The 70324-nt window shown below is 40.2% G+C and overlaps 3 protein-coding genes across 8 annotated transcripts in view; 1 reads left to right on the top strand and 2 right to left on the bottom strand.

Moving 5' to 3' along the window:
• Positions 1–6016, top strand: part of Atg5 (autophagy protein 5) — a 19934-nt gene extending 13918 nt beyond the window's left edge. For 5 of the 6 annotated variants that reach the window (XM_076199915.1, XM_076199916.1, XM_076199914.1 and 2 more), the window contains exons 6-7: positions 1663–1863; positions 3517–6016. In XM_076199915.1, coding sequence (XP_076056030.1) covers positions 1663–1863; positions 3517–3641 — 326 coding nt within the window. In that variant the 3' untranslated portion in view covers positions 3642–6016. The remainder of the gene's footprint in view (positions 1–1662; positions 1864–3516) is intronic. The other variant, XM_076199912.1, reaches the window with a different exon arrangement.
• A 3698-nt stretch (positions 6017–9714) lies between these two features.
• LOC143034042 (uncharacterized) lies at positions 9715–46041 on the bottom strand. The gene is made up of 9 exons (XM_076199910.1): positions 44981–46041; positions 31132–31257; positions 26020–26163; positions 24883–25077; positions 23282–24506; positions 22038–22527; positions 16314–16524; positions 12490–12662; positions 9715–11627 (listed from the first exon to the last, which is right to left on the bottom strand). The coding sequence occupies exons 1-9, from the start codon at positions 45416–45418 to the stop codon at positions 11432–11434; spliced, it is 3198 nt and encodes a 1065-aa protein (XP_076056025.1). The 5' UTR covers positions 45419–46041; the 3' UTR covers positions 9715–11431.
• Positions 46042–56510: 10469 nt separating this feature from the next.
• LOC143034041 (tubulin alpha-1 chain-like) overlaps positions 56511–70324 on the bottom strand; it is a 23040-nt gene continuing 9226 nt past the window's right edge. The window contains exons 2-4 of the mRNA XM_076199909.1: positions 61700–61931; positions 58310–58482; positions 56511–57525 (exon numbers count right to left, since the gene is read on the bottom strand). Coding sequence (XP_076056024.1) covers positions 56572–57525; positions 58310–58482; positions 61700–61931 — 1359 coding nt within the window. The 3' untranslated portion in view covers positions 56511–56571. The remainder of the gene's footprint in view (positions 57526–58309; positions 58483–61699; positions 61932–70324) is intronic.

Below are 70324 nucleotides of genomic sequence, written 5' to 3'. Positions count from 1 at the left end.
TTACCTCTTCATGGATGACGGGTCATCGCTGCACCCTGCCCACCGCCCTGGGTCCGAAGCAGTGTAGCAAGACACAGTACATCCACAGCAAGGCAGCTTCACTGAATCGGCAGCCCCTTCTCCATCCCCTCTTCTGAATTTATGTATTTCCATTTTTGCCTACCCATTTGGAAGGAGAGGAAAGAATACCATCATCAAGTTTCCCCACTTAGGTTGTAAAGGGTGATTTAAACAGGACAGAGGATGGGACTAAGCATCCTGGTCTCTGTAGCCCTAAAAGGTAATTTCCTACAAGAAATCAAGACAACAACACATTATCGTACTCCCCAAGGCAGATGTAGCTCCTCATGGGGATCGGTGCCACCTGCGTAGAGCCGGTGGCCAGGGCAGGTTGCCGCTGTTTGGCCCCCAACCATACAACACATAATGGAAGACTGCATTGTACACAGTCATGCATGCAAACAACACAACATACACTCTATAAAGGATTTGTGGGAAAACCCAGTTTCGGCTGTGGCATTCCTTGGAGAGACGGGACTGCTCGGACAGACAGTCTAGGGAACGACAACAACAACAACAACACATTATAATTATAATCCCTAAGTGACTTCAGGACCCATCCGGAGGTTGTTGCCACTTACTTGAAGGCCTGGGTGGGTTTAGGGTTTAAGGTTTAATTCTGAGCTTTTGATTATTTTTACTGTTTTCCACAACTTGTTGTTATGTCTCCCCCCACCTCACACACATTCTACCAAGGGTATCTACCCTGTAATAAAGGAGTTAGCCAGCCAAAACACCTTTTTTCCTGCCCATTGTTTATTACTTCAGCAAAGTTTTTATTCAACTGCTGTAGTTGTTCTTTTTCTTGTTCTCCTAGGTGTATTTCTTTCTTCTTTTTTTAGGGTGGCTCTCTCCCAGTGCACCTGGGGTTGTATTTTTTTCTGTAGTCTATAGGAGATGCCAAGATGAGAAGGAGGGTGGAGGGGAGTGGAATATGTAGGGGATGGAATGGGTGGGAGTGGTTTCTATGCCTTTTTCTTTTTGGCTACCCCCTGTGTAAGGGGGAAAAAGCCTTTGGTATATATCTAATATTTCACCCAGGTCGGTGGACAGGATGCAGGGATGACCCGTCATCCAGGAGGTGCCAAGATGAGAGGGAGGGAGGAGGGTGGAGGGGAGTGGAATATATAGGAAATGGAATGAGTGGGAGTGGTTTCTATGCCTTTTTCTTTTTGGCTACCCCCCATGTAAGGGGGAAAAAGCCTTTAGTATATGTATGTATAGGAATGTCTTTTGTTTGCCTTTTATATGGTCAATGCAATTTCAGTCATTGCTCTATCTAAGGATGGGAACTGGTCTGTTACAAAGGTCTCTAAATTATTTGTTATATCCTATGTGTAATATTTTTAAATTTATGGATGAAGGTACTTCACATGGGAACAGTAAAGTCTGTAAAAATCCTTGACATGTATTAGCTGTAGTAGGGCAAGGGTGGTTATGAACACAGATTGTTCCTTGCCATCATATTGAATGTGTAAGCTCAAATTATCAGGCATTACCCAACAAAAGTAGGTTACACTGGAAAAGGATGATATAAATTATTATTTTCATCATGTTATCATCTTCACCGTAATTATTGAAATAGGGTCATTATATCTGCAGATAAGTTTGACCAGTTTTGGACCATCAACCGCAAATTGATGGAGTGTGGTGCTGATGAAAGCTTCAAGAACATTCCGTTTCGACTTCATATCCCTGACAGTCCTCCTATACAGAAACTGATTAAACCAGTTGCAGATGATGGCAGAAGATTGACCCTGGGAGATTTATTATCAGAAGTGATTCCAGACAAATTAAATGAAGGTAAAAACAATTTATATATTTACTAAGTAAATGTTGATATTTTGACAATATTGTACATGTTTCCTTGATTTCTTTACAGTGAACTCTTTTTTTACTTTATTCATACACCTTAACTGTGCATGGTAAGTAGGCTGAATGAGGAGGAGAAGAAAGAATAATAATGGGGAATACCAGGTGAAACTGAGAGAGGTATGGGATGTTTTGAGGGATAAAGAAGGTTCATGAACAGAGGAACAATGGGTATGCTTCTAGAAGGGTGTGCTAAAACTTGCAAAGACAGCATGTGGGATGATGATTGTTGTCTTGAGTTTCACCAGGTGGAAAACCACATTTTTCATTAGTTGTTCTGTATTCATTCTTTCCATATACTTGAACCACTGCAACAAACAAAAGTCCTCAAAGTCAAGGACCACCTCGACATGAGAGGCACACAAACACTTGCTGCAGCCACCACAAACACATCACACCCGCTACACTACATAGCAGAACACCCACACACACCAAGAAACATTAAAACTACACCCAAAGACCTTTATTACGCACAGATACTCTCTTCTCTTCCTCCACAACCACCAAATACCAGCCTCCGGAAACATATTCATAATCATATCACTCACCGCTCCATTAACACACTGAAAGACAACACACTGCTGCATGCCAGACCCCCTGATATGCACCCTTCTGAATCCTCTCTCCCACGAAAGGACAGAGTCCACTTGGCCAGACTGCGATGCGGTCACCACCCAGCACTTCTAAGCTACCAGAAGAGGCTGGACGACCGTGTTGTGAACAGCTGCCCAGGATGTAACACTTCACCCCATACCATACAACACATAATGGAAGACTGCATTATACACAATCATGCACGCAAACAACACAACATACACTCTATAAAGGATTTGTGGGAAAACCCAGTTTCGGCTGTGGCCTTCCTTGGGGAGACGGGACTGCTCGGACAGACAGTCTAGGGAATGACAACAACAACAACAACTGCAACAGCTTCCTTGTAACACATATTTTCTTCTTCACCTCCACATTTCTCACTATCCATTCTTGAAACACCAGCCACACTTCTCAGATACATATATTCTGTTCTTTTCAAACTATGTTAATTCTACAATAATTTTTATTCAAAGAATAGGGCTGCTTGCATTATGTATTAATTAATGGAAGCAGTCCCATTCGTTGAACAAATTATTGTGATGTTATCCCACAGTGGACTGGAATTGTTTGTTCAGTTGCTTTGTAGCTTTGCAGGTTATCCCTTAGTGGGCTGGAACTTATAACGTAACATTTCACATATACAAGGCCTAGTCACATGCCCATAGATGCAGGGCCCAATGCATTTACTTCACTTGTTTAGGCTAGTCATGCAGGGATGACCCGTCATCCAGGAGGTGCCAAGATAAGAGGGAGGGTGGAGGGGAGTGGAATATATAGGAAATGGAATGGGTGGGAGTGGTTTCTATGCCTTTTTCTTTTTGGCTACCCCCTGTGTAGGGGGAAAAAGTCTTTGGTATATGTATGTATGTATGTATGTTTAGGCTAGATGTAGGACTGTATGTATCTCATTAGATTTATTGTAATGTTATAGTAAATGCACATTATAGGTGGTGTCTTTGTAGCATCTGGCATTTTTCTTTCTCTTCTCAGGTAACAAAGTTGTGATTCAGGGTATTGAGCCACCACCTGAGACACCCATCCAGTGGCTTAGTGAACATTTGAGCCACCCCGACAACTTTCTGCACATCTGTTGTTTACCACCTCAGCAGGCTTGAAGTAATTTTACTGAATAACCTGTAAGAGGACACGAGGTCTCCCTAAGCTGAATAAAATGGTATGGTATTCACTGGAATCTATATTTCAAGGGCCAAAGTCCAAAGGCATATATCCACCCACATACCACTCCCATCAACCACCCTTTCCACCCATTCATCTTAATTCCTTATGGATGATAGGTTATCCCTGTATCCTGCTCACTGTCCTGGGTCAGAAGCATTGCAGGAAGATACAACACACCCACAGCAAGGCTGCTTCACTTAATTGGTGACTTCCCCCTCTCCACCTCCATATGCAGAAATATAGAAGATGGGGAGAAATCCCTTCAGGCTACGTCAAATTTTCATTCACACACAACCACTCCTTAACCCCCTCCCCATCCCTCATCCACTCCCTTCCTTGCATCATAGTACCAGCTATACAAAGCCATTCTCTGCTCACCCTTATCTCCCACCTTCTCTCTTCCCTGTTCAACAGGGAATAGAATCATTTAAAGTGGATATTGTACTGAACTGATTGGTTAAGAATTGAGCTGCATCCAATTTTCATTAAGGGGGAAAAAGCCTTTGTATATATATATGTATGTATGTATGTAATATTATCAGTATACTTCATAATTTGTATGAAAGCACATTGTGTATATTTTATAATATATTAAACTTACAGAATCAGCCTTTGCACATGTTGCATTATATCATAAGAAAAGTTTAAGTTTCAGTCTGAGTGTGGTAGCTAAGTGGACTAGAGTACCATTATCTACAGGCGAGAAGCTACCCCCCCCCCCCCCCCGTGTAGGGGAAAAAGCCTTTCCTATATGTATCTATGAGAAGCTAGATGAACGGCAGTTGAGATTTGGCAAGAGAAACAGTACATGACAGCAATTTTGGTTGTAGTTTAATGTCATGAACTACCCTTATCAGAGGGTATTAGAGTACTTATTGAAGCAGGGAATTTAATGTAGGATGCTCTTACTACAAACTTGCTTGCTAAGCAGAATTCAAACTGCCTCCACTCCCAACCTCCATCACAAGTAGTGATGCTCTAATCCACTTGGCCAGTGAACAAAGGCACACAATGTTAAATAACCAAATTGTAATAAATGCATCAATGCCCAGCCACCTCACAGAGACTTATGTCTGAAAAGTTGAAAAAGGGGAATTTTACGTACATTTGTACAACACTGAATGGGTCCCAGTAATTAGAGATACATTTTAACAACCAAAATGCACATTAATTCTAAGCCATCAAAGGCTGACATGCAGAAACTGAAATGTGGTACTGCCTAGGACTCAAACCCGGCATCCTCATGATAGCCTAGTTGGTAAGTCACTTCTGCACTTGTCATGAGGATGCTGGGTTCGTGTCCTAGGCAGTACCACATTTCAATTTCTGCATGTCGGCCTTTGATGGCTTAGAATTAAAGTGCATTGCATATATATATATATATATATATATATATATATATATATATATATATATATATATATATATATATATATATATGTATGTATGTATATACATATATATACACACCAAGGGCCTTTTTTTTCCCAAAGAGGAATTTTACTTTAAAATAATTGTTGCCTCATGTTTCACTGATTGGAAATCAGTAGCACGACAACAGTTGGCAATGGTCCAGGGGCTCTACAATAGATCTCTTTGGGAAGAAATAGTGGCATGTTGTGTATTGTACAAGTGTGGGGTTGTTTCTATGTAACTAGCTTAAAATAACTGTCAGGTCTCCATGTAAAAAAAGTGGAGGACAGTTGAAGTTGACAAACTCCCTGCTCAGAAACGGAGTGTGATCCACCTCCGGATAGAGGTGAGGGTGATGATGGCCTTTAAAATTAGACAGGCAAGGAGTGAATCTCCATAATATACATTTTTGTAGGACCACCATTAGCAGGTAACTGTTATGTCCCAAAATTATATATAAATTAGTTTAAACAATGCACATTTCAGAAAGATAGAAGTCCTGACTGTCTTGTATCCAGAATGGCAATTAAACACATTTGAAAAAAGGACAGCAACTGATTTGTTTGAATTTCGGATTTTACAGGCCATGTCCCCATTTTCTTTTTTGAAAGTGAATAGGTTATCTCTAGTTACCAAAGACAAAGAGCAATGATGGTGAGATTACATTGTAATTTAATTGTGATGATAAATATAAAGGATTGCTCTTTTTAGTGAGTCATATGCATGTGCTCATATTTAATTGATTTTATGTCGTAATACTTTACATCAAGTTGTGTATGTTGTAATCATTGTGGTTTGTAAGTTTTGTAAAGAATTAAGGTATTTTTGTTTCATATTAAAAGATATATATATGAAGTGCAACAATTTTTATTAAATATATCATTTACATGCTGCCTTTTTTATTTTCCTCCTGGGCCTTGCTGGGAATGTGCTATGTCTTGATGCATTGCTTCTAACCCAGGGAGTTAATTGGGGGTGGGGGTGGGATTGCCCTTCATCCATATGGAGCTATGATAAAAAGGAAGATAAATGGTTAATGGTTATTAATGTATGGGGGATGAGTAGGTGCATGCCTTGGCTGGCTTCTTCTCTTATAAAGGTGGAAGAATCCTTTATGTATATGTATGTATATCTATGAGCATTAATAATTAAGAAAACTATGAGGGTAATTCCAAAAATAAGGTCTCCATGTATAACTACATACATATACCAAAGGCTTCTTTCCCCCTTATAAGGGAGGTAGCCAAAAAAACAGGCATAAAAACCACTCCCAACTATTCCATCCCCATCACACTCCACTCCCCTCCACCCTCTTATCAAAATATTTGTCAATAATGCTTACATCATTTTAAAGCTTGAACATTTATCTATTTTTCTACACAATCACCATTTTGGTCTGTGCACTTTAGTAGGAGCAGTGGCAGTCTCCTCCCTCCCTCTTATAAAAAATTTTTTGTCGATAATGCTTACATCATTTTAAAGCTTGAACATTTATCTATTTTTCTACATAATTACCATTTTGGTCTATGCACTTTTGTAGATGCTGTGGCAGTTTTTGTATGCCCATGTCATACCAGCTGACCACCATGTTGTTGAGGAAGTGTTGAACCTCATCTTTCACCTCATCGTTGTTGCTGAAACATGTTCCATCCAAATGTTCTTTCAACTTAAGGAACAGGTGGTAGTCACTAGGTGCCAAGTCTGGACTGTAAGGTGGGTGGGTGATGATGTCCCATCCAAACTGTTGCAGGAGAGCAGCAGTTTGACAGACAACATGGGGACGAGTATTGCCATGGAGAATGCTTACGCCTTTGCTCAACATTCCTCTTCTCTGGTTCTAAATCGCCTGTCTGAGCATATTCAGTGTCTCACAGCACCTGTCCGCACTTATCGTGGTCCTTAAAACCATGAAGTCAACCATCAATATCCCCTTTTGATCCCAAAATAGAGTTGACCTGACTTTATAGGCAGATTGCATATGTTTGGGTCTTTTAAAAAAGATAAATAAACATAGATTTTATTGTTCATAAAAATATGTATATGTATATACACATGTTCAAGTCACATACTTATTTACATTTATATGTATATTCACCCATTCACAAATATATACCTGTATGCATACATCTATATATATACATATATATAAATCCAGGTGAAAGTGAAAATAATGGCATTTAAAAGTGAATAAGAGAAAGAAGGAAAAGTTGACAGTAGTAAAGGAACTGTGGAATATTCACATTACTGATGATAAAAGGAAAGTGGAATAAAAATGGCAATGTTACAAAGTACAGTAATACTTTACATATGTAAGTACCCAGCACCCTGTATGGCAGGGGTCACCAAACTACAGCCTGCAGACTTGATCTGTCCCATGAGGTCAGTTCCTCCAGCTTGCTGTTGCATGGTGTTGGGAAAAAAAAGAATATATATATATATATATTATTTTTCTAAAACTTTTTTTTGGTAGAATACTCAATGTAAATAAATGACTGTTATGCACTCTCAGCTTACCATTCTCTCAATTATCCGACACATTGTGAAAAATTTGGTGACCCCAGCTGTATTGGATTATTGTATGAATAAGGTTTATGCAGTCCTTACTTCAGGGACCTTAGTGACCCTTATAGATCAAAGTCACAGCATTTTTTATGACTGTAGACTCCTCTCCACTCAAAAGAGGAATGCTGATAATTTTTTATTTCTACCATCTCTCCTTTGTGCTACTCTCCTTAAATCTCCCTTTTATGCTCCCTTCCTTAAATCTCTTGTTTACCATCCCTATGACTATCTCTTAATTTTCCAAATCAACCTATGATGGGAGACAAGAATACTGCTACCATGTTCCAATGTATGTCATAACAAGCAACTAAATGGGACTAGGGACTCCCTCATTTACCTTTCTCCAACATACAGCTGTCAGAGCAAATACATTGTTTTGCCTAAATTACTTCCTTCATAGGGTAGACTAAGGCCCTTGTATATGTATGTATTTCCTTGTACTTACTAGTATACAGGAGGCTAAGTTGAGAGGGAAACAGGGGTGGTGGATGAGAGTGAAATGCAAGGGAGTGGGTGCATGCCTTGATTGGCTATCTCGATTATAATAGGGAGGAAGCCCTTGGTATATAGATAGTATATAGGAAAGGAACTATGCTCTCAGGGTTCTGTCTCTTTCTTTCTATTTATCATACATAGTTTTAAATTTGATTAAGGCTCCACCATGGGCTATACAATTTTCTAGGTTACACTCAGGAATGAATGTAATTAATTTGATAATTTGAATTGTATATAAAAGTGAGCTTTTCTGTTAAATTGGCTTTGTGAAGGCACATGACACAAATTCCAATAAATAATTTTGTAAAACTAACCCTGTTGGGGTGCAAACTGTTGACTGTGTTTACAAGCCCACAATGATGTGCATTTGGCCACTAAAGGACCTTACAAGGCAAGAAGTTCATCACTGGGTCAACTTCCTGAATAAGATCTCAGAACTTATATATGGCCTAATCCATGGGTTATGCTGTGTGTATATATGTATGTTGAAAACCCCAAGTGAAATGATGAATTATTAAAGACCAAACACTATCATCTTATTGAGACATCATCAGGGTACATAGGCATGAGAAAAAAAGTGGTACATATACATATGTATATATACATATGTATAAAGTGTGTATACATATATATATATATATATATATATATATATATATATATATATATACACACACACTGTATACTACAATTATAAGTAAATACAACAATAGCATTGTTAAGGATGGTATCACAAAATAGTATGAAATTCAATTGAGATGCTTTCTCAGGGTTTAATCAATGATATCATGACAAACTTTTAGAAAAGAACTACCTAGATTAATCTCTGCAGGTATTCCTAAATGGGAAAATACATACATATACCAAGGCTTTTTCCCCCTTCCAAGGGAGGTAGCCAAAAAGGGAAAGGCATAAAAACACTCCCACCCATTTCATCCCTAAATACACTCCACACACCTCCCACCCTCCCTCTCATCTGAGCACCTCCTGGATGACGGGTCATCCCTGCACCCTGCCCACCGCCCTGGGTCAGAAGCAGTGTCGCAAGACACAGCACATCCACAGCAAGGCCGCTTCATTTAATCGGCGACCCCCCCTCTCCGTCCCCCCTTGCATATAAGGAGAGGACGGGGAGAAATCCCTTCGGGCTGCGTCAAAATTTACTCACACATACTACCCCACCCCCCAACCCCCCGCCCATTCCTCCTCATACAATCACAACATCATCCATATACAACCATTCTCCACTCACCTCTGTCTTCCGTCCTCTCCCTTCCTTCCTCAACAGACATTCCCCTCTTCCCCAAAGCCCCCTTCACCCCATCCATCCACCTCATCCTAGGACGTCCCCTCATGTTCACTCCCTCCACATCTGCCTTCCATACCTCTTTTACTAGTCTTTCTTCACTCATTCTTTCCATGTGTCCAAACCATCCTAATATTCTTTCATCAACCCTATCTCCCAAATCCTTTTTCACCCCTGTTCTCCTTCTCACCTCCTCATTTCTCACTCTATCTGGCCTAGTAACCCCCACCATACTTCTCAGATACCTCATCTCAAACACATTCAAACTCCTTCTCTCTTCTTCTCTTATGTTCCACGTTTCTGCCCCATACAGTGCTGTTGGCACAATCACTCCTTCATACAGTCTCCTCTTCGCATCCATTCCCAAATGTCTATTCCTCATTACACTCTTTAATCCACCAAGGCCTTTACTCGCTTCTCTCAATCTACATTCTACCTCCACCTTCACTCCACCTTTTCCTGCTACACTTGCACCCAAGTATCTAAAACTATCCACTTCCTCCAGTCGCTCTCCCTTAATGTTCACTTCCAGTCTACTGCCACTTTCACCCCTTGTACATCTCATCACCTTACTTTTACCCACATTTATCTTTAGCTTTCTTCTATCACATACTCTCCCAAACTCTGCCACCAGCTTCCTCAATCCCTCCTCTGACCCTGCCACAAGCGCAGTGTCGTCCGCAAACAACAGCTGGCTCACCTCCCACTTTTCTCCATTTTCTTTAACCATCTCCAATCCCTGACCCACTACCCTAGCATTCACCTCTCGCACCACCCCATCCATGTATAAGTTGAACAGCCAGGGCGACATAATGCATCCTTGACGAAGTCCCACCTTTACTTCAAACCACTCACTCTCTCCATTTCTAATCCTGACACAAGCTCTACTACTCTCATAAAAACTCTTGACAGCTTCCAAAAGCTTTCCTCCTATCCCATAAATCTGCATAACCTCCCACAGTGCCTTTCTGTCTACCCTATCATAAGCCTTTTCCAGATCCATAAAAGCCCAAAAAACATCCTTCCCCTTTCCTATAGCTTTCTCACATATCTGTCTTACCACAAAGATCTGATCTACACAACCTCTACCTGTCCTAAATCCAAACCATTCCTCACCAATTACTCCTTCTGTTCCTCTCCTAATCCTCTCAATTAAGATCCTCCCATAAGCCTTCCCTACTACACTTAACAGGCTAATCCCTCTGAAACTACTACATTCACACTTGTCCCCTTTTCCCTTGTAAAGAGGAACTATACATGCACTTCTCCAGTCCTCCGGTACTCTACCCTCTCTCCAGCAAACATTAAATAACCTCACCAACCAGTCCACCATCACTGAACCTCCCTTTTTCAGACATTCTGCATGGCATCCATCCAGACCAGGTGCCTTACCTGCTTTCATCATCTTTACAACTGCCTTCACCTCATCCTTCCTTATTTCTCCTCCATTCTCCTCACTCATCACTCTCATTTTCTTCGCATTTCCCACTGCAGCTATCTTTCCTTCCCTATCCTCCTTCACATTTAGCAACTCCCTAAAATATTCTGCCCATCTTCCCCTTACTGCCATCTCTTCCATTATCATCTCTCCATCTGTACCTTTTACCTTTTCTTCCCTACTTGATTCGCCTCCTCTTCCTCTCTTAATTTCTTTCCAAAACATCTTTTTATTACTTTCAAAATTTTCTGTCATACTCCTACCCCATTTCACATCTGCGAAAATAGTATCATTTAAGTAACGAGTGCTTGTCTGTTTTAAAATATGAATATTATCATTAGTTATAAATTTACAAATGTCTTGAAAGCACATGGTATCACCTCCAGATTCCAATAAACATGAAGTTCATGAGGACTTAATGCTGTGAAATGTGGTAACTATATGTTTAGAACAACAAAAAGACTAGCCTTTTGATTAGTATGAGATATCCACTAAGAGAAAACTGTCTCTTCTCATCTAAATATACAGAGAAATAGGGCAAGGATGCCATATAAACTTAGGAGTAAGGTTGATGATGGCTTCATGATAGACCATGCAGAGCTAACAAAGACCCTTCGACATTGTGAACTCTGCATAGGTCGAGGCTTCTTCTCAGAGTCAAGGGCTGTGACACAAACTGTATACATCCCTCGCTTTATTTCTGGAAATCTGAAAAAAGGTGATTTGCCTAAATAGTATCAAATTTTGGATAATCATCTATGGTATAGATAAATATTCATATTATGATCAAACTAATCTATTAAGTCACACAACTTAATAATCTAAAGAACTGAAGATAAATATAAAGTATTATTATTATTATTATTTTATAAAATGTAGCTGGTATATGTTAATATACCTAACATTTGCTTAAAAGGATTCTGAAATTAACAAGGTTGAACAAATACAAAGAGCAACAACCAAATTGATCCCCAACCAAGCAAATAAATCATATGAGAATAGATTAAGGACAAAACTCAAACTAAAGGATCTTTCCAAATAGCCTAGTGCTGATGTTTATATGAGAAATGAAAGGATAGATGTTTGGTGTTGGATGTTGGTGCAAATAGTTCTAGATAATCTATGTAGAAACAGGAATTCATGCTTTTTAACCTTTTTAGTGAAGGGAGTTTACTTTATTTAAATGAAAGGGCCTAACAACAACCAGAATAAAGTAGACAAGTCCACTAGTGCAAAGTAAATGTCAGAATTGTAATTAACCCTTTTAGAGTGAAATATCTTGATGGAATATTTAAAGATTTTGTTATAATTAAACCAAGTGTTTTGCTGAATAAACCGTGATGAGTTGGCAAGTGGGCTTATAAACATGGTATCAAAAAGAGAACAGTGGAAAGAGTGGCATTATCAAAAGTGGAATCCAATTTGGTGGCATCCAATCAAGTATTGTAAGTGTTGCCATGAAAAGCTTAAAACTGAAAAAAAGGTAAATAAGGTCAACTGGAGATACAGTAGTTGTGAGTTGTAACTCCAAATATGATATCTATTATCCATTCAATAAACCACAACTTACCTTTCCTGTCTGTGTATATAGGACAATGATTTACTTGCTTTCAGCTCCCCAGAGGTGGTGTTCCTCACAGATATCAGGAAGCCTCCTACATCTTCCCTTGTGGTTACAAACCACTGGACGTTGAGTTTATGCATTTTCTTCTCCATCATCCGAAATTGGATGTCTGGAGTAATCTAGAAAAGCAGACAATTTATGAGAATAACTGCATATTCTACAGTATTTAGATATACACCTAAGTGATAAACAAGCCCTTCCTTTTTATATATATATTCTTTATGATATACACTGTATACATCATATTATATAATCCTGTTATTCATTATAATCATGTGCAAGCAGCACTTATTAATACATTAATCCCACCATAACTATCAACTGCCATATATCAAACTAGGAATAATACATCCTCATTGCAAATGAGTCTGAATTTAAGACCTCTTTAGACAGATAATCTGTATGACACTGTTTTTTCCATATGTTAACAAGATAGTACATAAGCAAATACATTGTTCCATCTAATCTAATAACTAATTGCCAGCATGACTTCATCATTAGATCATGTTTAACAAATCCTCTTGAACCTCTGGAACATTGGATGTCTTATTATGATAAAAGAGAACCATTCAATATTATACATTTTGATTTCAAGAAGACATATGATAGTGTACGTCCCCCATCAAAGGCTACTACACAAATTAAAGAAACTAGGAGTAAAATGCAATGTTTTGAATGGGACTGAAACTTTTTTAACAGAAAGAGGACAGTGTGTGCCTGTACATGGTGCATATTCTAAATGGAGCAGTACAAAGAGTAGGGTGCCACAAGGGTCAGTGCTTGGGCCCATGCTGTTCACCATCTTTGTAAATGATTTGACAATAGTATTGAATTAGTATGTAAAATATTTGCCAACAACACCAACATTTATAATAAAGTAACATTAGAGGAAAACCCATTTAAGCCTCTTGAAAATTACATAAAAAAGTTAGAGGAAAGGTAAAAAACTTGGGAATATGAATTCAATGCAGAAATGACAAAAAACTTGGAAATATGAATTCAGTGCAGAAAAGAGCAAATTTATGCATTGCAGACATAGTAATCCTTGTGGAAATTATCTGGAACATAATTTTGAAGGAGAACATGGTAGTAGTGAATAAGGAGAAGGATCTTGGAGTAATTACCACAAACAATTTGAAACCAGATGACCATATTGCAATAATTGTTAAAAAAGGAAGCCAAATGGTTGATATGATCAAGTATTCCTTTCATTATTTATCTATAGAAACATTTAAGATTTTGTACAAAAGCCGTCATCCAGGAGGTGCTCAGATGAGAGGGAGGGTGGGAGGGGTGTGGAGTGTATTTAGGGATGAAATGGGTGGGAGTGTTTTTATGCCTTTCCCTTTTTGGCTACCTCCCTTGAAAGGGGGAAAAAGCCTTGGTATATGTATGTATGTATGTATGTACAAAAGATATGTAAGGGCAGACACAGAATATGCTCTTCAAGTCTGGTCTCCACATCTGAGGAATGACATCAACAAAATTGAAAAAGTTCAAAGAAAAGCTACCAAACTGGCATGTAAACTGAGACAATTACCATATAAGGAGAGCCTGAATAAGCTGGCACTAGTAATGTTTGGAGAAAGAAGGTGAAGAGGAGATCTAATTGAAACTTATAAAATCCTCAGTGGAATAAAACAGATAGTCAGCACAAACTTATTTCAAATGAATAGACATGGGAGAAATATTTTCAAGAAATGCTCAAGAGTAAACATCAGAAAAAAAAACATTATTCAAGGAGTAGTGGACTGTTGGAATTTATTGCCAGAGAATATGGTTTACTTGACCACAGTCAATGATTTTAAGAAAAATTAGGATAATATATAAAATTAAGTAATGTAAGCATATATATGTAACTTGGAGAAACTCTGGTGAGGCAAGCAATTAAGCACCAGTAGGTACATATAATATATCACTTGTTATACTGATGATCTATTCCAACTGTAGTGATACCCTTACAAGATGACCCCAGGAAGTGACATACTATACATATATATATATATATATATATATATATATATATTTTTATATGTATATATATATATATATATATATATATATATATATATATATATATATATAGTATGTCACTTCCTGAAGAAGCACCATAGTGCGAAACTAGTTAAAAAATATACTCTTGTTCTATTTGTGTGTTTTCCCCTCTGCCTCTCTCACAACCTGTCAAGATGTCATCATATATATATATATATATATATATATATATATATATAGATATATATATATATATATATATATATATATATATATACACACATACATATACACATATATACATGTATATACATATATATATATGTATATATATACTGTATATATATATTATAATACATATATATATATAATGTATATATATATATGTATATATATATTATAATACATATATATATATAATATATATATATGTATATATATATATATTATTATCATTATCATCATTAGTTTCCTATTTCAATCTACCTCTTATTACTATTTACCTTTGTTTTCCCATGATCATATTCCTCCCTCCCCTCCTCTTTGTTCATCCCATGCTACTTCCTCACTTTTGTAACAAATTCATTTCTTTTCTCTTCACACCCTCCTCTGTACACTCAATCCTGTTTCTTTTAGACATTTGCACAATTTTCTTCACATTCATCACTCATTTTTCACTATTTTCCTCTTTCATTCTCTCACAATTTTAGTTCCATAATCACTAGTGACTTGCCATCCAAATATCTAAACTCCAGTAACATACTACTCAAACATCTTCAACAATCTATCCCTAGTACCCCACAATACATCCATCCAAAAACAAACACATAAATCACAAAACAAATGCTCCTAACTAGAAAAATCACTCCCAAGACACACAAAAATAGCCCTAGCACCCGACATCAGATCACCACCTAGCATTAATGATTACTAATATACAATTGGCCTGGTGACAGACACCAAATGCCAAGGGTACAATCATTACACTAAAGACATAAAGAACATTCTCTTTCACTATCTTGCACTCACTCAAAACAACTCCACAAAATCTCTTCACTGAATGACTAAGTTATGGGCTGAACCAGTGACCATGATCAGTTTCCCTGAGACCATTGGGCTCCTGTAAGAGATATCTAATCACTATCTTCTCTTCTCCTCTATTTAGCTTTCTGTCATGGCAGAGAGAACCATCTCCCTGCTGCCCATCTTTATAATCCATCAATCCCCTCACCTCCACCTGGAGGTGCAATAATGAGGGGCAGGCATTCAGTCTCTGGAGAGCCCAAGATCTATCTCTAACAACTTAACTGTATCTCCTCCACCTTTTCACATAAGGAGAGCTGACAACCTCCAGCTGTTTTCCTCCTCTTTCTATTTTCAGCCAATGACAAAGAAACATGTACAACATTTCAAAATTTCTTCGCAAAGAGTACAGGTTTCCAGTTTTTGAAAATTGATGCAGGAATTATTATTACCATTCCTTCGACTACATTATTTCTCTCTCCCAGTTTTTTACATAAAGAGAAATGACAACCATATTCTGCTCCCCTCCTCCCACAAGTTGATGACACAGAAATAGACCCACACTAATACAACATAGACTTTGGGTCCTTTTTTCCAGAGATATCTATGGGAGGGCCTGGGGATTGTTGCTAGCTATTGTAACATTGTGGGATTCCAGTTAGTGAAACTTGAGGCAAGAGTTATTACAGTTTTATCATTACACAACATTTATATAAAATATTTATGTAATGTACACTTTGAAACATAATCACCTGATACTTGATGTCATCTTCATCCTTTTGAAGGGCTTTGAAATCATGACAGTCCAGTTCTTTCTCAGTGATGAAGGGCAAACTTCGGTTGTGCAGACCCACTGGCTTGTCACACACAATGTCCTGCCAGACTTCAGAACCAAGCCATGTGGACAGCCACCTTCGAATTGGTCGCATAAGGCAGTCACACTGAACAGGATTTCCTTGATACCTGTTTTATAAAAAGGCTATTACAATATGATAAAAGTATAAATAATTTTTTTATGTTCACATTTTATTCTGTTTTTATGCAAGGATCATGAATATATATTTTTTTTTCTGGCAAATACAAGATTAAGAAATTCATAGAAACTTGAATTTATTCAAGACTAAATTATGCATCAGCAATTTGGTCCCCATACAGAATGAAGGATATAAATAAGATTGAGAGAATACAAAGAGCAGCAACCAAAATGGTTGGCAGATAAACCATATTGAGGAGAGACTAAAAGGACTGGGTCTGCCAACTTTCAAAGATCAAAGAGAAAGATTTCTATGAGTTTTTTTCATCATCTCCCCATTCATATTGTGAAAAGTCACTAATCTTCTGCAGCAGTCCATATGTCTCTCCAACAATCCTGCTAATATGTCTGTTAGGTGACAAGTTGTCTTTTATCAACACTCCCACATCTTTCTCCACTTTTCCTTTTGTAATTGATTCACTTAATTAAGAATAGCTTAAATGTGGTCTTTTGTATTAATTGCCCATTTTTAGTATTATACATTTTTGCAATAAAATTCATTTGCTATTTTTGGCTCCATATGAAAATGTGTCTACATCATTTTGCAATGGTCTGCAGTCCTCCTAATTTATCACTCTTTTTGTGATTTTTCCATCATCTGCAAACATGTTGGCATAGGTTGTTGTACCTTCCATCATTTCATTAATGTAGATACGTACATACATATACCAAGGCTTTTTCCCCCTTCCAAGGGAGGTAGCCAAAAAGGGAAAGGCATAAAAACACTCCCACCCATTTCATCCCTAAATACACTCCACACACCTCCCATCCTCCCTCTCATCTGAGCACCTCCTGGATGACGGGTCATCCCTGCACCCTGCCCACTGCCCTGGGTCAGAAGCAGTGTCGCAAGACACAGCACATCCACAGCAAGGCCGCTTCATTTAATCGGCGACCCCCCCTCTCCGTCCCCCCTTGCATATAAGGAGAGGACGGGGAGAAATCCCTTCGGGTTGCGTCAAAATTTAATCACACATACTACCCCACCCCCCCGCCCATTCCTCCTCATGCAATCACAACATCATCCATATACAACCATTCTCCACTCACCTCTGTCTTCCGTCCTCTCCCTTCCTTCCTCAACAGACATTCCCCTCTTCCCCAAAGCCCCCTTCACCCCATCCATCCACCTCATCCTAGGACGTCCCCTCATGTTCACTCCCTCCACATCTGCCTTCCATACCTCTTTTACTAGTCTTTCTTCACTCATTCTTTCCATGTGTCCAAACCATCCTAATATTCTTTCATCAACCCTATCTCCCAAATCCTTTTTCACCCCTGTTCTCCTCCTCACCTCCTCATTTCTCACTCTATCCAGCCTAGTAACCCCCACCATACTTCTCAGACACCTCATCTCAAACACATTCAAACTCCTTCTCTCTTCTTCTCTTATGTTCCACGTTTCTGCCCCATACAGTGCTGTTGGCACAATCACTCCTTCATACAGTCTCCTCTTCGCATCCATTCCCAAATGTCTATTCCTCATTACACTCTTTAATCCACCAAGGCATTTACTCGCTTCTCTCAATCTACATTCTACCTCCACCTTCACTCCACCTTTTCCTGCTACACTTGCACCCAAGTATCTAAAACTATCCACTTCCTCCAGTCGCTCTCCCTTAATGTTCACTTCCAGTCTACTGCCACTTTCACCCCTTGTACATCTCATCACCTTACTTTTACCCACATTTATCTTTAGCTTTCTTCTATCACATACTCTCCCAAACTCTGCCACCAGCTTCCTCAATCCCTCCTCTGACCCTGCCACAAGCGCAGTGTCGTCCGCAAACAACAGCTGGCTCACCTCCCACTTTTCTCCATTTTCTTTAACCATCTCCAATCCCTGACCCACTACCCTAGCATTCACCTCTCGCACCACCCCATCCATGTATAAGTTGAACAGCCAGGGCGACATAACGCATCCTTGACGAAGTCCCACCTTTACTTCAAACCACTCACTCTCTCCATTTCTAATCCTGACACAAGCTCTACTACTCTCATAAAAACTCTTGACAGCTTCCAAAAGCTTTCCTCCTATCCCATAAATCTGCATAACCTCCCACAGTGCCTTTCTGTCTACCCTATCATACGCCTTTTCCAGATCCATAAAAGCCCAAAAAACATCCTTCCCCTTTCCTATAGCTTTCTCACATATCTGTCTTACCACAAAGATCTGATCTACACAACCTCTACCTGTCCTAAATCCAAACCATTCCTCACCAATTACTCCTTCTGTTCCTCTCCTAATCCTCTCAATTAAGATCCTCCCATAAGCCTTCCCTACTACACTTAACAGGCTAATCCCTCTGAAACTACTACATTCACACTTGTCCCCTTTTCCCTTGTAAAGAGGAACTATACATGCACTTCTCCAGTCCTCCGGTACTCTACCCTCTCTCCAGCTAACATTAAATAATCTCACCAACCAGTCCACCATCACTGAACCTCCCTTTTTCAGACATTCTGCATGGCATCCATCCAGACCAGGTGCCTTACCTGCTTTCATCATCTTTACAACTGCCTTCACCTCATCCTTCCTTATTTCTCCTCCATTCTCCTCACTCATCACTCTCATTTTCTTCGCATTTCCCACTGCAGCTATCTTTCCTTCCCTATCCTCCTTCACATTTAGCAACTCCCTAAAATATTCTGCCCATCTTCCCCTTACTGTCATCTCTTCCATTATCATCTCTCCATCTGTACCTTTTACCTTTTCTTCCCTACTTGATTCGCCTCCTCTTCCTCTCTTAATTTCTTTCCAAAACATCTTTTTATTACTTTCAAAATTTTCTGTCATACTCCTACCCCATTTCACATCTGCTCTCCTCTTTGCCTCCTTAATGTAGATAAGAAACAGTATTAGTGCAAGCACTCAACATTGCAGAATTTATCTAGTTACTGATCTCCATCCTGACATCTTATCTTTTACTACTGTCATCATATACCTTCCTTTCAAAAAAATGTTCATACATTCAAGTAGTTTGGCTCTTAGTCCTCCAATATGCTCCAATTTCCACATGAGTTGATAGCAAGATACTTTATCAAAAGTGTTCTCTAGGTCGAGGTACACACAATCTTCCCAGTCCTCCCTCCCTTGCAGCAGATCAATCACTCTAGTAAAAGCTTAAAAGGTTTGAAACACATGACCTTCCAGATTTGAATCCAAATGGACGGTCAGAATATTCATCTCTTCAAGATATTAGGTCCATTGATCTTTCAGAAACCTTTCACACAACTTCACTATTGTGCTGGTCAATGATACCAGCTTATAATTTATTGGTGTCTCCTTACTTCCACTTTTGTGAATTGCTACTACATTAACCATTTTCCAATCATGCAGCACTATTCCTTCTTCTAATGAGCACACAATAAAACCATGAATCTTGTCTGCCAGTTGTTCCCTACATTCTTTCAGTTGCCAACTTGAGATCTCATCAGATCCTGAAACTTTTCTCACATCCAATGATCCCAAAAGATTGAGCACTTCCCTCATTTCTACATTAATATCTTCTAAACCCTAATTCTTGCTCACCTTGTTTCCTTAAAAAAAAAAAAAAAAAAAAAAGTGTCTTCCTATGTGAAGACAGATTTCATTTATCATTTCTGCCTGAGCTGAGGCCTCCTCAACGACCTCAGCATCCACTATTAGCTTGGTGATTTCTTCCCTGTGTTTCAGTTTACCATTGATAAACCTACAAAATAGTTCCAGTTCATGTTTCCATTTATCTACAACATCTTCCTTCCTGCATTTCTAGCATGTAAGTTTCTTTTGTTTTATTAATTCTTCTCTTCCATTTCCCCCAAGCCTGCATTTTTCTTTTCAATCTCACATCTTTTTGTCTTCTTTTTTCTGTTTTTTTTCCTTCTCTTAATCTTTGGCACATGTAAATGTCAAGAAAGATTTCTCATTTCCTCATCATTTCCATGTTATTCATGAATTCTTCCCAGTCTGCTTCTTCAATGAATTTCTGCAAGCCTGATTAGTCTGCTTTGCCTGTATGGTTCATTCCTCATCTCTATTTCTTCATCTGCTCCTAGATTATGCTGCATGGCCACTCTTTTCTATGAAGCAAAGTTATTTCAAAGAGCTAATGATGTCTGGCTCTTTAGTTATTAGCAGATTTAATCTCATGGGAATGTCATCTCCTCTTACCCTAGTTATTTCCTTTACCCACTTGGTCATTGTGTTCTCTATTGCTATACTTAACAGAGTATTTCCCCTGGAATCTGTCTTGTCACTTATTTCCCACTCTTCCCAGTTTACTTCACTGCAATTATAATCTCCAAGATATTGTTACTTTGTTCAATAGTTTTCTTTAGGAGAATTATGTCCAACAATATTTCTTGATATTCAGCTTCAGTCCAAGCTCTTGTCTTGGGGGACAGGGGCATAGGCAACCATGATGTCTCTACAAATCACTAAATCAGGCTCATTTACCCTCAAGTAATCATTTATCTCCAATCTGGCCGATGGTAAATCATCTATATCTGCATAGGCTTCTTCAAGTTTCCTTCCAGTGTTTCCCATGCAATGTTGCCCTCCTTTCTTTTCCAACCAATTTCTTCTCACTTTGATTGAAAACTAAATGAAAAATGCTTCTTTTCTTTTTCTGTCTGCATTTTATTTTTTACTTTCCCATCTTTTAAAAGTTTGTGTCTGCATGTTCATTTTCAGTTCCATTTTTCCTTTATTTTTTGTTAACTTCCACAACTTATTGATTACTTTTGTTATGACTTGCCACTGATGTTGTTTTTATTGGACACAAGCCATTTCTCTTGTAATGACCTAACTTAAACATGTCATCAATCTAATCCTTTAAACCCTGAGTCATTTCCTATAATCACGGAGGTAATTTCTCTTCCCTTTTGTATCTCATGTTCTTGGCATACCTTCCATGAAGTGGTGTGGTCTTCCCGTCAGCCAAAAAATTGCACATCTAGTTTTATCAACCAGTGGCGGATCCAGGATAAAAATTGGGGAGGGGGACCTGAAATTTTGTAAATGTACATGATGCTTGGGGGGGGGGGGGCTTACCTGAATTTTGTGATTATAGATGACGGATTTAAAGATATGTACTCTGTATTACGAATACGATTATTTTGAATATAAATTTAAGTATATGTTGTCTTTATTTTATTATTATTTTTTTTTTTTTTAGAAAATTAGGCAAAAGTAATACTTAATCTTACATTTGAAAGATTTCCCATCAATGATGTGTTGACTATTCTACTACAGTAATACTGCTTTCTGCCATGTACCAGTGTACACGTGACAGGTTTCTCGACCTCTACAATGAGGTAATGAAAGAATAAATTTGGTGGGGAGCTTCAGCCTCTCCCCCTGGATCCGCCACTGTTATCAACTGTATCTCAGACAAAAGATTACCGGTAACTTGTTTGAGCGCGCGCGTGTGCGTGTGCGTTTGTGTAAACATTCACTTACTTTACAGTTGTGCCGTTGACAACTTTGTCCACAAAATCTTCGTAGTAATGATAAAGCTGATTGTTCCGAACATCAACATAAGTGATGTTCTCGTTGGACATGATGACGGCCGAAGGAATTGAGATAAGAAGGTTGTTTTGCATGTAGATCTCTTTCAAGGACCTGTTCCTCCCGAGGACGTACTGTCCGAGAGCCTCGAGATCGTTGTGCGAGATGTCGAGAACTTCTAACTTCGTCAGGTTCCCGAAAACACTCGGCCGTATCTCGTTGAGGATGTTGTTCGAAAAGTTCAGATACTTGACCTTCTGGAGACCTATCAAGAGGTTCTTCGTCAACACGGGGATCTGGTTATAGCTTAGATCGACACGTTGTACATTGTAAGGGATGTATCTGTGGTATGAGAACATCTTCTTGGACACGTAGTTGAATTCGTTGTGGGATAAGTTGAGGCTCCGCACAGAGAGGAGGTCGTCAAAGAGACCGTTAGTTTCTGTTAAAGAGAGAGAGAGAAAAAAATATGGTTACCATTTTCAGTGCCTTAGTTTGTTGTACATTAATAACTTCGCTAATGTAATCTCACACGAACGAACACGCACAAGCACACACATGGCTAGGCAATTGAAGATACGTAGGAGACGGGACCCAACGACCGTTGCTCCTTTCCTGTATACTACTATTAGATAAATTAGCTATATGCACACACACACACACACACACACTCAAACCACAATATCATATTATCTCTTGTGATTTTTTAATTTAAAAATTATGATCTAATAAGGAAATTTCAAACATTTTCTCTAGTCTCACCCCGAGACAAGAATAGACCACTTGCTCATGTTACTAATTGCTTTTGCGTACATTGGAAATCATCGCCTCTTTCCGAGTCTAGTAGACAAGAACGTGTCAGGCAAAAGCGGAATTTGGTGTTCACAAGTGTAGACCGGGAGTTCTCTCCACATGCATATCACGCTACATTCCATTTTTGCCTAGCTTTCCGTTAAACTCACTGTACCAAACGACAGTGAAATTAAAACCTACTAGTTTGATATATCTTGATTCTAACAAATCGAGATGCCTACTACCATAGTATACACATATAGAATAACAAATGTATAGGATTTCAATTGTATTAAAGTTGTAATCTTAATGGTTTGACTTCCTAATGACAGACGATTTTTACTTATATTCATCTATCATATCACTTACGAATGATCTATCATGAATAGAATGAATTACATTACCATTGTCCACTCTCTTGAGAAAGTTGTGAGAAAGATCCAGCGACTGTAGGGAAACCAGCCCACGAAAGGCGTCGTTTGGGATGTGGTACAGGGCATTACTGGACAAATTCAACGTCAACAGCTGCAGCAGGCCTTGGAATGACTGTTTGCTTATGTTGCGCAAACCGTTGTGAGCAAGTCTGATTTCAAAGACAACAGGCAGGTTCCCAAAGGCGTTTCTGGTAAGATTTGTGATGTTGTTGTGTTCCAGGTAGAGGTATTGCAAGGTTTGTAATTGCCCCAAGGCTTGCCACGGTGGGTTAGATATGGAGTTGTTATTGAGGCTTAGAGTTTGAAGGGAATTCAAATGCTTGAATGTATCACCGACAATGTTATTTCCTAGTTTGTTACCGTCCAGATTTAGATAAAGTAATGCGTTCATTTGTGGCCACTCTTTTCCAGGGTCAAGAATCGAAATGTTGTTGTTGTTCATGTGCAAGTAATTCAGAGCTTGAGAAATTCTAATAACTTTCGTAAGTCTGTTATGGCCTAGATACAAATATCTTAGAGAAGCTAAGTTGGTAAGGGCGCCACGGGAAACCTTAGTTAAATTGTTATGAGACAAATCTAGCTCTAATACCGTTGGTATTGTTCCAAAAGCTCCTGGTATGATCTCTTCGAGAGCGTTGTAACTCAAATTTATCGACCTGATACTAAATAGGTTATTAAAGTTGTTAGGCTTTAAGGTTTTGAGTTGGTTGTGACTTAAATCGACTGTATGTAGTTCGTATAGCTTAGGAAACACTCTGTATGGTATTGTTTCAATTCTGTTGTAAGTAGCATTGAGGACCTTAATCCCTGAAAAGTGCAGTGAAATATGGCTCAAGTCTGTTATGTTATTGTAGTCAAGCCGAAAGATGGTCATGTAACTGTTATCACCCGGAAATACTTCTCTTCCCATTTCCGAAATGTTATTATGGGAAAGGTCTAGTGTTGTTATGTTAACTGTATTCACGAAGGAATTGTTAGCGAATTTTGAGATCTGATTGTGACTGATGTTGATGGAAACGAGGAACAGGTCTCTGAAAGCGTATTTCTCGATCTCAGTTATCTGGTTCTCGGCCAGTTCGATGAATTCACAGTGCTCCAGACCATCGAAGAGGTAGGCGTCCACTTTGGTCAGATTGTTTCTCGAAAGTTCCACGGTACCAATCCGACGCATCGAAGAAAAGGCTTTCCTTCCAATCTGGAAACCAGAAATCAATCATTAGAATCTGTTGGTCACTACTGACTTTTTTCAGTCCATGAGCCACCTCATAGTTGACTAAAATAACTGTTTTAGCCTATCCAATCCCAGTCAGTATGCCATCAGATTGAAAGTTTTAACTTTTTCACTCCGGGCAATTGTCTTTAGCTTAGGGGATCGGGACTCAGTCCTCCTCACACAGAATAAATTGTCATCAGCTAAAATAATGTCGTCTCAATTATATGAAATATTGACCAAGAACAGTCTGATTCCCTTTGATGATGGGACTATTCCTCAACCAAAAGTGTCGTGGGGTGGGGGTAAGATAGAAGAAAATATATAGTATACGTCATAATGCTGGAAAGATTAAGCTTACTTGTGTTATTTGGTTGTCACTCAGATACAATCGACGCATCATTCGCGTTGTGCGGAAAGTACTATCCGCGATTTTCTTTAACTTGTTGTGCCGAAGGTTTAGAAGACCGATTGCTGTACTTCTACCAAAGGGATTTCTCCCGAATTTGTCGATTGCGTTGTTGGACATATTGCACCATGTCATCTTGTTCAAGCCCTGTAGAGAGGAGCAAGGAACACAGGGCATTAGGAAGACAAGTAAAATTGTATTGCTGTATATACCTAAGCCAACCGAAAACCTTTTTCATTAAACATTTTTGAATTAATTTATTTCATGAAAGTTTTCAAAGATTAGGAAATCACGTAAAACGCTTCTCTTTTGCCGTGATATGAAGAAAAAGACTACAAAGATGATGGTAGAGGAGAGAGTGCCATATAAGTATTAGTAAGACCATATGCTTTGGACTGCATCCTGTTTAGAGGAACTGAGTGTTTGGAAGTTCTTTGCGCATGGGTTGTGAATGCTAGCAATAAGGTGGAACTATCGCTTAATGTTATTTATCTCGTGGATTGTTTACTTGCACTCTTTCTTACAAATGTACACTGATTTGCAGGAAAATGGAATCGCGAAACTCAAAATTTTGGGGATCGCCTGTGTATTTTTTTTTAATGGTGGAGATTTATTCATATCCTAAGAAACTGTATAATGTGGTTCGGTAGAGTATGGACTCCTGTAATGGAGTAACTGGTAAAACATTTGCTGAAGCCGGTAAGTGTACTGTTTTTCTTAATTTATGTATAATGTATACCGCTAGCGAATATGTGAGATTCGCAGATGCAAAGTTAGTTAGTGCAGATAGGTTAGACTATGCAAAGCTAGTAGACTAGCAATACCATCCCGATTAGACTTATTTTGTTAATGAAATCTTCGCCCTAGACTTCTTGGACAGAGACTTTGCCTGCAGAAGAACCTGAATGTATTATTGCCCTCGAACTTCCCACATCTAAAGAAGGGACAGGAATGGGTGCTTGAGTGTGTGTGTGTGTGTGTGTGTGTGTACGTGTGTATCTGTGTATGTTATGCATGCGTGCGTATGTTGCACCCGAACACCTGAATTTGTACATACATAAGTAAACAAATCCTACATGATATACTCACCTGAAAATACTGCGATTCAATCTTTGTGAAATTGTTGTAAGACAAATCCAGAACGCGAACTTCTCTTTTGTTATTGAAAGCATTTCGTGGGATGTTGGAAATCTCGTTGTGATGAAAGTCGATTCGTACCAGTTTCCTCAAGTTCTGTAGAAATATGCAAACCATCAAAACTGTAAACACAGCGCAGTATACATGAGTGATTACATACATGTATTTAGATTTTTAGACTGATGCATGATACCGAGCTTGTACCATTATAAGTACTTATAGCAACATAAAGAAAATACTTGTTTAACATCTGCCCATCTCAGTTCTTCAGGGGGCTTGATTAGATAAAATAATTCATGAACATAAAAACGACATAAAAGCACATAGGACATCAAATTCTTTAGTAGTTCATGCGGAAAAATTCGATCATTTACCAAACTGGAGAGGAGCTGAAGTGCTGCATTAAGGTTTTGATAAATTCACTAGAAGAACTGTAGAATCAGCATACATTTAAACTAAGAATTCATCGAACCATCGAGGAGGGTTTATCAATTTAGCTAAACAAACTAGTATTTTAGTTCTAGAACACATCAGAAAAACAACCTTTCCCAAGTATCCGATAAGATAACTATGTTCAGTACATAAACTTCAATTACAGTTTTCCGCACACTCTCTGAAGAAGTTCTACGCGAACGAAACGTTGGAGTGTTTTGATTTCCGTGCCTTCCCGTGTTTATGTTCATCATCCAAATTATATATATATATATATATATATATATATATATATATATATATATATATATATATATATATATATATATGTATATATATATATATATATATATATATATATATATATATATATAAGTTTATTGTGAAATGACGTAATAAATAGCCATAGAAACTCTAAAGCTATAATAGATGAACACCAGGACTAAGAAGTTACAGTCTGGTGACAGACAGAACAAATTCTCCCCTGTGCATTTCCGGGTTAAAATAGGTAACATGGTTTTAACATAGTTCCTTGCAACATCTCCCTTTTGCGTTCCTTAGCTGAAATAAATCATCTGGTACTGGACCTGGGCTACCAGGACAAACAACTTTATTCTGAGGGAGGACATTTCAATTCTATCCCGGCTGTCGCCAGGCGATTTTATTCAGCAGAGCGGGAACTCCCTGTTCAGAATACGTGGAGCTACACCTAGCATTAACAAAAATCACAATCATCCCTGAGGTTTATCTGGAAACTTTATCGCAATAACAGAGAACATGGGACGATACTTCCAACTACGTTTCGAATTCAATCAAAGGTGAATTTACAGTGTGAAGCCGCGCTAATGATTCCCGTTACAGGGCGGATGCAGAGTATGCAAGGCGGGGTTACCTTGAGATGGTCCACCACGACTTTTCCTGTCCCCTTCACCTCCTCCTCCTCCTCTTCCTCCGCCTTCTCTTTCTCCTCTTCCCATATATTCCTCCATCTACCCCTCCTCTCTGCTCTTCCTAGTGTTCCCATTTCCTCACCTTTATCTCCCTTCTTCTCCTCCTCTTTCTCTTCCTCATCGACAACATAAACATCGTTATATCCATCAGCAGCACTATCGCCATATTTATCACACTTTTCCACACCCTTCACGCCCTCCCTGTTCTCCTCCTCCTTTACTTCCTCCTCCCTGCCGTCGTCCCTCACCTTTCATTTCAACTGTAAATCAGGTTGGGCAAGAACATATCCGTTTGCGAACGGTCATGTCCAAGAGAAGAATATTTTCTTCATTACTCACTTCGCCTTAGCTCCTTCTCCCCCTCCTCTTTTCCTCCTCCTCCTCTTCTTACTCTTCCTCCTCCCCATCCTCTTTCTTCTCCTCTTCCCTCATAAGCTCTTCAACTCACACCTCCCTTCTACTAAATACAAGTCAGTATGTTTTCCTCCACATTCTCTCTCGTTTCACATAATATACAAATATATTTGTACCATCATCGTTTGTTCATTTAACAAGGTGACATTTTGTTAAATTCTAACATTTCTATGAGCCATCGAAGTAGCAATCCTGAGGAAGAGTTTACATTAACAAGAATGAAAATTAATGGGAAATGACAATAAGCCGTTGAAAGCTCATAATTACAGACCAACTATTTGGCAACAACTGCAGCGAAGCAAATGTTGTCCACATCGAAATGAACGAAATATAACGACTTCCATAGATCCGGCCTTAAGTTTATAATAATTTGATACTTTATAGTCTTTGTTCTGTTCTGGATAGCAACAGGTGACTTTATTGAACCGGAATGAGGTTCCCCCTCCTAGCAAATCCTCGGATCCCCAAACCTCAACCATCCGGGTAAGCGAGACATCACGCCACTGTAGCCCACAAGGCCACCCAGTTCTGGGAGGTGCAAGTGACTGGACAACAGAGGAGCTCAAGTTGGAGCAGTACAGTAACAACGCAGTGAGTGCTGAAACTAATGGATCTTTTAATAAAAGATTATATAAGTTTATGGACAGGGATGAAAGATAGTCAGGGACATCGAACAACTGTCTAGTGTAGGCCTCATAGTGTCATGCAGTTATCTCCGTTCTTGTGTTCAAACGGTCACAAGTTGTCCATTTTTCGAACATGTGCTTGTTGTCCTTTTCGAGATTGTCAAGAAAGTGGTAGTTTTCTTATCTGTCTTGTTTATTACTCTCCACCCCACTCTTTCCTCAACATAAATTATTTTTTGTCTTAGGGATATTTTTGTGTATGGGAGTGTGTATGTATGTGTGTATATATGCATGTAAAAATCCTTAAACAAACAGTTTCGCAAAGACCCGCTGGTTTCTTGCTAATTTGGTCCTCCGTTGTCTCGTCCCGTTTTGCCCCCGTTCTCTTCCTCCTCGTTCTTGTCGCTTGTTGGCCTTGAGATCGGCTTCCTCTGTCACTTTTGACCTTATGGGAGGCTCTGAAAGTCCACTTCCTCGCGACCCTTCTCTCATATCACCCTCCGTATGAAGTAATAACTGCGTGACTTTCATCTATCAACCCACCCCCACCCATTTCCTTTTCATCCCTGCCCATTCCCCGGGTCAGACCCAAAGCATCATTTACATGGCGACACTCCCTCCTCGTCTTCTCATGCGAAAATAGAGAAGACGAGGAGAAGTCCATTTGGACCGCGTCAAATAAATTTCCATTGTTGTTTGACTGTGCCTATGCGTTTATTTATGTATTTTATTTGATACTTACATTATTATAGTTTTTATTTATTTATCTATTATTATTATTAGGATTTTTTTCGCATCCGACCTAGATATGGACCAAAAGGTCTCCTGTCGGCATGCTCCGCCTTTGTAATCCTTTGTAATAACCATTCTCCACTTATACCCATCTCTTTTCTTCTTCCTTTCCTACTCAACAGACAATCCCCTTTTACTCCAAGCCCCATTGATCCTATACTTCCATATCACTGGTCAATAAGATATGAATGAATGAATCTTATTTCTTGTCTACCCCTCAGGTTCACTCCATCCACCTTTGACTTTTTTGTTTTTTTTGTTTTTTTTGCTAGTCTTTCTTCGTTCATTCTTTCCATGTGCCCAAACCATCCCAGCATTCTTTCATCTACCCTATCTGCCAGTTCCCTATCCACCTCACTCTCCTCTTCACCCTGTTACGGAGTGTCTCGCGTGAATTTAATTTTAAATTTTGAATTTTTAATACTGCTTCAATCTTAATTTTATGGCCAAAAATTGTGATATTTCATAAAGTGGTGTGTGTAATTAAGGGGTTTTGTTTGTTACTTGTTATTGTAAATAAAACTTTAAAATTTAATCCTCTTTAAAAGAACCTGGAGACGAGCGGGATAGGGGTTTGGGGAACACAAGAAAAACAAATTTCATCAATTTAAATTTCATCATCTAAACTATTCCCTCCTCCCTACTGTCGTTTCATGACAGTAGGCGAACTTTTGCCATTCTTCATCAAAATTTTCTCCTTCCCGCTTCGCCACTCCGTAACAACCTCCACATTTCTTACCTTATCCATCTTCGTAATACCTAACATATTTCTAAAACATTTCATCTGGTGCCAGTATTTTAGGGTGTTTACCAACATCTCCACAAACCAGAGTTACACAGTATTCTTTTATATATAACTGGAGACTAATCTGAATTCAGGAAAAGAAGATTTGTCACTTTTAATCTAAACTCTTTCTTCGATCTGTTATCCATTCTTATGTCTCCTTTTCCATTTCAATATTTTTCCCAAAGATGTAATCGTTGGTTGTTGTCAAAAGGGTTGATTTGTGGTCATTGTTGTTGAAATGGGAATTAGAAAATAATAGTTTTGTTCTAAATAGACATATAAGGCTAGAAGTTAGATTTTTTTTACATAAATTGAGTATCTTTTCGCAAAGTCAACCAGCTTTTTCAGATTTACAGTAATTCTATTTTATCTAATTGTTCGTTTATTTTCTATTTATCTATTTTACTTTATCTATTTATTCATTTATAAATTGATTAGTTTATTTGTTTATTTATTCACTTATTCGTTTATACATTTATTTTTTACTTTTTATAACTTTTTCTGTTTACCTGTTATATTTACTAATTACTTAAGTTAAATATACATAGTTAATTAACTTATATATTTACCTATCTATTTATTAATTTATTTATGTTTATTATTTAGTATATCTACTAATCAAATGGTTTAGTTGAATGTATCTTATTTATTTATTTATCTATTTTTATCCGGGCTTGGCGTGGATCGATGAGCAAGCACATAAAACAGACGGAGGCCGCAAACGGCGCGTGAACTGGTTAGATCTGGTTAGATGGGATGGAGGGAGCATCTAGATAAATACAACAAACTAATACAACTAAATAGATACAACTGACTAAAGACAACTAAATAAGTACACACCTCAACTAAGTGAAATCACCAAATGCAACCATAAAAGGTTATACAAGAACAATCTCTTGTCATTCACGAGTGAGACAGACACACAGATAGACAGCTTGACTCATTTGCCGTCAATGGAGGTCAGTCGATATTTGATCCTGGTACTGAATGTGATCGCCTGTTGGTGACCAGAAATTAAAAGACACAAGAATTGGCCCTGTGCTTGTTAGCGTCAGTCGCTTACCCCTAATGCATTGCCTCCAATGCTCTTGATTCCGCAAAAGTTGAGTCTGAATTCTTCGAGGTTAGGAATAGCTGGAACGACGTCAGGGGTGACTTTGGTCACGTTGCATCCTTGTATCTCCAACACCTGTAGGGAGAGACAAAGAGAAAAAATAAGATAAATGCTTAGATACTCAAATTATTATAATGTGAGAAATAGTTGATGTGGTGGGTTTTGCGAGGTTGTATTACATGAGACATAAGGAGGAAAGTGAGATAGGAAAGAGAGCTGGCAGATGGGTAGATGAAAGAATACTGGGATGGTTTTGGCCCATGGAAAGAATAAGTGACGAAAGACTAGCAAATAATAATAATGATAATAATAATAATAATAATGATAATAATAGTAATAATAATAATGTGTGGAAGACAGAGGTGGATGAAGTGAACCTGAAGGGTAGACCAAGAATGAAAAGGATGGATGGGGTGAAGGGGGTTTGGAGTAAAAAGGAAATGTCTGTTGAGCAGTGAAGGGAGGAGGCAAGAGATAGGTGTGAGTGGAGAATAGTTGTGAATGGACTATAAATTGACATGACCCGAATGGATTTCTCCCCGTCTTCTCTATTTCCGCATAGGGGGGAGGAGGAGTGTCGCCTTTCAAATAAACCGGCTGGCCCTTGTGTGGATGTACTATGTCTTGCTACATTGCTTCTGAACCGGGCAGTGGGGAGGGGGTAGAGATGACCATAAGGAACTAAGATGAAAAGGAAATGCATGACGGTTGGTTTTGGGTGAGTGTATATTTGACTGGCTCCTTCCGACTTGATATAGGGAAGAAGTATATCGGTATGAAGATAGTATATAGATAGAAAATAAATTAAGACAAATTTTTAAGTTATGGTTATGGTGTAAACTTGTCATTTATATAGTATTACTGTAGTTATGGTTTGTATTGTTAATTTCATCGTAGTTCTTGTAGACTTGTTCGTTATTGCCATTACTATAATTATGGTTACTATTGTAATCGTTGTCGTTATTATCATAACCATTGATAGCATTCTCATAGTGTTCTAATACTGTTTTCAACTTTAATATTATTATTATTAGTAGTAGTAGTATCGTTGTTATTATTATTATTATTATTATTATTATTATTATTATTAAGAGAGGAAGAGGAGGCGAATCAAGTAGGGAAGAGGAGGCGAATCAAGTAGGGAAGAAAAGGTAAAAGGTACAGATGGAGAGATGATAATGGAAGAGATGGCAGTGAGGGGAAGATGGGCAGAATATTTTAGGGAGTTGCTGAATGTGAAGGAGGATAGGGAAGGAAAGATAGCTGCAGTGGGAAATGCGAAGAAAATGAGAGTGATGAGTGAGGAGAATGGAGGAGAAATAAGGAAGGATGAGGTGAAGGCAGTTGTAAAGATGATGAAAGCAGGTAAGGCACCTGGTCTGGATGGATGCCATGCAGAATGTCTGAAAAAGGGAGGTTCAGTGATGGTGGACTGGTTGGTGAGGTTATTTAATGTTTGCTGGAGAGAGGGTAGAGTACCGGAGGACTGGAGAAGTGCCTGTATAGTTCCTCTTTACAAGGGAAAAGGGGACAAGTGTGAATGTAGTAATTTCAGAGGGATTATCCTGTTGAGTGTAGTAGGGAAGGCTTATGGGAGGATCTTAATTGAGAGGATTAGGAGAGGAACAGAAGGAGTAATTGGTGAGGAACAGTGTGGATTTAGGACGGGTAGAGGTTGTGTAGATCAGATCTTTGTGGTAAGACAGATATGTGAGAAAGCTATAGGAAAGGGGAAGGATGTTTTTTGGGCTTTTATGGATCTGGAAAAGGCTTATGATAGGGTAGACAGAAAGGCACTGTGGGAGGTTATGCAGATTTATGGGATAGGAGGAAAGCTTTTGGGAGCTGTCAAGAGTTTTTATGAGAGTAGTAGAGCATGTGTTAGGATTAGAAATGGAGAGAGTGAGTGGTTTGGAGTAAAGGTGGGACTTCGTCAAGGATGCGTTATGTCGCCCTGGCTGTTCAACTTATACATGGATGGAGTGGTGCGAGAGGTGAATGCTAGGGTAGTGAGTCAGGGATTGGAGATGGTTAAAGAAAATGGAGAAAAGTGGGAGGTGAGCCAGCTGTTGTTTGCGGACGACACTGCGCTTGTGGCAGGGTCAGAGGAGGGATTGAGGAAGCTGGTGGCAGAGTTTGGGAGAGTATGTGATAGAAGAAAGCTAAAGATAAATGTGGGTAAAAGTAAGGTGATGAGATGTACAAGGGGTGAAAGTGGCAGTAGACTGGAAGTGAACATTAAGGGAGAGCGACTGGAGGAAGTGGATAGTTTTAGATACTTGGGTGCAAGTGTAGCAGGAAAAGGAGGAGTGAAGGTGGAGGTAGAATGTAGATTGAGAGAAGCGAGTAAATGCCTTGGTGGTTTAAAGAGTGTAATGAGGAATAGACATTTGGGAATGGATGCTAAGAGGAGACTGTATGAAGGAGTGATTGTGCCAACAGCGCTGTATGGGGCAGAAACGTGGAACATAAGAGAAGAAGAGAGAAGGAGTTTGAATGTGTTTGAGATGAGGTGTCTGAGAAGTATGGTGGGGGTTACTAGGCTGGATAGAGTGAGAAATGAGGAGGTGAGGAGGAGAACAGGGGTGAAAAAGGATTTGGGAGATAGGGTTGATGAAAGAATATTAGGATGGTTTGGACACATGGAAAGAATGAGTGAAGAAAGACTAGTAAAAGAGGTATGGAAGGCAGATGTGGAGGGAGTGAACATGAGGGGACGTCCTAGGATGAGGTGGATGGATGGGGTGAAGGGGGCTTTGGGGAAGAGGGGAATGTCTGTTGAGGAAGGAAGGGAGAGGACGGAAGACAGAGGTGAGTGGAGAATGGTTGTATATGGATGATGTTGTGACTGCATGAGGAGGAATGGGCGGGGGGTGGGGGTGGGGTAGTATGTGTGAGTAAATTTTGACGCAGCCCGAAGGGATTTCTCCCCGTCCTCGCCTTATATGCAAAGGGGGACGGAGAGGGGGGGTCGCCGATTAAATGAAGCGGCCTTGCTGTGGATGTGCTGTGTCTTGCGACACTGCTTCTGACCCAGGGCGGTGGGCAGGGTGCAGGGATGACCCGTCATCCAGGAGGTGCTCAGATGAGAGGAAGGGTGGGAGGGGTGTGGAGTGTATTTAGGGATGAAATGGGTGGGAGTGTTTTTATGCCTTTCCCTTTTTGGCTACCTCCCTTGGAAGGGGGAAAAAGCTTTGGTATATGTATGTATGTATGATTATTATTATTATTAATGTAGATTGAGAGAAGCGAGTAAATGCCTTGGTGGATTAAAGAGTGTAATGAGGAATAGACATTTGGGAATGGATGCGAAGAGGAGACTGTATGAAGGAGTGATTGTGCCAACAGCACTGTATGGGGCAGAAACGTGGAACATAAGAGAAGAAGAGAGAAGGAGTTTGAATGTGTTTGAGATGAGGTGTCTGAGAAGTATGGTGGGGGTTACTAGGCTAGATAGAGTGAGAAATGAGGAGGTGAGGAGGAGAACAGGGGTGAAAAAGGATTTGGGAGATAGGGTTGATGAAAGAGTATTAGGATGGTTTGGACACATGGAAAGAATGAGTGAAGAAAGACTAGTAAAAGAGGTATGGAAGGCAGATGTGGAGGGAGTGAACATGAGGGGACGTCCTAGGATGAGGTGGATGGATGGGGTGAAGGGGGCTTTGGGGAAGAGGGGAATGTCTGTTGAGGAAGGAAGGGAGAGGACGGAAGACAGAGGTGAGTGGAGAATGGTTGTATATGGATGATGTTGTGATTGCATGAGGAGGAATGGGTGGGGGGTGGGGTAGTATGTGTGAGTAAATTTTGACGCAGCCCGAAGGGATTTCTCCCCGTCCTCTCCTTATATGCAAGGGGGGACGGAGAGGGGGGGTCGCCGATTAAATGAAGCGGCCTTGCTGCGGATGTGCTGTGTCTTGCGACACTGCTTCTGACCCAGGGCGGTGGGCAGGGTGCAGGGATGACCCGTCATCCAGGAGGTGCTCAGATGAGAGGAAGGGTGGGAGGGGTGTGGAGTGTATTTAGGGATGAAATGGGTGGGAGTGTTTTTATGCCTTTCCCTTTTTGGCTACCTCCCTTGGAAGGGGGAAAAAGCCTTGGTATATGTATGTATGTATGTATTATTATTGTCGTTATTACTATTGATACTATTATTATTTTTATTGTTATTATCGCTATTATTATTTTTACTAGTATTATTCAATTATTATTTCCATCGCTATCAGTTTGTAGTAATAATTATAGTCAAGGTAATTCACAGTAGTAGAAGCGATAATAAGCTGATTAATAGCAATTTCCTTTTTGTCTACTATTTCTTAGTCTCCTAACTACTGCCCGGATCAGAGGCAATGCAGCGATATACACGTATAGCACATCCACACCTAGGCCACCCGCTTTATTCAAATGTATGCATTCTGCAAAGATTTTAAATTAGTGACAATGGGTTATTCTCTAATAAGTCTTTGCAAATTCAAAGTTAGATCAAATCAGTTCAGCTTAAGGTTAAAGTCACATTTAATGTTACAAGCTTAAATAACCAAGCATGAAAGCAGATTAGAAAACGGTGGCGATATTTGCAAGTTGGAGAGAAATTATTTTCACTAGAGTGGAGAAAACACTCAAAGTTATTCTAAACAGGATGTGGTTCTTTTCTGTGTTTTTTTTTCCGTTTCTTTACCAAAGAACTACTAGCGGCCATATATATTTTTATTATTATTATAAATATTATCATTATTATAATTATTATTATTATTATTGTTGTTGTTGTTATTGTTATTATTATTATTATTATTATTATTATTATTTCTACTTTTACTTCCGTTATTTGTAATTCATCTCATAATAAGGGGATATTAGTTTCGTATAAGGTGCTTGCATGAAGGTCGAGTTATGTCTTCGTATCCTACATCCGACATGAAATAAAGGATCGAACCCCAATCTATCCCACAAAAAGGAATCGAATCCTACATCCAAAAGTGATAAAAGATCCAACACCAATCTTTCCCACAAAAAAGAATACTGATGTATGTTCTCCCACGAACTACTCTTGTGGCGAGGATATTTGTTCCAAGCTTCATAAATTTAGAAATAGATAAAAAAGTCAGTGTTTGAAGAAAAGTAAACTATGAAAATTATGTTTACGATAATAATAATGAATATATTGATAACAAGAGTGATAGTGGTAACATACATACGTACATACATATATACATACATAAATACATACACACACACTGTGTGTAACTCGACATAAAGATGGCCTTGTATAAAGTAACCCACAAATGGCTTGTGTGAAAATTGGAGCATATTGGAGAACTAAGGATATATATATATATATATATATATATATATATATATATATATATATATATATATATATATATACGTATATATATCGTATATGTCATTATCATCATCGTCGTCGTCGTCGTCGTCGTCGTCGTCGTCGTCATCGTTGTCGTCCAATGCCAGGCGACATTGCGTCATTATCTGGGTAGAGTGGCCAACGGCGCTGGGTGCCACGTTCGCGGTCTCCGAGGAAGGAAAGATCATGGAGAGCATGATCAACGACGGACGAGACCAACGCTGCGAGACTTACACCGTCGCCCTCGAGGACCTGGGACGGCCTCGGCGCGGCGCCACCGACGCACCCAGGAAGTCTTCGGCGATCAGATTCAGCCACAGCACCTACTACAGATACGACCCGGAGGCGGCGATCGATCCTCAAGCGAAGAAGAACAAGAAGACTTCGGCAAGGAATCTCCTCAGGACTGTCGCAGACCAAGTGGAGCTCTTCCTCAAGAGGATCTTCGTGCCTTCCCGCGTTGGGTTCTACAGCCTCGAAGACAGTAGAACCGAGAGTGAACTGTCCCTGGGTGGCAGTTACAAGGAGGATATCACCCTGTGAACAGCGATACATACAGGAGTAGGCAACTGTTCAAGAGCAGGATTGTATGTGTCTGTAAGGGAATGAAGACATTCGAGTGAAATTCGGAAGTTGCCCGAGAACTTGTTCTTCGAGGGTTTAAGAATTCTTCAAAAAGAAGAGAAGTCTCCTGACGAGAACTTAGATTCCGTAGGAGACTTTTTTGTCTTCTTTACCACTTTCATTTCCGGAGGTTTCCCTCAGCTGAATAAAATAGCTTGGCGACATAAGAGAAACACACATATACATTATTTATAGAGTGTGTGTGTGTGTGTGTGTACATAGAGGGTTCTGCGGATGTCTACCTCAGGTCCGAGGTGCTCTGTGTGGACAAGACCAGGAGCATGAGAGGCCAGTCAGCCTGGAAGGCCTCTCCAGGTTACAAAAAATAAAAACACCCTACATATTTTTTTCTTCTTTTTTCGTTTTAATCATAACTTTACAAGATATTTGGAGAAAAAAAAGTGGGAGGACTTATAGAAGCAAGCAAAGACAATAACCTTATAATGCTGAAGGAAGTTGTGTCTTAACTTCTTGCAAACATTACTGAACTCATCATTCTCATCCAATGCAATTTTATTCAGTCTTGGGGAAAACTTTGAACATTTTTCTCAGACAACAAACTCAATATCTTATTCAACTTTATCATGTCGCAGGACGATTTTATTCAGCTGAGGGGAACCTGATGATGGAAACGAGGTGTCCCCGTTCTCGAGACTTCTTCGCGAGAAGAAGTTCGAGAACTTACAGCACGTTCTCGAGTTAGTTCGAGTTCTGCACAAGATCTGTTCTTCTTTCGATACAGTCTCCAGCCCTGCAAGAAATGGCGCTCTTTATTTCATAGAGTTTTTAATCCTGTTCAAAATGGCCATATAATGCCGCGCTCTTCAATAAACATCTGCTACGTTCTGCCTATAGGTCCCACTTGCAGTCAATTCGGCGTCGGCATCGTGTCCTTCAAGGCTGTAGAACCCCACGTGAGAGGGGACGAAGATCCTCTTGAGGAAGAGCTCCACTTGGTCCACAGCAGTCCTGAGGAGTTTCCTTGCCGAAGTCTTCTTGTTCTTCTTAGCCTGAGGATCGATGGCCTCCTCCGGGTTGTACCTGTAGTAGGTGCTGTGGCTGAACCTGATGGCTGAAGTTCCTTTGGAGACGTTGCCGGCGCCACGGCGAGGTCTGCCCAGGTCCTCGAGGGCGACGGTGTAGGTCTCGAAGCGCTGATCTTGTCGTCTGTTGATTATAGTCTCCACGATCTCTTCCTCCTCGGGTGGCAGCGATCGTGGCACCGAGGCTGACGTCCGCTCAACCCAGGTGACGACGCAGTGCCAGGGTACACGCGTGCCTCCTTGTGGCACAACGCAAACACGCCTGGCACAGTGCCACCTTGAACGACTGTCCTGGCTGATACCAATCGATTTTATTCACCTTGCTGGTGAGCTATCGTCGTTGAAGAGTTAATAACGACAATAAGTAGCAATATGTATACTAAAGTTAACACATGTTTAAACCTCTCCATCCTTACTGAGAGGTCTGACGTCAGCCAGAATAAAATAAGAAGCACCACAAGTACTCCGAAAGTGCCTAGGTGGCGTCGACGTTGAAGAGTTAATAACGACAATGTGTTTAAACCTCTCTATCCTCACTGAGAGGTCTGACGTCAGCCAGAATAAAAAAGAAAGGTGCCGATTTGTGTATAAATAAGCCTATTCTATCACTATTTGCCCAGCTCCACACACTCTTTCTACTTCTTTATTTGTGTGAAGAAGGCTTACAAAATTTAAATCATTATCTAAGCAAAATGGGACAAGGTAAGTACAATAACGAGGACACTACTTCGTAGTGTCATCTTGGTTTCATGTTCACCAGAACAAAGAGTACAACGTATGACATTGTGTCGAAGGTTTAACGGTTCATTTGTTCTTCATTCACAGCTGGAGGAAATCGTCCATTCGAAGCCGGGGGTGTAGTGGAATGTTAAATGTATGAGACAGAGTCCGTGGCCATATTGTGTTGAACTGTTCATTCAACAACTCGTGAGTCAGTGTAGGAGTGTAAGGTAGGGCTTGATGACCTTGGACGCTTGATGGCGCCCACAGGACACGACGCAGCTCCTGAGCATCCGGCCCAACAAATATTTAATCACCATTAACCAGGACTGGGCACGTGCTTGTCCGTCAATGCATTCCCGATTCTAATTTCCTCAGAGCGTTCCAAGTTACTGCGATTGTGTATATGTACACGTACGCAGTATTTATATGCAGATTTTTCGGTAACGCACTACCTGTCTGGCGGTAACGTGCCCAGCTCAGCCATTAACCCTTATGTTTAACATCGGGCCGCCAGATGATTTTATTCACTTGAAACAGGAAGACTATAGATGTCAAAGGTTTGTTATGACAAGTAGCAAGTGATTTGGTGGAACAAACGAGGATGGTGATCCTATTGGCAACTTCGGTATACGTGTTCATTGGTTGATTTACTTTTCACATTTCGCCATTTTCGAACGATTCGTCCGTCTGTCTGTCTCTCTCTCTAAGAAATGAAAATTTCGCATTTTAGAACTTGCAATTGATGTTGAAGAGATGGTTGAGAAGACCCCGAATATCCCCAGCGATTGTAAGGGCAATATACGATAGGCAGCCTCGATTTTTAATTCCAACCACACATTCGGCTAAGGTGCTGATGAGGAACCTACGCCACAAGGCGCTGAGTAGCCGCGTCCGAAGCCTTTACCTTTGCCATGTGTACGTGCTTTAGGGAATGTTGGCTAGGTAGAGGAGGTGACGTATAGTTACTGTTATACGGAAATCAGACAGAAGCGCGGGACTCGAACCCGGTACCAGGAGAAGGATGCGGCGCCACCTGGGCACTTTCGGAGTATTTGTGGTAGTGATGCAAAATAAAAAAAAATTTAATCGCAAGTTTAATTTTTTTTTTTTTTTTTTTTACACGTCCAAATTTGTTCAAATGCTAAATATCAAGTATATGAAAACAGCTGTAAGTACTTGATTCATCCCTCCACATATGCGTATCTACCTTATCCAAAGAGACATCAGACACAGTATAAAAATAAACAAGTAATTGGCCTTTTTAGTCAGGACTCAGATGCTGCAACAAGTGCAGATACTGTATATGGGCCAATATGGCTACCTTACAAAATTTACTATTATTATAATCTTCAAAGATTAAACACCCCAAATTTCCTTGTCGTGAATGATTCAACATACACATTTAATAGGATATACAATAAGGTATGCACAAATTAATCATGGTCTATGGGCCTGGAAAAAAACAACGAGAATATCCATGGTTTTGGTCGTTTTTTTTATAAAAACTTTTTTTTTTTATATAAAAAAAGCATGTTTTTGTAGTTGCATCTATAACTTGTGGTGCTTCTTATTTTATTCTGGCTGACGTCAGACCTCTCAGTAAGGATGGAGAGGTTGAAACACGTGTTAACTTAAGTATACATATTGCTACTTATTGTCGTTATTAACCCTTCAACGACGATAGCTCACCAGCAAGGTGAATAAAACCGATTGGCATCAGCCAGGACAGAGTCGTTAAAGGTGGCACTGTGCCAGGCGTGTTTGCGTTGTGCCACAAGGAGGCACGCGTGTGCCCTGGCACTGCGTCGTCACCTGGGTTGAGCGGACGTCAGCCTCGGTGCCATGATCAACAGACGACAAGACCAGCGCTTCGAGACCTACACCGTCGCCCTCGAGGACCTGGGCAGACCTCGCCGTGGCGCCGGCAACGTCTCCAGAGGAACTTCAGCCATCAGATTCAGCCACAGCACCTACTACAGGTACAACCCGGAGGAGGCCATCGATCCTCAGGCTAAGAAGAACAAGAAGACTTCGGCAAGGAAACTCCTCAGGACTGCTGTGGACCAAGTGGAGCTCTTCCTCAAGAGGATCTTCTTCCCCTCTCACGTGGGGTTCTACAGCCTTGAAGGACACGATGCCGACGCCGAATTGACTGCAAGTGGGACCTATAGGCAGAACGTAGATGTTTATTGAAGAGCGCGGCATCATATGGCCATTTTGAACAGGATAAAAAACTCTATGGAATAAAGAGCGCCATTTCTTACAAGGCTGGAGACTCTGTATCAAAAGTAGAACAGATCTTGTGCAGAACTCGAACTAACTCGAGAACCAGCTGTAAGTTCTCGCGAAGAAGTCTCGAGAACGGGGACATCTCGTTTCCCTCATCAGGTTCCCCTCAGGTGAATAAAATCGTCCTGCGACATGATAAAGTTGAATAAGATATTGAGTTTGTTGTCTGAGAAAAATGTTCAAAGTTTTCCCCGACTGAGTGAAATTGCATGGGATGAGAATGATGAGTTCAGTAATGTTTGCAAGAAGTTACGACACAACTTCCTTCAGCATTGTAAGGTCTTTGCTTGCTTCCATAAGTCCTCCCACTTTTTTTTTCCAAATATCTTGTAAAGCTATGATTTAAATGAAAAAAGAAAGAAAAAAACATATAGGATGTTTTTATTTTTTGTAACCTGGAGAGGCCTTCCAGGCTGACTGGCCTGTCATGCTCCTGGTCTTGTCCACACAGAGCACCTCGGACCTGAGGTAGACATCCGCAGAAACCTCTTTCTACACACACACCCACACACACACACACACACACACACACACACACACACACACACACACACACACACACACACACACACACACTATAAATAATGTATATATGTGTTTATCTTATGTCGCCAAGCTATTTTATTCAGCCGAGGGAAACCTCCAGAAATGAAAGAGATAAAGAAGACAAAAAAGACACCTGCGGAATCTTAAGGTCTCGTCAGGAGACTTTTCCTCTTCTTTTTTGAAGAATTATTAAACCCTCGAAGAACAAGTTCTCGGGCAACTTCCGAATTTCACTCGAGTGTCTTCATTCCCAAACAGACAGATACAATCCTAATCTTGAACAGTTGCATACTCCTTTATGTAGCGCTGTTCACAGGGTGATATCCTCCTTGTAACTGCCACCCAGAGACAGTTCACTCTCGGTTCCACTGTCTCCGAGGCTGTAGAACCCCACGCGGGAAGGCACGAAGATCCTCTTGAGGAAGAGCTCCACTTGGTCTGCGACAGTCCTGAGGAGATTCCTTGCCGAAGTCTTCTTGTTCTTCTTCGCCTGGGGGTCGATCGCCGCCTCCGGGTCGTATCTGTAGTAGGTGCTGTGGCTGAATCTGATCGCCGAAGACTTCCTGGGTGCGTCGGTGGCGCCGCGCCGAGGCCGTCCCAGGTCTTCGAGGGCCACGGTGTAAGTCTCGTAGCGTTGGTCTCGTCCGTCGTTGATCATGGTCTCCACGATCTCTCCTTCCTCGCGAGACATCGAGCGTGGCACCCAGTGCCGTTGGCCGCTCCACCCAGATGACGACGCAATGTCGCCTGGCACTAGACGACAATGATAATGATGATGACTACGACGACGACGATGATGATGATGATCATGATGATGATCATGACGATGATGATGAACAAACGACTACGGAACGTTAACATCTCTGTCCTCTGGAGAGATATCGCATCCCTTACACATGGGGCGCTTAATTCCGTACTCTTTGACGAACTTCGCCAACAGGTTTAATGCTCCCATGAATCAGATCCCGACGGTACTCGAGGCCCTTGATTGGCCAGAATAAAATCTCTGGAGTGCGCCAAAGGTGCTATATTTTAATTCATACACGCCGTATTGCGGTGCTAATTCTAGGATCACACTGGGCACATTTCCTTCAACTTGTTGGACTCGTGTTGGACTCATGATCACGTGTTGGATTCGTGATCGACAGCTATTTCCCTCCCGGAAGAGACCTCAGAGCTCGTATGACCGATCTATGGGTAATGCTGTGACCTTACACGCACACACACACCCAACTCCCCGCCCACGAGAGTTGGAGTAACGACTCGAAGCGCAGCGATACTGAAATTATTTTTCAGCCCTGGGCAGGATTCGAACCCGGACCGCGGTAGTGACAGTCGGGGACTCTACCAACTGCGCCACCGGATGCGTTTATGTTTGTGTCTGTGTTTATACATCGTTTTGTGTATGGTCGTTTGCAGGTGCATGTGCATTTACTGTGGTGAATACACGAATATTCTCACAGAAGAATCCCGTAGAAAATGCTGGGAAGCCCCATAGCCAAAATCCAGTGTTTATTTTTCGTGCACTTCCTCAGGTAGCCGTTTCCCCTCTTCCATACCCTTCCCAAGACTTGAAGGCCCAATGCATTTTTCTTCGTACCCATGTTTCAGGCAGGGATTTCCCCTCGTATCCCCTTTGTCACTTGACTCAATTTCCGTTTTTCTCCCCTCACTCCTTATCCCTCTTCCTCCTCCTCCTCTTCCTCTTCCTCTCTCCCGTCTTCTTCCCCCTCTTCTTCCTTCCACCTGTTTCCCTTATCTCTTATCTTCCCTGCCAACTCTCGCCTCTCTCCTGCCTTGTCCTATCTCCCCAGTCCACTAGTATCATTCTTCCCCTCTTCCAAGTCCCCTCTTCCCTTTCCCCTTTCCCCTCTCCTGTCCCTTCTCATTTCACGTAAACCAACGCTCACCTCTCGCCTATCCCCTCTCTCATTTTCCATTTTTCTATCTCTCATAAGACCCTTTTCCACTCTTCCATTCCCACCCGCCTTTCCTTTTATCTTGGGATGTCAGTGAATATCATTATCGAATATTACCGAAATGCAAAACAGACACTTCTCACTAAAGACTGCATCTTCCAAACGGGGAACGTCAAGTATGTATGTGTATGTATTTATTTGTGTGTGTGTGTGTGCATGTGTATTTATGTATGTGTGTACATGTGTACGTGTGTGTATTTACTTAATTAGGTGTGGAAGGCAGTAGTGGAGGAGGTGAATTTGAGGGGACGATTGAGGATGAGATGGATGGATGGGAGTGAAAGGGGAATGTCAAGAGGGGAATGTCTGTTGAGCAAGGAAGGGAGGAGGCAGGAGATGGGGAGTGGCTGTGCATAGATGATATTGTTATGCAATGAAGGGAGGGGTGGGTAGGCGGAGCTTATGTGTGAAAGATATTTTGACGCAGCCAGAAGGGATTTCTCCCCGTATTCTCTTGTTCTTCATGAGAGTACGGAGAGGGGCGAGGGGTCGCCGATGTAGATGTGCTGTGTCTTGCCGCATTGCTTCTGATCAAGGGCAGTGGGCAGGATACAGGTATGACCCGTCATCCATGAGGAGCTAAGATGAGAGGGAGCAATGGGTGGTGGAGGGGAGTGGAGTGGGTGAAGAACGTAACCACATGAAAAGGTTTTGGTATATAGATAGACTAGGAATAAACTTGGAAGAATACTAATGCCATCCACCTTCACCTCCATCGCCCCTGTATTCGTTCTTCGATTCATTTCTCGAAGTCCTCCCGGTCTCTCTTGGCCATGACCACTTCTATTACACTCCCGCAACGTTCTTTGCCACAAATCACACGTTGCCCCCGAGACCAACGTTACATTTCTTTCCCTCTCTGTTTATCTCTCTCTCGCTTCCTTTCTCTCTCTCTTTCTCTCTCATATATTTTTTTTCTTAGGCTGTTTTCTTTGGTCACAATCAAAAGTATCATGTACCCTGTAATATATTCCCAAATAAGAGCTTTCAAATTGTATGTGTATATATATATATATATATATATATATATATATATATATATATATATATATATATATATATGTATATATATATATATATACATACATATGTATACATATACATGTATATACACATATGCATATTTGATTTTTCATATGTGTAAGGGTTTAGTGAAAATTATGTCAGATGGTGGTTCTTGGTGGAATAAAAAGAAAGTCATACATCACCAAAACAAAAGGTCGGTGTATTACCTTGAGTTTCTTGAGCGGTCCAAAGGCATCTACTGGCAGACCATCGGTTTTATAAGCATTCCTGAGATGCAAATGCGTCAAAGTGTCCTTGAGGGGCACGAAGACCTCCTTGTCAATTTTGACCAGAGGCACCTCTTCGATGATGAGCCTGTAGATCAATGCATACTTAAAGACATCCCCAAAGAGCTCCTTTATGTTGACTTTGTACAAGTGGAGTTCCTCAATGGGAAGCCTGACGTTGGCCAGGCCGATGGCCAGGGAGGCCAAGTTGGTGTTTTCGCAAGCAACATAGATGCCCTTTTCGCCTCCCCCTGTGCACGTGCAAGGGAAGAAGTGGTCGGTTGTCTTCGGACATTTGAAACCATCGCTGTTTTGGCCTTGCGCTGAGGCAGCCAGAAGGAACCCAGTCACCACAGAAAAGATCAGATGTTGCGTCATCTTGGTAGTTAATTGAGGAGCGGGGTTAGAACGAGAATAGCTCACAGATTGATTGGTGAGAGTGTTTCAAGATAATGCCATCATAAAATAGGTATTCGCATCATGTAAACCACTGGGTCACTTCAACACTGCACACGACTGGAAAACGTCCCCCTTCCACGGTTGGCGGGAAACTAACTTGAGGATCTGGAGGGACCCAGATCGTGTGACGTGTGGGAAGAGGAGAAAGTTATTTTCTTGCCAGACGTCGCCATATGTTTTATTTCGACATATGATTTAACCTCGTTCTGAAGAGCACCAGAATTTTTAAAAGCAAAACAAAAATAGGGAAGAACTTGAAGGTAGTCAGACGTCATGAGATATAAATGAATTGGCAGAAACCAACATATTCAAAAGTAGCTGCCAACCGTCTTCTTCGTCGAAAGTGACAACGGAGTTTGTGATCTTTACTGAAAACGCGTTAAAGTCGCCCATGTATTCCTAATGATGAATGGCATATGGGATCACGATTTTAAGGAAAAATACTTTAGAGAATCAAAATTACAAAATAGATAAAGTCTGTATGGTAACATGTATATAATACGATTTCACTTTCTTTCAATTGTCTCGAAAACCTGCTTATCGTTACAGAGAAATATGTACGTATATCTAAAAGGTGCATAAACTTGTATGTAATATATATATATATATATATATATATATATATATATATATATATATATATATATATAAATATATATATATATATATATGTGTGTGTGTGTGTGTGTGTGTATGTATATCTATATCTATGTATATCTATATATATATATATATATATATATATATATATGTGTGTGTGTGTGTGTATGTGTGTAGATATAGATAGATATGTTGTTTGACGTTATGACAAAAATCTCCACCGCTGGAACTTCAACCCTTGCATGAGAGACTGCTTCTTACAAATCCAGGACGATACCATTACGCCACCCTTGACCATACAAAATAGAACGACCTAGAACACAAGCTGCTTATTCTACCGATGGGACTGCATGACGTAGTCTATTCTAATTCCATCGAGTCTTTATTCAGGCGAACCATCCGACAAGTTGTGTGTCGTTATGATAAAAAGAGACAGGCTTATAAGAAATATAAGTGCTCGGGTGCATCTCATGACTATGAAAGTTATGTATCAATAGAGAGATTTAAAAAAGACAATAAAAAAGAAAACGACAGTACGAAATGAATATCGCTGATAAATCCAAAGAGAATCCCAAAGAATTCTATAGTTACATTAGAGATAAAAAGGTTGTTAGGAATCACATTGGTCCAGTATTATCTGCTGACGGTCAACTTGAATATTCAAATGAAGGAATGTGTAATATTTTGAACAATTATTTCAGCTCGGTATTCGTAAACGAAAAGTGAACTCCAAACTGAAACCTGTGAAAAGTCTAGGGTAAACTTACTACGGTAAATATAACAAAAGAAAAAAATTAAAAGGTGTACAGAGAAACTCAAAGTTAATAAAACACCAGGAACTGACGATTGGCATCCAAGAATCTTAAAGGAAATGAAAAATGAGATTGTTGTTCCATTAGAAATTATTTTCAAGAAATCCATCATATCCGGAGATGTCCCAAGAGAATGGAAGCTAGCTAACGTTACTCCCATATTCAAAAAAAGGTGACAAAAAGAAACCAAATAACCATAGGCCTATAAGTTTGACTTCGATCGTAGGAAAAATAATGGAAACTATCATCAAAGATGCTATCGAACATCATTTAGAAAGTAACCATTTGATAAATAGCCAGCATGGTTTCAGACGGAAACGTTCTTGCGTGACTAACTTACTCGAATTCTACAACACAGTTATCTCGAATTATGACAAAAGAAACAATATAGATTTAATATATCTAGACTTTGCAAAAGCTTTTGATACCGTCCCACACGAAAGACTACTTACTAAATTAGCTTTACACGGAATAAGTGGTAGCCTATTAAGTTGGACTAGTAATTGGTTGAATGATCGAAAACAGAGAGTTGTTTTAAATGGAAAAACTTCTAGATGGAAAGATGTTACAAGTGGAGTTCCTCAGGGTTCCATTCTTGGGCCACTTCTATTCATAGTATATATAAATGATATAGACCATGGACTAAAATCTACTGTTTCCAAATTTGCTGATGATACAAAATTGTGCGGAATGGCAAATGATCATTTAAACCAATTAGATATTCAAGAAGATTTAGATAAATTACAGCAATGGTCTGAAAAGTGGCTAATGAAATTTAACACAAGTAAATGCAAGGTAATGCACATAGGTAAAAATAACAGTAAGTACGATTACAAGTTATTTGGAAATTCGTTAACAAAAGTGAATAGTGAAAAAGATCTCGGCGTAATTATCAGTAACGATCTCAAATCACCCAAGCAGTGTATTTCAGCCTCTGAGAAAGCAAATAAGATTCTAGGACTGATTGCGTGATCTTTTGACTTCAAAAGTCCATCACTCGTTAACAAGCTATATAAATCGTTAGTTCGTCCACATTTGGAATATGCTGTTTCCGTATGGTCACCGAATCTCATTAAAGACATTGACAGACTGGAAAAAGTACAACGGCGAGCCACAAAACTAATTCCAAATATCAAAAATAAATCATACGAAAATCGACTAAAACATATGAATCTGTTTTCCCTAAAAAAAAGTGTAGACTCAGAGATGACTTGATACAGATCTTTAAAATTATAAAGGGAATTGACAACATCAAAAGTGACAAAATTTTCACATTGAATGAGAATCAGACAAGAAACAATGGTCTCAAACTTTCCGGAAATACATTAAATTTGGAAGTGGGTAGAAACAACATCGCCAACTGTGTAGTTAATGAATGGAATAAACTTCCTGCACAGGTAGTGCAATGTAGCTAAGTTCGAAGCTTTAAAAATAATTTAGATAAACACCTAAGCAAGATGCTGTAATGATTATAATTTATCTTATACTATTTGTTTTTGTTTTGTTATTTGTCTGATTCTCATTTATTATTAGTTATTTGTCAATTTATTATTATTTACTATTTACTGTTTGTTTATTATTTAACTATACCTATGCATTTATTTATGTATTTTATTTGTTATTTACATTATAGTTTTTATTTATTAATTTTTTTTTCGCATCCGACATAGATATGGACCAAAAGGTCTACTGTCGGCATGCTCCGCCTTTGTAATACTTTGTTTTGTTTGTAAATGGGTTAATAAGTTTCACTGGTGGGACTCGAACCCTTGCGTGAGCGGCTGCTTCTTACAATGGAATGGTATCGTCCTTGCTTTGAAAGAAGTAGTCGTTCACACACACACACACACACACACACTTTCAACGAACGGACGGCTTGAAGAACGTTCTGAAGAAAAGTGAAGATTGTGGATCCCAACGCAAAGAGAAGTGCCTTTTTGTATTTGCAGGGTGGGGGAAATTGCTCGTGGGGTAGTGGGAAAGTAAGGAAAGAGGAGAGGGGGAGGGATTGCTGGGGAAATGGAAGGTAATGAGGAGGTGGAGGAAATGGCCCTGACGGGCCGCCGTAAGGTAGACAAACGACCCCAAGACGAGTTGGATGATGACGACATGTCTAATAGGAATGTGAAGATTAGAGGTATAGATAGGAGCAATATAGCAGAAAGTGATGAGAATATTTTCAAGGGATTTAAAGAGAGTGGGGGGGACACAAACCCCCCCCCCCGACTGACAAGACTAGAGAAGAAGGTTGATAAGGTGATCGAGGACTTGGAGAGTAGGTTAGGTCATATGAACACCATTTTACAAAGGGTTGAAAGATTGGAAGAACTGGAAAAGGCGAATAAAAACTTAACTGATGAAATAGAAGACCTAAAAAGACAGTTAAGAGAGGTAAAGGTGGAGAATGAGGAATTGAAGAAGAATAGTAAAGAAAACAGAGAAACGATAGCTAAAGAAAGTAAAAATTGGAAGAAAACCCAAGAAGGAAATAAGATTTCATTCACTGACATAGTCAAACAGCAATTGAAAGAACATACTGAAGACTCAGTTATTAAAGTGATGAGACAAAAGGAGAATATAGTAAGGGATTTAGCAGACAAGAAGAAATGTATAATTATATTAGGAATGGAAGAGAAACACAACACAGATAGAACCACAAGATTCAAAGAGGAAAATGAAAAAGTAAGCCAATTACTAGAATCAGTTCAGGAAGATGAACCAGAAATTATGAAACAAATCGAAGAGAAATTTAGACTCGGAAAGTATAGCACAGACAAGACCAGACCAATTAAGATTAAATTCAAGTCACAAACAACGGCAGAGAATATCTTATCCAAAACAGGGAAACTAGCAACAAGTGAACAATACAAAAAGATATGGATAAAAAGAGAAATGAATAAAGAGGAAAGAGAGGAAGAAAAGCAGAAAAGACTGGAAGCTAAGGCAAAAAAACGAGAACAGAACGGAGTCAGAGAAAGAGAGATTCTATTGGAGAGTAGTGAACATGAAACTAAGGAAGTTCGACATACAAAAGAAAAACATAAGGGAAACAGAGAACACAATGGAAGTGGCAGAAAACTAAGAGTGTCTTACACAAATATAGATGGATTAATAACAGGATTGAATGAGCTGAATGATTATTTGAAAGAAAAAGAACCGGACATAATGGGAATTGTAGAAACAAAATTAAAAGGCCCACTACCACCCAACAGTGTAGGACATGATGCATACAATTATTGGATTAGAAACAGAGAGAAAAAGCAAGGGGGTGGAGTTATGTTCCTGACTAAGAAGGATATAAACGTGAAAGGTGTCATATATGGAAAGAATACAGTAGAGATGATAATGATAGAAGTGGAAGACAGAGATAAGAAGAGCAGAAAATTTGTGATAAATTATGTGCCTCCGAAAACAGCCTCATGGGAGGAGAGTGAATATAAAAGTATGTTAGAGGACACAAAGATAGCATTAACTAAAATAATGGAAGACGGAGGAAGAATAGTTATGATGGGCGACTTTAATTGCAAAGAAATCTGCTGGGAAGAAATGACAGTAAAGAGTGGTGATGACTCATGGGGAAATGCTCTACTTGAGATGATTACTGACCATTCAATGACACAATGGATACAAGAGAACACTAGGTATAGAAATGAAGAAGAACCATCGAGGCTAGACTTAATAATTACATCTGAACCTAGAATAGTGGACAAGATTGAATATAAAACACCAATAGGTAAAAGTGACCACATATTGATTGAACTGGAACTTAATGAAGAAAAATATATGAAAAGAAATGAACAATATAGAAAAGGAAGAATGATGTATGAAAAAACAAACTTTGATAAAATAAGAGAATTCTTCCAACAAGAAAACTGGGAAGAAATATACAAAGAAGAAACAACAGTGGAAGAGAAATGGAATATTTTGACAAAAATTTACAAAAAAGGAGTGGAAAAGTATGTCCCAAGACAAAAACAAGAAAAAGAATATGTAAAATGCTGGTACAACAAAAGTTGTAGGGAGTTAAAAGACAAAAGAGACAAAGCCTGGACCAGATGGAAAAAAGACAGAAGACCTGAAAAATGGAAAATATATACTGGTTATAGAAATGAATATGTACAAAAGTGCAGAGAGGAAAAAAGAAAATATGAAAAAGATGTTATAGAAAAGTGTAAAGATCAACCAAAACTATTCTACAGATTTGTAAACAATAAACTGAAAAACAAACAAGACTTGGAGAAATTGAGACAAGGAGGAGTTGAATACACTGAGGAAATGGAAATGGCAGAAATTATGAACAAACATTTTAAATCAGTGTTTACAAGGGAAAATATACAACCTGAAGAGATTGAGTGGAAAGAAAAAGTCCCCCCTATGGAAGAAATAGAAGTAACAAAGAATGAAATATTGACACACTTGGGTAATTTTGATGTCAGAAAATCGCATGGGCCAGATGAAATAGCAAACTGGATTCTGAAAGAATGTAGGAATGAACTGGCAGACAAAATACATAGCATAATAAGCAGTTCCTTAAAAGAAGGAAAAGTTCCAGAAGATTGGAAAAAAGCAAATATAGTACCTATATATAAAGGAGGAAATAAAGAAGAACCTACCAACTATAGACCAGTCTCTCTAACAAGTACAATAGCAAAAATTTGTGAAAGAATTATCAAAAGTAGATGGGTAAAATACTTGGAAAAAAACAACGTACTAAATCCAAGGCAATTTGGATTCAGACAAGGACGGTCATGCGTCACCAATTTAATATGTTTCTATTCAAGGCTAATAGATATAATACAAGAAAGAGATGGATGGGCTGATTATGTATTTCTAGACCTAAAAAAAGCTTTTGACAAAGTACCACATAAGAAGTTGCTTTAGAAATTAGAATATGAAGGAGGAATACAAGGTAAATTGCTAAATTGGATGGAAGACTTTTTGCAAGAAAGAAAAATGAGAGTAGTGATAAGAGATCAGCACTCAAAATGGAATGAAGTAATAAGCGGTGTCCCGCAGGGAACAGTTCTGGCCCCAATAATGTTTGCTATATATATTAATGATATGGATGAAGGAATTGAAAGCTATATGAGCTTCTTTGCAGATGATGCAAAACTACTGAAAAGAGTGAAAACTGAAGAAGATTGTGAATCACTACAGAGAGATCTAAATAAAGTACAGGAATGGAGTAGGAAGTAGGAGATGGAGTTCAATACAAAAAAGTGTAGTATAATGGAATTTGGAAAAAGCAAAAACAGAATAACAGGATCATATAATTTGGGAGAAGAAGGAATAAAAAAAGTAGAAAATGAGAAGGACCTGGGAGTCATTGTTATGAATAATATGTCACCTGAGAAACATATAAATAAGATTTTTGGAGAAACTTATAATTTAATAAGAACAATCAAAGTGGCATTTACATACCTGGATGAAGAAATGGTGAGGAAAATCCTAATCACCCTGATAAGACCAAGATTGGAATATACAGCAACGATATGGTCACCAAGTACAAAAAAATGTATAAAAAAACTTGAAAGAATACAAAGAGCAATCACAAAACTGGGACCAACACTCTCAAAACTATCATATGAAGAGAGACTACAAAAACTTAATCTACAGACACTAGAGCAAAGAAGAGAGAGAGGAGATTTGATAGCTATTTACAGAATCATGAAAGGCATAGAAATTACTGATAGAGAGAATCTGATAAAATGGGATGACAGAAATACAAGAGGACACGGAAAGAAAATAAAAAAAGACAGCTATAGAAGAGATTTGAAAAAGAACAGCTTTCCTCACAGAGTAATAGACAGTTGGAACAAGTTAGATGAGAAAGTGGTGTGTGCAAAAACAATACATGAATTTAAAAATAGTTTAGATAAAATGAGATATGAAGACGGGACCCCACGAGCATAGCTCCCCTTCCCGTAAAATACAACTAGGTAAATACAACTAGGTAAATACATATATATATATATTTTGCAGTAATTCACAAGGCACACGTGAAAATAATATGCAGAAAAAAACACTGGGAAATAAGAAGCTTAGTCCGAACGTTTTCGTCTATTTAAGACATTATCAAGGAATACACAGTTACAGAGACAAAGGTGGATATATATACATAAAGTAAAAGACAAGCTAGGAACATGGGAAGTACACACAAGATGCATCACAATCAGGTAGAGCCGATGTTTACATATACGGACGTTTGGTCCATGACGTTACGTCACCCCCGCTTAGTAGCACTTGGAGAAGTTCTTACAATTTTATCAATAACAAAATCATCAATTTTAAATAATCCTAAACTTAAATTGATATTATGGCCAAAGGTTTGTTTAATATGACGGGATTCGATGATGTTTCTTTCTAATAAGGATCTACAAGAAATTATTACATTCGAATTATCCCAGTCAATAGGATGATTGTGGTCTCTTACATGGACAAAAAGGCCACTGGAACTTTGCCCACTCCTTACGTTCGGACTAAGCTTCTTATTTCCCAGTGGTTTTTTCTGCATATATATATATATATATGTATGTGTATATATATATATGTATATATATATATATATATATATATATATATATATATGTATTATTTATATATATATATAAATATGTATGTATGTATGTATATATGTGTGTGTGTGTATGTATGTAATAGAACCTGTGTTAGAATTAAAAATGTAGAAAGCGAGTGCTTTGAGGTAGAGTTAGGATTGCGCCAAGGTCATGTCGCCATGGTTGTTCAATATGAAAATGGATGGCGTGGTGCGGAAAGTAGTTGCAAGGGTAATGGGCAGGGGATTGGAGATAGTTAAAGAAAATGGAGAAAAATGGGAGGTAAGCCAGTTGTTTGCTGACGACACTGCGCTTGTGGCAAGGTCAGTGGGGGATTAAGGAAGTTAGTAACCGAGTTTAGGAAAGTATGCGAGAGGATAAAGTTGAGGGTAAATGCGGGTAAAAGTAAGGTGATGAGATGTACAAGGGGAGATGATGGCAGCAATTTGGAAGTGAGTATTAAGGGAGAGAGGCTGGAGGAAGTGTATATTTTTAGGCACTTGGGGTTGCATGTGGAAGGAAAGGGAGGGATAGAGGTTGAGGTAGATTGTAGAATGAGAGAAGTTAGTGCCTTGGGGGATTAAAAAGTGTAATGAGAAATAGACATTTGGGAATAGATTCTAAGAGGAAATTGTATAAAAGGGTGACCGTGCCGACAACATTGTATGGGGCAAAGACATGAAACATACGAGAGGAAGAATTTAAAAGTATTTGAGATGAAATGTCTGAGAAGTATGGTAGAGGTTATAAGGTTGGATAGAATGAGAAACTGGAGGTGAGGAGGAGGGCGGAGATGAGAGATGGGGTTGATGAAAGAGTATTGGGATGGTTTGGACACTTGGGAAGCATGAGTGAAGAAAGATTAGTAAAAGAAATGTGGAAGGCAGAGGTGGATGGAGCGAACATGAGGGGGCGACCGAGGACAAGATAGATGGATGGGGTGAAAGGGGCTCTGAGCAAGAGGGTATGCCTGTTGAGGAAAGAACAGAGAAGGCAGAAAATAGGGGTGAGTGGAGAATGGCTGTGTGTGGATGGTACAGTGATGCATGGAAAGGAGTGGATGAGGGATAGGGGGCTGGGTTAGAGAGTGGTTATGTATAAGTTATAGTTTCACGCAACCAGACGGGATTTCACCCCGTCTTCAATGTTTCTGCATGAGGGGACGGAGAGGGGGGCTTACTGATTAAATGAAGCGGCCTTGCTGTGGATGTGCTATGTCTTGCTGCATTGCTTCTGACCCAGGGCGATGGGTGAGATGCAGGGATGACCCGTCATCCAGGGGGAGCCAAGAAAAGAGGGAGGGAGTAGTGGTGAATGGGATTGGAATAGGTGGGGATGAAATGGGTGGGAGAGGAGTTATGCCGTTTGACTTTGGCTACCTCCCTTGTAAGGGTGAAAAAGCCCTTGGTATATGTATGTATGTATGTATACCAAGGGCTTTTCCCCCTTTACATAGGAGTTAGCCAAAGTCAAACGACATAATTCTCGCCTCTGATCTCACCACTCTCTGGCCTTCCAACCTTTGAAAGAGCCTAACCTCCGCCGATAAAAAGGACAGTCGATCGTTCTTGGAGAAAGAAATAATGTTCCAGGCGGCCACACGTAGAGTCCGCAGGAGGTTCATCTCAGGCCTAGCTGGATGTCTTTGTGCCTTATTTGCAATGCTCCACCAACCCACACAGCGGGCTTAGTGATTTTGACAAGTTATGTAAGAGAGGACAGAAATGAAGGATATTTTGGAATTGATGAAGAAGCGGAAATAGTATGGGGCAAGGAAGGTATCCAGAAAGGATAATGGGAAATGGATCAAGTGTGTTACTGAGTGGACGCCGCGAGAAAGGAAGCGTGGAAAAGAGAGATCAGAGAGAAGGTGGAAAGACGAGATAGAGAGAAATTGCAGGAATAATGTGGCATAGGTTTATCGCAGTTGTCCGACTTATAGGAGAGGTTGGGATATGCCTTTGTTATACAGTGGACTTCTCACCCACCCCACATACATCCAAGATTCATTCATCTTGGCGCCTCTTGGATGAAGGGTCTTTTCTCTACCCCGCTACACTGCTTAGGTCAAAGACATTATAAAGAGACACAGCGCTTCCAGAGCAGGCTCCAATACCCAGGCTGACTTTCTGCACCATTTCATTATAGAACAACCTCCGCATCATTCACACGAAAAAATACGGAACAGACAAAAAGAATATTTGTTTGAGTCACATAACTTCTTCATCCATAAGACTTATTGGCCCACTGTCGGGGAATGAGATAAGATGGACAGAAAATGTATATATTCCGATCACTGTCTGTGGTCCTCTTCAGCAGAAAGAGGACCACAGATAGTAGTCGAAATATACATATTTTTCTGTCCATCTTATCTCATTCTTTGACAGTGGGCCAATAAGTTTTATTTTACAAATGTGCCACGACATTAAACCTTCCTTCTTCATCCCTACACAGCTACTTTTCACTCCTGTCTTTTGCACTCTTTCTTGATCGACAGGCATTTTTCTCGCATCCAGTGTCCCTTTATACCATCCATCCACCTTATTCTTGGTCTTCCCCTAAAATTCACTCCATCCACTACTACACTCCACACTTATTTGCTAGTCTTTCCTCACTCATTCTTTCAATATTCCTAAGCTACCACAGCATTCTTTGAATTACCCAATCTGATAGTTTTATTTCTACCTCCGTTTTTTTCTTTATTTAATCTCATGTACATTTCTCGTTCTATCTAGCATGGTAACATTTACCAAATGTACTTCTTGAACACTTTATCCCAAACATGCTGGAGCTCCTCCTCTTTGCTTCTGTTGAAGTCCAAGTCTGTCACGTACAGTGTCGTTGGCATAAGCACTCCCTTGGCATTCATCCTCAGATATCTATTTCTCATAACACGCTTCATTCTCCACATTGTGACATGATAGACCACGTCTCTCTCTCTCTCTCTCTCTCAGTAGAGATTGTCCGATAACTGGTGAATCTTTCGTAACCTTTGCGAATCTATTGAGATCCGTCGGAGTCTGGGTTTACTTAAACAATTCCAACTGTAACAGCTTCTTTTATTAACACAAAAAACAACAACAGATGTTTAACAAAGCAAGTTTCAATATTCCCCAGCATTATCCTCGGCCAGATCATCCTCCCCAAGCCCCACCTCCTCGTAATCCTTCTCTAGAGCAGCCAGGTCCTCACGAGCCTCAGAGAACTCCCCCTCCTCCATTCCCTCCCCGACGTACCAATGGACGAAGGCGCGCTTGGCGTACATGAGGTCGAACTTATGGTCGAGTCTCACCCAAGCCTCCGCGATGGCCGTCGTGTTGCTCAGCATACACACAGCCCTGTTCACCTTCGCCAGATCAGAACCAGGGACGACGGTCGGAGGTTGATAGTTGATCCCAACTTTGAATCCCGTTGGGCACCAGTCCACGAACTGGATCGTGCGTTTTGTTTTGATGTTCGCGATGGCGGACTGCACGTCTTTAGGTACCACGTCGCCGCGGTACAAGAGACAGCAGGCCATGTACTTGCCATGACGGGGGTCACAACGAACCATCTGACTGGAAGGGTCGAAACAGGAGGTAGTGATCTCGCCCACGCTGAGTTGTTCATGGTAGGCCTTTTCGGCTGATATGACCGGAGCGTAGGTGATCATAGGGAAGTGAATACGAGGATACGGGACCAAGTTCGTCTGGAACTCCATTAGGTCAACGTTGAGGGCACCATCAAACCGGAGTGACGCAGTGACCGACGAGACGACCTGAGCCACCAGCCGGTTCAGGTTAGAGTATGTCGGGTAGCTCACGCTGAGGTTCCTCTTACAGATGTCGTAGATAGCCTCGTTGTCGACCATGAAGACGCAGTCCGCGTGTTCTAGAGAGCTGTGTGTGTTAAGGATCGAGTTGTAAGGTTCCACAACCGAAGTGGCGACGCGAGGGGACGGATAGATGGCAAAGCCGAGCTTGCTCTTCTTACCGTATTCGACTGAAAGTCTCTCAAGTAGTAGCGAGGTAAACCCCGAACCAGTTCCTCCTCCAAAGGAATGGAAGATCAGGAAACCCTGTGGAAGGAGATTTAAGATCTGAATATGAAGCAGGTCTCCACGTAAAGATGTAAACACGATCAAAAGAATACAAACAACAACAATAAAAAGAATCCCTGCCAAACAAGTACGTCATACGAGGCGAAACTAGAAATACTAGCCCTGCTATCGTTAAAGGATCAAAGAGAGAGGGGACTTAATTGGGTGTTCGGATCATCAAAGGGGTGGAAGGGATAGGAAGGCATTACGAGGTCATGGGAACAGGTTTAATAAAAGAATACATATCTGAAGGATGTGAAAAATATATTTTTCAACACAGATGCGCGACCTCCTCAAGTAGCCCACGAAATGATACAACACAAACTTGAAGCATGCATGAATTTAAAGCGATATATGATAATTGGAGAAAAAGAGACAGGACCCGACGAGAGTAATTTCCTTCCTATAAACTACTAATAGGTATCAAACGGATCACGCACTAGCATGCTTACTTCCTCATATCCCCTCTATGTATCTCCTCTTAGTATATATAAGCTAACCCACCCTTTGTAAAAACCACGCTGAAGAGGATCACAGTGATCGCAATATACGTATCTTCCAATGTCTTTCTTTTCTCCGATAGTGGAATATTCAGTCTACTAGTAATAGGTATACACACAAGTCGCAAATATGACTGGAATGAAAACCACACGCACCCCTCCCCATTACCATTCTCATAGATGGCTCCGGTTCTTTTTCTGATATTCGCATAGTTTGGGAAGACACGGAATACTATTCCACGGAAAAGAGAGAAACAACCAACCTGCAGACTATTGCATCTTTCTGAGAGTTTCCCAATACGATCTATTACGAGATCGATAATCTCCTTGCCGATGGTATAGTGTCCACGAGCGTAGTTATTGGCTGAGTCTTCTTTCCCTGTGATGAGTTGTTCAGGGTGATAAAGCTGTCGATAGGCTCCAACTCGAACTTCATCTGTCAAAATAAATAAGTGATTAAATAAATGAATAAATAAACAAATAAATAACATTAATTATAATGAATCAAATTAAATGAATAGACAAATAAACACAAAGGGTGATAAAGCTGTCGATAGGCTCCAACTCGAACTTCATCTGTCAAAATAAATAAATAAGTAAATAAATGAATTCTCACTCCGGTGGTGGTCGGGCCACTTGTTGACCCCTCACCGCTAGCACCAAATGCCTCCAGACTCTACGGTCCTGTGCCACTGTCATCCAATCCTGGACATCTGCTCCAGCCCTTTCCAGGTCCTCCCTCACGTTGTCCATCCATCTTCTGCGTGGTCTCCCTGGGAAACGTCTTCCTCCTACCATCCCATCCATCATCACTCTCATTGGTATTCTTGTTACATTCTTGCAATGTGGCCGGCATACTGCAGTCGCCTTGACTTTATGATATTCATGATATTTATTTGGCCTGATGTTTCCCTTAGCTCTTCATTATGCCGCCTTCTCCATTCTTGGTCTAGTTCGTCGAATACTGGGCCCGAAATTTTCCTTAATACACTGTTCTCAAATACAAAAAGACTTTTTTCCATTTTCTTAGTCAGGCTCCAGGCTTTGCATCCATATAATAGAATGGGTTTTATTATTGTATCATATATTCTTAATTTGGTCTTTGTTGATATGCTCCTTCTTCCCGGTGTATTTTGGAGGCTGTAATAACATCTGTTGGCTGAAGCAATTCTTGATTTTATTTCAGTGTCCATCAGGTTTTCGTCTGTTACGATTGATCCAAGATACTTAAAGTTTCTGCATACTTCATATCTCACACCATTGATGTCAATATGTTCTTCTCTGTTATTGTTTTTGGTTAGATGCATTAACTCTGTCTTCTTAGTATTCACCAGCAGTCCTACTCTGTTCGCAGTCTCTTGGAAATCTCCAAACATGTCTTTTATTATATCTATGGTCCCATCTATTAAGTCGACGTCGTCGGCATACGCCAACATATTCACTCTCCCAGACTCGAACTCTACTCCAACATTATCCCTCTCCACTACTCTTACTACTCTTTCTAGTAGTAGGTTGAACAGTAGTGAGGATAGAACGCACCCGTCTCAAACCACTCTTTATTTCAAAACTTTTCGTCTTCTTGTTGCCAACCCTCATCTGTGCCATCATACGTTGCCTTCACTAAGTTTACAATTTTGATTGGTACTCCAAATTCTCTGAGGATTTTCCACATGGATGATCTGTGTACACTGTCATATGCTTGTTTGAAGTCTACAAACATATGCCAGTGATTTATATTAAACTCCCAGCTCTTCTCCAGTATCTGTCTGATCGTAAACAGGTGGTCTGTTGTTGATCTCCCCCTTCTAAAGCCACATTGATATTCGCCTAAATAAATGAATAAATAACGGTAATCATAATGAATGAAATTAAATGAATAGATAAATAAACACGTAACTACACAGATAAATGAATAACAAATAAATAGTTAAACAAATAAGCAATTGAACAAATACAAAAATACACGAATCCATAAGTACATGAACACATAAATAAGTAGATAAAAATGAACAAATAAAAAATAGATAAATAGATAAATTTGATTTTGACTCGTTCAGTCCAAGATTTGCTGCTTAGCTGCGTAAAAACCTGGCGTGAGCCAAAACAAAATTTAATCAAGTTAAGCACTTTAACCATCTAAAGATAAGCAATGTAAATTTACGTTTTGTTGGAGAATTCCAGACAATGTACGCTTTATCTATATAATTTCCAAACTCCCCATGCATTCACCCAACAATGTAAAACTGCCTACATACGGGCATCATCCAGTGTCTTCCGACACGAGCGAGAATATTGTTTTCAGTGACAGACTTACCTCTTCGGTGGTTTGTTTGCTGCACCGAGGATATTTATTCTTATTTGTGTCCGCAGACACTATTATATGCTCGTGTGGACACGGATTTAACCAATTACCGTTTCATCATACATTCATTGAAAGATATTATAAAGTGAAAAATATATCATTCTGTGCATTCGTATTACGGCCACATTAGACGCAGGGCAATTTTCTGATGCGTTTGAAAAAAATGCGTCTTATATGCCGACAAATGCGGTAATGTACAACAGTCGCGGCAAAAGATTCCGAAGGGCTGACGCTAAGACTGGAGTCTGGAGAGGAATTTCAATTAACGATTCCGTTCTGTAAACACTAGCCCCGACAGACCAAAGCTACGTAGCATTCTTTTACGATTGGAGATCAAACACCACTCAGAAAAAATACTGATCATTTTTAACGTCAATCATCCCTCCTTTCTTCTGCTCTCTGTAAACCTCTCCTGCCTCAGTGACTAAAGTTCTTTGGTGCTACATTGTACCCAAGGATAGATACTCTGGTTATATCCGATGGGAGGAAAAATCAATGTCGGAAGACAGACAGGAGTGTTTGGCCCATTTTGTCCACAGCCAGCTAACCACAACTGAAAAATGCCGCCTAACACTAACCGGAATAAAATCAATTAAAATATGCCGGTAGGAATTCATCTCTTCAGTCTGGAGTCAGTTCCTAGTTGAAAAAGATCAGTTATTGTCAGTCAGAACAAAATGTACTTCCTCGTGCTAGAGCGAAAAATAAATTTTCAGACATCCCTAAACTTGTAAATATAACCATCAGTAATTTGAACTTTTGGAAAAAGAATTAAACGACTAAATGAAGAACTCGAAGTGGCTCAGCTTAGAGAAAATACCAACCGTTGTCTGTAGTCTGACCGACACACTACATATTTCTGACCTGAATAGCAATAACGATACTGATATATACCTAGATTCTGTTAGCCTTTTCGTGGCGTTCTTTACTATCTTCAGGTAATATTATCTATCTGAGGGTCAGATTTGGAAGAAAATAGGGTGAAAGTTCATTGAGACCCTATTTTTCTCTCCCTAATCTGGTCCTCATCTCAACTGAATGAATTATAAGGCGAGAAAGAAAAAATAGGGTTTTGCCATTGGGGGGACTTGGCGATTAACAGAGAACACAGGTATTGTGCAGAATTTCACTAACAGAAAGGCACAGGAAACATCAAGAAACGTTTCGAGGGTCATTAACAGCAACTCGTTCCAGGCTGCGAATAGATTTTATCCCCTTCCCAATAGGGTATATGTGTGCGTGTATACATGCACTCGCCCATCAAAACTGACTTGGACAATTTCCAGCTTACCTATCACGCTGGGTTCTGTATCCACAAATATCGTCCTGGGAACGTGCCTCCCGGAACCCGTCTCGCTGAAGAAGGTGTTGAAGGAGTCCGTCTCACGGCCCACGCTGGCGTCCGTGGGCATTATCCCGTCGGGTTGAATCCCATGTTCAAGGCAATAGAGTTCCCAGCATGCATTGCCTTCTTGAACCCCTGCCTGGCCGATGTGAATAGAGACGACTTCCCGGGAACCACTCTGAAACAAAACCAACCAGTCAGCAAGTGACGGGTACATCTGTATAGCCACTATCGATCTTTCTTTGGTCCTCAGAAGGTGAGTCGGACGTTTCTGGTATATTCCCATAGTAGACACCTCAATCCACCCAACTGTCTATTTGCATGGCAATATTTCAGAATAGTTGAAGAGATTGAACAGAAGTCATATGGAATAACGCGTTGAATGTGTTGTTCTAAGTAGATGAAAGTGGTACACTACGCAGTGGGGCCAGGCTGTTTCTGGATGACGAAAAGGGGTAAAACATGTACAGTAGGTTAACCATAGAGAAAAGAGTGGTGTAAATACAGAAAGGAACTTGTAAGAAGTATATACGAGCGCGCGAGAGTGTGTGTGTGATTTTTTTTCTATATTTCTTCATATTGTTCATCCTACACTAATAGTTATTTTGTTATTTTACCACACCATTCATGGCTCTAAAGATAGTACTCCTGTCACAAATTTCCCTTCTCTTTTCCAATGTGAGCAATCCTATTTTATTTAGTAAGATTGTGTTTGGGGCCTTTATGGATTCAGAAAAGGCTCATGACCGTTGTCGACAGGAAGATATAGTGGGAGGTATTGTAAATATACGACACAGGGGGAAAGCTGATAAGGGCAGTCAAAAGCTTTTATAGAGTCGCAGAGCTTGAGTTAGGGTTAAGGAGGGTGAGAATGAGTGGTCTAAGGTAAAGGTGGGGCTACATCAGGGTTGTTATGTCACCATGGCTGTTCAATGTGTACGTGGATGGGATGATACAGGAAGTAAATGCGAGGGTGATGGGTAGAGGATTGGAGATGGTCATAGAGAATGGAGGGAAATAAGAGGTGATCCAGTTGTTATGTCACCATGGCTGTTCAGTGTGTACGTGGATGGGATGATACAGGAAGTAAATGCGAGGGTGATGGGTAGAGGATTGGAGATGGTCATAGAGAATGGAGGGAAATAAGAGGTGATCCAGTTGTTATGTCACCATGGCTGTTCAGTGTGTACGTGGATGGGATGATACAGGAAGTAAATGCGAGGGTGATGGGTAGAGGATTGGAGATGGTCATAGAGAATGGAGGGAAATAAGAGGTGATCCAGTTGTTATGTCACCATGGCTGTTCAGTGTGTACGTGGATGGGATGACACAGGAAGTAAATGCGAGGGTGATGGGTAGAGGATTGGAGATGGTCATAGAGAATGGAAGGAAATAAGAGGTGATCCAGTTGTTATGTCACCATGGCTGTTCAGTGTGTACGTGGATGGGATGATACAGGAAGTAAATGTGAGGGTGATGGGTAGAGGATTGGAGATGGTCATAGAGAATGGAGGGGAAATAGGAGGTGATCCAATTGTTATCTGCTAAAGACACTATGTGGCTGGGTCAGAGGAGGGTCTAAAGTAGTTAGTGACGGAGGTTTTAGTCAGAGGAAGTTGAAAGTAAATATAGATAAAAGGTGATGGGAGTGAGTTAAAGCTAAATCTTAGAGGAGAGGAGCTAGAGCAGTGGTTCTCAAACTTTTCCGTGAATGACCCTTTTTGGAACACTTCAATCCTTCGCGACCCAGAATAAAGTAAAGAGAAAGAAAATGGACAGTGATATATACCCTTTACTTTGGGAAAAAGAATAATGTGTACAGCTTTTCTTTAACAAAACTAAATTAACAGAATCCATGGCACTGCATTTCCTTCAGAAAACTAAATTAATTAGTCAAGTATTTGAAATACTCTGAAAACGTGAGAACTTTCTGTGTCTCTGCGACCCATCAAAATTGATCTCGCGACCCAACTTTGGGTCGCGACCCATAGTTTGAGAACCACTGAGCTAGAGGAGATGGATATTTTGAGTACTTGGGGTCACTAGGAATGGAGGAGTCGAGGTGGAGGCGAACTTTTAAGTGAGGGAAGCAAGTAAATGTCTTGAAGGCTTGAAAAGTGTCCTATTGAATAGGTAGCTAGTGATGGATGCAAAAAGAATATTATATGAACTACTGGTCCTGCCTATGACACTGTATGGGACAGAGTTGGACTTTAAGGGAGGCAGAGAGGAGAAATTTAGATGTGTTTGAGAATAAGTGTTTGAGAAGTGTAGTGGGGGTTACAAGGATGGATAGCGTGAGAAATGAGGAGGTGAGGAGGATGGGGTGGGTGGAAAGGGAGCTGGCACGTAAGGTTGATGAAAGACTACCGAGATGGTTTGGGCACACTGAAAGAATGAACGAAGAAAGACTAACTAAAAGAATGTGGAAGGGAGAGGTGGATGGAGTAAACTTTAGGGGACGACCGAGAATGAGATGGGTGTATGGGATGAAGGGGGTCTTCAGTAAAAGGAGAATGCCTGTTGAGCATGGAAGAGGGAAGGCAAAATATTGGTAAGAGAGGAGAATTGTTGTGAATGAAATTTTCAGCCCTGGGCTGGACTCCCGAGCGGTACCATTGCACCGCCGAGCCGGTAATGCTCGTGTGTGTGTGTGTAATTTACCATGGTCTTGGATCACGTGTTGGATTCGTGATCGACAGCTACTACCCTCCCGGAAAATAACTCAGACCAATCTATGAGTAATGCTGTGACCTTACACGCACACACCCAACTCCCCGCCCACGAGAGTTGGAGTAACGACTCGCAACGCAGCGATACTGAAATTATTTCAGCCTTGGGCAGGATTCGAACTCGGACAGCCGTAGAGGCGGCCGCGATAGCTACCACTGCGCCAACGAGTACATGTACATGTATGCGTGTGTACCTGCTTAATTATAGTTTATAGAAAAGAAACTATGTTTGTGTGGTCCAATCCCTTTTTTATTTATCATCCTTATCTGTCAATTCGTTTTCTATTTTAGTTTGGGCCGTATCATCTATATAGGTTATTTCAGAAATTGACGTGTGTGTGTGTGTGTGTGTATATATATATATATATATATATATATATATATATATACCCCTCGTTTTCCCCTTCGGCCTCGGAACCCCAACACGGGATCCCCAGCACGAAGAAGAACGCGAAGTAGAATGCGAAGAACGCGAGGAATAAGAAGAACGCGAAGAAGAACGCGAAGAAGAAGAATACCACCTGTCCCCGACTTCCACATCGTTTTTTAGAAGAATATTGTTAGACTTATATATATATATATATGTGTGTGTGTGTGTACATATATATATATATATTGTCACGAGCCATACAAATTATGTCATCTATTACAAATATACATGAAAAGGAAGGTGAAAGTTTAACATCATGATGATGCGTAGTATTCCGTAGCCTGGAGATGGTCGGGCGTAAGCAACATGACGTCACGAGCTTCTGCATTTCATAAAAATGTGTGGCGTCACGGATCTAATATCAAATCATTATGTGACTGTTATGGTGTTATCTTATATTCTATATAGTAAAGAATAATATTTCATGCATACGATTTTATTGTTATATGATGTACATTATCAAAATTTCATTTACCTTTTAAAATATGTATGGTCTACCAACGATCGACGACTTTTTAGCTAGACTCAAGAAAAGAAACTACTCATCAGTTGGTCTATCTCGAAATATTAACTATATTTCTCATAATCGTCGCACCGCTTCTTATTATTAATCAAGTCGCTGCCTAAATCTTACAAGACCCAAAAATGTATATATTCAAACCTCAGAGCCAACTCCGAGACAGTTGCTCAGTTTGAAGTCAGACTGGATAAGTATTGGCAAGGTCAGGAACAAAAATTTAATTATAATACGGCGTGCTACCGCCAGCCACACAGTGTGGCTACCATACCGGAGCCGCAGGCCCTTTCAATGGGTCTCTTCCGGGGAATCATCTGTGAGAGAAGACAAATTCTACCGCTTCTATAAAGACAGGGCCGTTTCTAGCTATAGGCGATTGCCTAAGGCCCCAAACCTGCCAGGGGGGCCCCGGCCGGCCCAATGGCTAGGTAACGCTACCTCAAATATGAGCCTGCCTCTCCCGCCCGCCGACGCAAATAAAACGACACGCCTCTTGCAGTGTTTGTTATTGTTTGAAATGTTTTGATCGTCTGCTAAAAATACTATCTTGTTAAAAATCACCTACATCTTATTTATTCTAAAGATATAATATGGTAAGCATTAATTGGCTTTATTTATTCATTTGTGTGTTCACTAAGCTAGGGCTTATGGCTACAGATGTTATTAATTGTTGATTACAAACTCTTTTTGGCCATTAGCTTACTATTCTTTGTCCAATTGTTTGGCTTTATTTGTCACTGGAATTGGCACCACCAGGGTTCTTGTTTACTCTTTGGTCGCTTCATGCTTAGCTTCTGATAGTGTAAATTTGTAAGTTTGTGTGTTCTGTGACTGTAAGTTGGAATTCCTTTTATTATATTTGTATGCACAATAGGAAATGTTTGTATTCTATGGAATGTTTACCTTTTCCACCTTTTTCAATATTCAATGTTCATATATGTTCATATGTTCAAGTTTGTTTATTTTGTATCGATATTTTATCCAATCCCTTATTTCTTTATCATCAAAATTATGATTATTTATTTTCTCACTTCACCTACATACATATACCAAGGCTTTTTCCCCCTTCCAAGGGAGGTAGCCAAAAAGGGAAAGGCACAAAAACACTCCCACCCATTTCATCCCTAAATACACTTCACACCCCTCCCACCCTTCCTCTCATCTGAGCACCTCCTGGATGACGGGTCATCCCTGCACCCTGCCCACCGCCCTGGGTCAGAAGCAGTGTCGCAAGACACAGTACATCCACAGCGAGGCCGCTTCATTTAATCGGCGACCCCCCCTCTCCGTCCCCCTTTGCATATAAGGCGAGGACGGGGAGAAATCCCTTCGGGCTGCGTCAAAATTTACTCACACATACTACCCCACCCCCCCGCCCATTCCTCCTCATGCAGTCACAACATCATCCATATACAACCATTCTCCACTCACCTCTGTCTTCCGTCCTCTCCCTTCCTTCCTCAACAGACATTCCCCTCTTCCCCAAAGCCCCCTTCACCCCATCCATCCACCTCATCCTAGGACGTCCCCTCATGTTCACTCCCTCCACATCTGCCTTCCATACCTCTTTTACTAGTCTTTCTTCACTCATTCTTTCCATGTGTCCAAACCATCCTAATATTCTTTCATCAACCCTATCTCCCAAATCCTTTTTCACCCCTGTTCTCCTCCTCACCTCCTCATTTCTCACTCTATCTAGCCTAGTAACCCCCACCATACTTCTCAGACACCTCATCTCAAACACATTCAAACTCCTTCTCTCTTCTTCTCTTATGTTCCACGTTTCTGCTCCATACAGTGCTGTTGGCACAATCACTCCTTCATACAGTCTCCTCTTAGCATCCATTCCCAAATGTCTATTCCTCATTACACTCTTTAAACCACCAAGGCATTTACTCGCTTCTCTCAATCTACATTCTACCTCCACCTTCACTCCACCTTTTCCTGCTACACTTGCACCCAAGTATCTAAAACTATCCACTTCCTCCAGTCGCTCTCCCTTAATGTTCACTTCCAGTCTACTGCCACTTTCACCCCTTGTACATCTCATCACCTTACATTTACCCACATTTATCTTTAGCTTTCTTCTATCACATACTCTCCCAAACTCTGCCACCAGCTTCCTCAATCCCTCCTCTGACCCTGCCACAAGCGCAGTGTCGTCCGCAAACAACAGCTGGCTCACCTCCCACTTTTCTCCATTTTCTTTAACCATCTCCAATCCCTGACTCACTACCCTAGCATTCACCTCTCGCACCACCCCATCCATGTATAAGTTGAACAGCCAGGGCGACATAACGCATCCTTGACGAAGTCCCACCTTTACTTCAAACCACTCACTCTCTCCATTTCTAATCCTAACACATGCTCTACTACTCTCATAAAAACTCTTGACAGCTCCCAAAAGCTTTCCTCCTATCCCATAAATCTGCATAACCTCCCACAGTGCCTTTCTGTCTACCCTATCATAAGCCTTTTCCAGATCCATGAAAGCCCAAAAAACATCCTTCCCCTTTCCTATAGCTTTCTCACATATCTGTCTTACCACAAAGATCTGATCTACACAACCTCTACCCGTCCTAAATCCACACTGTTCCTCACCAATTACTCCCTCTGTTCCTCTCCTAATCCTCTCAATTAAGATCCTCCCATAAGCCTTCCCTACTACACTCAACAGGCTAATCCCTCTGAAATTACTACATTCACACTTGTCCCCTTTTCCTACCTAATGAAAAAAACACTAGATGGCAGGACCGAGGTTAGCTCAAAAGGAAGTGACAGAAATACATGAATTCTATTCCGTTTGTCGTGTGGTCCGTTTCTCTAGTTCTATATAATATTAAGATAACCACAGGCTCACAACATTGACGGTATTAACACTAAAAAACATGAACTTGAACACTTTCTTAAACAACACAACATACACATTGCAATTTTACAAGAAACAAAATTAAGACACTCACACAAAACACCATCATTTCATAATTACACCACCATCAGACAAGACCGGACTGACGGCAATGGCGGTGGACTCATCACCCTGATCCACCATTCCATCTGTTTTGTGGACACAAGTGCCACAACCAAAATTCTCCTCCCTACCACAGATAACACAACAGAAACCCAATCCATTCGTATCCGCACAGGCAACAATTCAACACTAACAATAGTTAACATGTACATTCCCCCCCAATCATCCCCCACAGTTCCAAACACCTTCAGACCTCAACTCAGCCAACTAACCTCAATCCCCAACCTGATCATGGGTGGTGACTTCAACGCCAAGTCGTCTGCCTGGTTTGTCGACAACCCTGACACAGACAGAGGGCTTGATATACAGACTCAATTCGACTCATTGACTATCATGAACAACACGCATAATCATACACATATCCCATACCAAGCCCTCTACACTCCCTCCTCTCCTGATATCACCTTTTGCTCCCCCTGCCTAACCCCAACAACATCATGGAGAGTGGTCGGAGCCCTTGGCTCTGACCATCTTCCAATCATCATCACCACCAAAACAAGATGCACCCCAGCTGGCCACAGACACACTTACACCAATTACAAGAGAGCTAACTGGGAAGCCTTTACTGAAGAGACAGAACAACATTTTGAAACACTTAACAGTACACCAATCACAAACATATACAATGCTGTGCACGCTTTTAATACAATCATACAAAACGCAGACAAGAGATACATCCCTAGAGGCAACAGAAAATCACACAACCCCAACTTCACACCAGAAATCCAAGGCCTCATCAGACAACGTGACACACTTAAACACGATACCCCCACACCTATCCCTCAAAACATAGCAGACCAAATACAAACACTAAACACTATGATTGCCAATAAAATACATGAACAAAAAACACAAAATTGGCAAAACTTTATCAATACACTTGATCACAAAACAAACACCAGCAAATTGTACAAAACACTCAACAGCATCACACTATCCAACACTAACACTACACGCTCTCACGCAGCAATAATCACAACAACAGATAATCTACCCTCAAACAGACAACAAGCAAACGCACTCATACGTCATTTTGCACAGACGAGCCATCTTACATCTCACAATGACGACCGACGCACCATTCGACGTAAGAAAGACTTCCCCACAGACTCAGACTATACACCCTTCATAGACAGTCAGACAAAACTCATAATGCATAATCTCAAGCACTCATCTGCCTGTGGCCCTGATAACATAAGCAACATCCACCTAAAACACATTGGACCACAAGGTATACACGCACTCACAAACATTGCAAACTACAGCTATTCACACAACACTATACCCGACATCTGGAAGCATGGTAAAATAATCACCATTCCAAAACCGAACAAAGACCCAACAATCCCAACATCGCACCGCCCAATCACACTTCTCTGCACCCCCTCTAAAGTCATTGAACGCCTAATACTCAAACTTGTCACACCATATATTCCCCTTGCTGACTCACAACACGGTTTTAGGCCACTACACTCCACAAACACTCTTCTGACAAACCTCACACAAAGAATTTTAGATGGCATCAATTCAGATAGGCCCCACCACAGAACACTTCTTATAACATTGGACATTAGTAAAGCTTTTGATGCTATCCCCCGCCACAACCTAACAAATAAAATATATAACACAGACATGCACAATAACACCAAAAGATGGCTGGCCAATTATCTGGCAGGCAGGAATGCTCATGTGTCATATAATGGCCAATCGTCGCACATCAGAAACATTAAGAACAGAGTACCACAGGGCTCAGTTCTATCCCCCACATTATTTAATCTATACATGCATGACTTACCCACGCCAGACACCTCAGAAATACAAATCTCTTCCTACGCAGACGACATAACAATCACATGCACAC

This window comes from Oratosquilla oratoria, chromosome 16 (assembly GCF_046742065.1).
Source record: "Oratosquilla oratoria isolate Oo_2021 chromosome 16, ASM4674206v1, whole genome shotgun sequence".
NCBI classification, from domain to species: Eukaryota; Metazoa; Arthropoda; class Malacostraca; order Stomatopoda; family Squillidae; genus Oratosquilla; species Oratosquilla oratoria.
The sequence above is the reverse complement of the archived record's forward strand: the minus strand, read 5'-3'. Positions and strand labels throughout refer to the sequence as shown.

What these genes read in the sequence shown, in the direction of transcription:
- LOC143034042 (XM_076199910.1), bottom strand. Translation starts at nt 45,418, where the DNA reads ATGACGCAACATCTGATCTTTTCTGTGGTGACTGGGTTCCTTCTGGCT. An exon ending in TCTCAAGAGAGTGGACAATG is followed by an intron (nt 22,528 to 23,281) that starts GTAATGTAATTC and finishes TCTCTTTAACAG; the next exon opens with AAACTAACGGTCTCTTTGAC. An exon ending in GTCAACGGCACAACTGTAAA is followed by an intron (nt 16,525 to 22,037) that starts GTAAGTGAATGT and finishes TTTATAAAACAG; the next exon opens with GTATCAAGGAAATCCTGTTC.